The sequence below is a fragment of the Lactuca saligna genome, chromosome 5 (assembly GCF_052625555.1).
Source record: "Lactuca saligna cultivar CGN05327 chromosome 5, ASM5262555v1, whole genome shotgun sequence".
In the NCBI taxonomy this organism is placed as follows: domain Eukaryota; kingdom Viridiplantae; phylum Streptophyta; class Magnoliopsida; order Asterales; family Asteraceae; genus Lactuca; species Lactuca saligna.
In genome coordinates this window covers 199106328-199178416 of record NC_136421.1, presented here as the reverse complement: position 1 = coordinate 199178416, position 72089 = coordinate 199106328, and the positions used below count along the sequence as shown (strand labels likewise).

The 72089-nt window shown below is 35.2% G+C and overlaps 3 protein-coding genes across 3 annotated transcripts; 2 read left to right on the top strand and 1 right to left on the bottom strand.

The window, feature by feature from the left end:
• Positions 1 to 34939: 34939 nt before the first annotated feature.
• HBP5 (SOUL heme-binding family protein) lies at positions 34940 to 37304 on the top strand. The gene is made up of 8 exons (XM_078958214.1): positions 34940 to 35411; positions 35667 to 35804; positions 35894 to 35962; positions 36046 to 36117; positions 36216 to 36298; positions 36427 to 36558; positions 36689 to 36902; positions 37115 to 37304. The coding sequence occupies exons 1-8, from the start codon at positions 35007 to 35009 to the stop codon at positions 37157 to 37159; spliced, it is 1158 nt and encodes a 385-aa protein (XP_078814340.1). The 5' UTR covers positions 34940 to 35006; the 3' UTR covers positions 37160 to 37304.
• Positions 37305 to 37686: 382 nt separating this feature from the next.
• LOC144998456 (putative histone H2A variant 3) lies at positions 37687 to 39476 on the bottom strand. The gene is made up of 2 exons (XM_078958215.1): positions 39216 to 39476; positions 37687 to 38252 (listed from the first exon to the last, which is right to left on the bottom strand). The coding sequence occupies exons 1-2, from the start codon at positions 39327 to 39329 to the stop codon at positions 37956 to 37958; spliced, it is 411 nt and encodes a 136-aa protein (XP_078814341.1). The 5' UTR covers positions 39330 to 39476; the 3' UTR covers positions 37687 to 37955.
• Positions 39477 to 57550: 18074 nt separating this feature from the next.
• Positions 57551 to 60609, top strand: LOC144998454 (26S proteasome regulatory subunit 8 homolog A-like). The gene is made up of 9 exons (XM_078958213.1): positions 57551 to 57876; positions 58693 to 58790; positions 58897 to 59121; positions 59254 to 59316; positions 59395 to 59558; positions 59642 to 59798; positions 59883 to 59981; positions 60055 to 60165; positions 60265 to 60609. The coding sequence occupies exons 1-9, from the start codon at positions 57675 to 57677 to the stop codon at positions 60403 to 60405; spliced, it is 1260 nt and encodes a 419-aa protein (XP_078814339.1). The 5' UTR covers positions 57551 to 57674; the 3' UTR covers positions 60406 to 60609.
• The last annotated feature ends 11480 nt before the right edge of the window (positions 60610 to 72089 follow it).

Here is a 72089-nt window from a genome sequence, read left to right as displayed (position 1 = left end):
AGCTTCGTTTCCAATGCCCCTTCTCTTGGCAATAAAAGCAAATGGACTCCTTTGGCATATCACATCAGACAATCACAGACTTTGCTCTTTCTGGACTTCCACTGTTGCCAGCATTGAAGTTTGGGAGTTTGATTCACCAGACAAATTTGCTTGATTAGCATGCCAAATCATTGCTAATTCAGCAGCTATAAGCAAATAGGTGAGATCAATAAGGGTCACGTCATGGTCCATCATATAGTACTCTCTTACGAACTCACTATATGATTCAAGAAGTGACTGAAGAACCGAGTCAATAGCCAACTCACTTGAAATCTCGACACCTAACATGTTTAACCTACCAATGTGTGACTTCATCTCTAAGACGTGTACACACACATGTTTCCCATCTTCGTGTTTACTTGCCAAAAGGGCTTGAGTGAGCTTGAACTGTTCAAGTCTTTGAACTTGTAGGTTAGGGAGAACAATTAGAGGAGGTGGAGGAAGTGAAGCATGACTCTCATTTCCTTGATCGTATCTCGGAACGTCATCTTCATTTGGAAAACTTGTTCCATGGGATTTGGGAAGACCATGATTGTCAGAACTAGACATCTACAAAACGGGAGAAAGTTCAAGTTAAGTTGATTGAGTCCTTAACAAAACACCCAAATGAGTTATTAAGGCTAGGATCCAACACAATATTCTACAACCTAGAAGAGGGATGCCATAATCTAGTTGCAGAATATTTAAAGGTAGGTAAATGACGATTTACCAATTTCCACCATGAAAAACGAAAAGGAAGTTTAAGTTTTAAATGAATTGAAACTCCTAGATCTTTTGAGATTTATTGAACTTTTCAATGGCATGTTTAATCTCGAACTGGGATGCCGAGGATCACAAATAAGGTGTGAATAACCATACGAATTACGTGGTGCACCCAATGCTACTATCACCTAATCAATGTGCCGGTTAGCCACACACGCTCCATTGATCTATAACAAACATCGAGTCACTCTTCGCTACCAATGTCATCCCCAAATTAGTGTGCCGGTTAACCACACACGCTCCACTAATGTTTGACGAGGGTACGAAGTGTAATTCTATGGATTAGCATACAATTTCACATTTTTCCTAAAGTAACTATGATTTAGGAATTTGAAAAAGCATGTAGTTACTTTGTACTTCATTATACTTATAATGGAAGGTTTCTGTCCTATCCTACCAGTTCGGCTAACGACCTTCCACTAGTCAAGGGTGCGGTGGGTAAGAGTGGATACCTATTCAATCGTCATTTTACAGGCAATTTCCTTAAACACCCATTATAGACCAGCTTCGTGAATGAGGCCTACTAACGGTAAGACTGACTGTTTGCTCGTACATATATATAATATTAGACTTTTAACGTTATATATAGTATAGGGTGTATTTTATACTTTTAAAATACTAGGTGGTTTAACTTAGTAAATTATACTTTTAATTTAATTAAATGTAAACCAAAACTTTATGGATTTATTAAACCACTTTTAATTATACACTTTAATTAATTAATAAAACCATAAGTGTGTGATTTGAACTTTTCAAATTATTAGAGTTTTAGAATTTAACATTTCAAAATTGAACTTTTAATCAACTTTTAAATTCCAAAACTTGAGGGCAAGTTTTGAAACATTTCAAAACATTAGGGTTTAACTTATTTAAATTTCATAAACAAAACTTTTAAGTTCAATTTAAACTATAAAACCTAAAGGGTGCAATTGGAACTTTTTCACATCACAAAGGATCAAATAACAAATAATATAAGTTAAACAATTAATTTAGTCATTATCTATATTTGACTTAATCTTATTTTAGTCACTAGATAATTACCAAATAATTTGAAATAATCCATATTTATCATATAAACAACCAATATTTAAAAGATTTGAAATTATCTATTGTTTTGGCAAGGATAATCACTAATTTAAGATAAAAATCGGATTTTAACTTCAAAAAACGAATTAGGCATTAAATCCAAGTCAAAACAGCAGTTAAATCCCGAAATACCCTTTGTCTGACGCTCGAACTCGCCGAGTCAGCTCTGAACTCGCCGAGTAGGGGCCAACTCGCCGAGTTGAGTCGAGCAGAGGCCAAAAAATCGATTTTTAGCAAACAAAACAGTTAAGCATCACATACAACTGAAACCAATCAAGGCTCTGATACCACTGATGGGTTTTATGCATAAGAAACAATCTTATGTGCTCATTCAAACCCTAATTCTTGGATCTAGGTTTCTCTATTGTACATGCTTTGAATCCAAAGCCATAAACCCTAGATCTAACATATAATAAACTAAATTAGGGTTTAGAGAATTACCTTTGATTGTTATATTGCAATAACAATCACTTCCTTGCTTTGATTAGCTTTAGAAAGTTTGGTGCCTCAAGTGCTGCACCTCTAATGGAGTCACAAACACCATATGCAACTTGGATGAAGAGGAGAAGAAAGGAGGCTGCCCAAAATGACTAGAAACCCTATAGAATCAGTTGTCCACGTTTTTGGGGCATAGGAGCCCTTTATATACATGTAGGCTATTAGGGTTTTCAACTAGGAAACCCTAATCTGATTGCTTAAGCCCTAAGCAGCCCATGGATTCCTTTAACATATCCCTTGGACAATTTCTAATGGGCTTTCCATAGAATTCGTCCAACCTATATATTATTAGGTGATCCATAGCCCAATTATAATTATCTTATAATTACAACTTCAGTCCCTTAAGTTTAATTAATCTCTTTTAGCCATAAAATTAATTATCAATTAATTCTTTGACTAATATTAATTAAACAATATGATTTCTCCTTTAATATATTATTCTCATAACATATTAATAAATCATATTTAAACTTTTCTCTCCTTAATTCATCCTACATATTGTTATGGTGAAGGCAACCCAAAAGAACCATGCTCATAATCGGGTCAAGTACATACCAAAATAGTTATGGACTTAGATACTAATCCAACACTTATATGGTTAGAGAACCGCCTATCATAATGTGGAATGCAACATAAAGATTGTGTAATGCATTGTGACAACCAGAGTGCAATCCACTTGACAAAGAATCTAGCGTTTCTCGGTAGGATAAAAAAATATTCTGATGCTTTATCCGAGAACTGCTAAGTGATGGGACCCTGAATTTTAATAAAATCCTTGGTACGAAGAATCTAGCAGACATGTTTACCAAGATGATGATTATAGAGAAGTTCAAGTTGTGTATGGCTTCTACTGGCCTTCTAGGTACCTAAAGAGAAGGCTTGAATTAGAGAAGGGGTTACGGACTTCTAGATTGGATGGGAGTAGATTTTTTTCATCATCCTCCAAGTATGATATTGTAAATATATGAGGATTGATTCACCTTTTGATTCTATGACCGTTAGGCAACCCAAGCATTGGGTCTCACTCCCGAAAAAAGATTTTATGTGGACTACTTGCTATATCATATTCACCTTTAATTTCTTCAATGGCCATTTTTTTCATCAGGGTTTCTGGGTTTGGCCTTAGTGACATTTTATGTCAACCAACTATATTTATATCACTTGAATTTGTATAACCTAATGTATCAAAAGCAGTTCGCCAGATTGCAATAAATTTATCTTTCCCATGTTCGTTAGTGAATGTCGTGATCGTGAACCACATAAATTGATTGTGATCTTATTTTTGTTTTGCATTATTACTCTGCGTGAAATGATTTATGATTTTTGAGGTGCTTAAAAACTAAAACTTTTTGCATATATATTAAATCCGTGCACGATGTAAGCTTGTGAAGTTTTCATTTATGTACAATCATCTTGCACATTGTTCTTTTTATTTGTAAAAATCATAGAATGTCAAAGTTGATTCATCAAGTTACGAGTTAGACATTCATTTTAACTTTTTTTTCTAAACATATCTCTACATTAATCAAATGTCTTTTGGCTTGCCTTTATAACTCATACAAATCTTGGCTTGCCTCATAGCGATCCAACACATGCAACTAACTAATTAACTAATTAGACACATGAAAATAGCATCATCATGATCCATGCACAAAATGACGTATCACCACTATGAATCAGTTCTCAATTAATCATTGACAATGTAGTACATGTTATTCAAGAACTATCAGAATTACAATGATGCGGTGGCAGAAACAATATCATAGATCAGTTGACATTGTCGGTAACTAGAAAATGCTTGATTCTATGCTTATAAACCAACTAGTGAGTAGACAATTACATCTGATAAGCAGTAGCATAGCTACTATTACACAACTTAATCATTTAGAAGCCTAGCTAACTAGCACTATTGCACAAGACTACAGAAATCCACAAAACATCACAGATAGGTTTGTGATTCCTCACCTTCCTAACGCTATGAGTTTTCTCAAAGTTAGAGTTAATGTTAAGATTTCACCAACTAATTCAAGCTGCCGGAGCATAGTCATAATCACCATCGTCATCATCACCATCTCCTTCTGATGCTGCAGGGGCATAGTCGTAATCTCCATCATCATCGTCCCCATCTCCTTCTAACCTGGCTGCTGGCGCATAGTCATAGCCATCATCAAGATCAATTTCCCAGTCTGCATGGCTCCTGACCCACCACCCTCTGATTGACTTCGTAACGGACGACATTTCCTTCATGACAGACTATCAAGAAACTTCTGATTTTGAGTATGAAAGAAACTGATAAGCCATGCATATTTATGGGAAAAAGAAGTAAACTGCTCTTCTTTTAGCATAGGTCTATCCACGAGAATAAGTGTGGTGTTATGAGCAAATAGTGTGCCTCACATACTTAGTTCGGCCTATATATATGACAAAATTTCAGGAGACATGTGAGCATCGTACAAGTAGAACAGCTGTTAATACTAGTACTCAAGGATTTGGACGTCTATAAGGTGCATCTATTTGATTGGCTGATAAAAAATTATAGCATCTGTGGCAAGAGTGATTGCATCTATTTTCTGGGAAAAAGATGTTACCAAAGGACAGTCATTTTGGCATGAGTCCATCCAAGAATTGAAGTGTGGAGTCATCACCGAAGGATGCGCTTGACTTAATATGGTTGTACAGGTCATCCAGCCACAAAGATTTTTCAAGTGACACATCAGCATGGTGCATACTTTGTACAACTAGTTCAGCCAAATGCACTAATTGTGAAGTGTGTATTCTGGGTGCAGGTTGTGACAAGGAGAGAAGTGCATCACTTTCCAGCATCTTTATAGTGAAAGGCTGTGGGGCATCTCTCTGTCTCTCTCGTATATACACACACACCCTTTCATGTGATATATCTTATCTTGATATTAACCACCCAAATGTTGATCGGATTTTTTCAAGAATATTCAAGTGTTTATCAAGAGTAAGAAATTCAAATTATCGAATCCACTTGTGATTAAGTATTCGTTGTTGATTGGTCACTTTGCAAAGTAGGGAAGTAAGTGTGATTGCGTTATTTGAAAGCATAATTTGTCTTAAATCAAAGTTTCATATAAGATCAATAATAAATAACCTCTCTTTCCCTAAAAGCTGAAGATACAATATAAGTATTTTTGTAATTGCCAAAAATTCCCGCCAAGCCATCTTTCATTATATATATATATATATATATATATATATATATATATATATATATATATATATATATATATATATATATATATATATATATATATATATTCAGTTGAGATTAAAAAAAATAAAGATTTTGAGATTCAACATCAAATTTCTTACTTGTTGTTCTAACGCCCCAACGTACCAACATCAACGAGATATATCCAACCATAAATGATTATATGACATATATATATATATATATATATATATATATATATATATATATATATATATATATATATATATATATATAATCATATATGATTATGACACTTTGTGGCTGAAGAAGTGATGGTGGCGGTGGTATAAGTGACGGAGGTGACGATGGTGGAGTTGGCTGGTGTCAGAGGTGGTGGTAGTGGTGATAGGGATGGTGGCGGAGGAGAAAGGAATGTGTGGCGTTATATAATCATTTATGATTATAACAGGCTTGTCGCACCGGTACACAGAATGGTTAAAGCGGCAGATGTGGAATATGTGGTTGAAGTTGAATCTCAAGATCTCTATTTTATTTTTAATCTTAACGGAACCTATATATATATATATATATATATATATATATATATATATATATATATATATATATATATATACACACAACGTACATGAGAAATCAAAAAGGGTCAAGCATTAAGGGGTTAAATATATACTAATACATACACAAAATAATATAATGAGAGAAATCATTAAAAAATATAACATAGTATTTAATTTCACTCAAACTTTCAATAGGAGATGTCCCATCAGAGTGTATTAATTCAAATAGAAAAGACAAGATATACGAACTAAAAGGGAGTTTAATATGTTTGCCCATTTGACATGCATAACACAAAGTAGAACTTTAATAGACGAACACAAAATAGAACGATTATGAACTAAATGTTTGAAAATATGTTGAAAGGGATGACCAAGACGTTGATGCCAAATGTACGGAGCAACGGAGATGAATGGTCAAGTTTTTGGAGACGTAACAAGATAAAGATCACCAGTGCTGTCACATTAGATTTATTTGTTTGGTGTAGAAATCCTTCACATAAAACCCAAAGTGTCAAATTCAATGGAACAATCATTTTCACGAAAAAACGACGAACATAAACCATATTTTTAATTATAGAGGGTGTAATCAAAACATTTCGATGGGTCAAAGTGCGATAAGGATTTGGAAGTTGAAGTGTAGTGTGATCCATTTGGTTACGGGTATTAAAGATCCATCACCAACAAATACAAATAAAGAAGAAGTACCAATTTTATCAGAAACAGACTTGAGTATACTTGTAGTCGAGTGAAGGTGTGAGGTTGCACCCGTGTCCATGTACCAATCGGCTTACCTGGATCACTTAACCTCATAGTATTGAACATCTATGGAACTGTGGCCGGCTTCGAATTTTGTTGTTGGACCTGGTACACTTGTTGATGAGAAAAGGACTGTTGGGTTGGAGCAAAGAACTGGTGTTGTTACGTATTGTTATGTTGGCCCGTCTAAGATTTGGGCCCAGGTCCATATTTTTTATACTACCTGGGATTGGCAGCAAACCTTGTTGATTAGGTCCATAAGAAAACTGATGAGGTTAGGCGCACACCCATACGCCTTGTCGTTGATTGTGATGTTGGTGTTGACTTTTCTTGAAAAAATTACCATCACCGCCTCCATTGTTTTATCGAGTGTCGTAGAGCCCTCCTCCCGGGCCACCACGACGTCCACCACGACCCCCAGGTAACCACCTTTATTATTGTTGTTTTTTTTTTTGTTATTATGCCACTAAGATGATGAATAGTTATGTGCGTTTGGAGATGATGAATTGTCGGCATGTCTTAGTGTGGAGTCATGTTGTTTATCTTGGATCATTTGTTGCTCCTCACATATCAAGACGGATCTAGCATCCCAGGTAGATGGAGGTGAGTCCTAATATTCAGGATGTTTTGTTGTCACAAAAGACATTTTCAAGGTTTCCAAAATTTCAAACATTGTTACTTGTTTCTTGAAAAACATTTTGAGAAGAGAGATGGAGAGGGTGGCATACAACCACGATTTCACGATAAAATCCATGCAAAGACCTGCTTCCTTTGCAATTGTTGATTCTTCTGTTCCTTTGTCTTTTTCTTTTTCTTTTTCTTTATCAGTTGTCATTTGAGAAGGAGGTTTGAGGTGGTCATCAACTGCATACCCAATGCAATGAATTTCGAATAATTCTCACCAAATATCGTAGTTCATTTTATCCAAATCTAGAACAAACGGAACTGCATGCTTGATGTTAATTGTAGAGGAGGGCTTGTCAGTAAGATAATTGATGAGAATGAGAAAGAGATATTGAGAGGGAAGATCGAATGAAAGATCAAAGAATAGAGAAGTGAAGGGAAATGTCGGCTAGGGTTTAAGGAAATTAGACTAGGTTTTGCTCTGATACCATTTAATTTCCAAAATTCTTGCCAAGCTATCTTTCATTAATTATGCAATATATATGTGTGTGTATATATATATATATATATATATATATATATATATATATATATATAATCTCTATACTAATAAAAGAGTAATTTTTTTGCTATGTATCATCATATTAGACCTCTTAATTAATGTGTTGTCACTTGTTAATCTATTAGTTCTCTATTTTAAATTTATTAGACATCATCATTAATGTGATATTATTTGTCATTACATTTTAAATTTAAATTTTATATTATTCATTAATTCACAAATAAAAAATGTCTAATATATATTAAAAAATAATTTTACATATTTATTTGAATCAACGATTATAATTTCTTATAACTAATAAAAACATCTCTTAATTAATAATTTATTTAAAATAATTGATTAAAATTTTGAGGTATTACTATAAAAGTTTAATTAATTATATAACCGTGGTTCCCACGGGTTATAAACTAGTGTGTGTGTGTGTATATATATGGGAAAAGGGAATATACATTACAGCCCCACCTAAGCTTAGGTACTAAACCTCTTGAAAATACATTGTTTTACTATATAAAGATTACGGTTAATGGATTCACGATTAATACTTCAAGATGTAAATTCAAGATCGACACAATAGGGTTTAGGGTTTAGAGTTTAGGGTTTATGTTTATGTTTAGGGTTTAGGGTTTAGAGTTTAGGGTTTAGGGTTTAGATTTATGGTTTAGGGTTTAGCTTTAGTGTTTAGGGTTTAAATTTAGGGTTTAGGTTTAGGTTTAGGGTTTAGTAATGTTCACTTGGATGAAGTAATAAACGATAATTGAGGAAAGAAAACGGAGATGATAAAACGATAATGAAAGAAAGAAATGTTATGGAGAATGATATATTTACCAAGTGAAACCAAACCGAGTATATTTACCATGTTAAAACTCCATATTTTGGAGGTTTAGTACCTAAGCTTAAGTGGGGCTGTAATGTATATTCCCTATCCCCTATATATATATATATATATATATATATATATATATATATATATATATATATATATATATATATATATATATATATATATATATTCTAATAAAAGAATAGTTTTTAATCTCTTTTTGACATGTGTCACCATATTAAGCCTCATAATTGATGCAAATTTTATTTTTCTTTTGCTATGTTTCACCTTATTATGTCTTATAATTAATGCATACCATTTGTCAATATATTGATTATCCATTTCAAATTTCAAATTTTAAATTTCAAATTCTAATTACATTAAATTAACAACATTATAATAAAAATTAAAATAAAATTAATACAAATTATAAAGTGATATAATTTTCCATATTTATTTAAATCAATGATTATAATTTTGTATAACTAAAAAAAAACTTCTTAATTAATAATTTATTTAAAATAATTTATTAATAATTTTACATTTTAACTATTAAAGTTTAATTTATTTTATAATTGTGGTTCCCACGGTTTATAAACTAATATATATATATATATATATATATATATATATATATATATATATATATATATATATATATATATATATATATATCATACATAGTTATAAAGCTAGCATTTTTTCTTGAATCTCATGCAATTGAAACCCCCTTTTTTAACTTTCTCAAACCACAATCATTTGAAACCCCCTTTTTTAACTAATACAAGTCAAAAGTTTTCTTGATTATGATTTAACACTCAAAAGTTTTATAACTTATATTATGTTTAATTAGCATTTAGTTAAAAGTTTACTATAAAAAGGTCAATCTTTTGTGTCTTTTGTGTTATATAAAATCTTACATGTAAGAAGGATTTGAAGATATTGTGATTCAAAAGTTTTCATATAGTTGAAGCATTCATGATCCAAATATGATGACTTGAAGAAATGGGTTATGTTGCATCGATGGTAATTGTAATATGATTTTTTCTTTCAACCAAAACAAATGAAGTTTTTCTATTATTTCTTTATATTTGGTTTCTCATTTAATCTTTATATGTGATTTGTGTGTATTACTCAATCTTGAATGTAACTCTCCAAACATCAATGTTTTGCTTGGAATATCTTTCTATTTCTTCTTTTTCAAGAAAAATATTTTGATTGCAGGTTAGTGAAAAATTGTCATCAAGTTTCTATGGATGAATGGTGTTAAATGAAGAAAGAAGATTCATAAAATGGATATAGGTTTTTTTATTTGAGCAAGTTGACGAATGTTAGTTTTTTCTTTTGATTTAAATGTATTTTTATGTAACATCTTTGTTTATATATTCAACCACCAATGTTCTTATTTATTTGATTGTAGTTTTTCTATTTTGATTATGTTTATTTTCTATTATTATTTTTTTGTTGGGTTATCGTACACAACATATTTAAAAGATAATATTTAAAAGATGACATAATTTTGAACATTTGATATCTAATTATGGTAGACTTATCATGATATGTTCTTCATATGAAAGTAATTTATCCATATTACTACCACAAGAATTACATATGATTTGTTTAACATGTATATGCACCTATGTATGTTCTAAATTTATAATTAAATATCTTTATGTTTAATAATTAAAGGGATTAAAATATGATGCATCAAAACCAATTATTTAGAAGAATACAATAATAATAATAATAATAATAATAATAATAATAATAATAATAATACATTTCCAAGTACCGTATTCATTTGAAACTCACACTACAACTCAAGAATTTTCTAATTTATGTATATTTATTAGTTAAAACTCAAGAGTTTTTAACTTATAATCTATTAATTAGTAATCACTAATAACTTTTTATTTTTCTTTCTTTTATAAGGTTGTAAAGTTTTGCTCATTAAAAACATCAATGTATTTGAAGAGATTTATGATTTAAATATGAAGAGTTAATATAAATGTTATAATAGATGTTTTAGTGTTTTTATGTTATTAAAAGTTATAGCGTTTATTTTTCATATTTTTTATTAGTCATTGTATATAAAAAAAATTAATACAAATGTTATAATAGATGTTTTTCTATTTTTATGTTACTAAAAGTTGCAGTTTATATTTTTGTTCATACGTTTTATTACCCGTTATATTATCATTCATTTGATATATAATTTACATAGTTTTAAATGGTTTATAAAATTATCAAATAATTGTATATATCACAATGACTTAAAAGTTAAACTATAATGTTTAATAAAACTAATATGTTAACTGTATGTTGCTTTACTACTAACATTTTGTTTTAAAGTTGAAATATTAAATAATAATTTGGTAAAAGTTATTATTTTAACTATATAATTCTATTCTCACGCAATGCTATATATATATATATATATATATATATATATATATATATATATATATATATATATATATATATATATATATATATATATAACGTACATGAGAAATCAGAAGAAGGGCCAAGCATTAGTGGGCCGACTGTATACTAATATATACACAAAATAATATTACGCTAACAAATTTCACTCTTGTATCTTTCCAAATGGAGATGCTCTCGTGCCAAGCCATTTTTTGTTAATGCTCTAAACTATATAGAGTTTAATGGACACACGTTATTATTTCATTTTTCATACAATTTTACTATTTTTTTTTTCAACAGTGCATTAAATTCTAAAGAAGTTAAATGATACATACTTTTTAAAAAATCATTTATTCATTAATAAGTGTATATTGAAAAAAATTCATGTTTCTCATCAAATAGTTTAGTGGCCACTGAACTTCACATCTATTGAATGTCAACTAGGTATTCCATCTCATTCAACAATTCTATCAAACTATGCATAATTGTGGATCCTCTAATTACTTGAGATTTATCTTATTTCTTGTTTGGTTTGTAGAATTAACTTGTTAAAGGTCTTATATATTTATCAAGAGTAAATGTTATCAAGTGGTGTCTACAATGACTAAGGTTTCATTGGTCGTATATATGTATATATGTATAAGACATAAAAGCTTTTATCTTTGTTCAATGCATTCAGTCATACAAACAATTCTACTAGTAAACTATAATAGGCATAGTTTAGGATAATACTATTCATTACTTCTAGTTCAATGAAGCATACAATGAGTCAGTTCATTCATGATTCAATACTTACTATTATAAGAAACTATACAGCTATACTATGATGAGAAACTAAGAGAACTTACTATTATGAGAAACTATACAAATATACTATGGTGAGAAACTAAGAGAACTTACTATTATGAGAAACATTACATATACATTTACTAGTAAACAGAAGTAACATACACCAACATAACGTTTAGAATATGAGATTTTAGTTCTACATGACATGGATTCCACCGTTGCCATGTTGGTAACCAGAGTCTCCTGGAGGGAGAGCAGGCATTGTGTGTATAGATCTATACGGGACAGACTATCCCGCATCCCGACTATTAGCTACAGTCCTCGGCCGACCAAGCCAAGGGGTGACAAATGTCACTTTTATTTCGACGTCTTTCATCATCGTGTTTTACAGCCGTCAATCAGTATGGTTACAAATCTCACCTTATATTATAATTCATTGGCTTTAAGATAAGTAATATCAAGGTAGTTTCCGCATACGAACTACAGTACTAAATCATTTTCCCATTACATTCATTTAGTGACCTTTTCACATAAATGGTAAGGTATAAACTACATTTTGTTAATGATAGTCATACTTGGGAAGAATACGCATTTTTAAAACAAACAAACATACAGAACTTTGATGCCTTGGTAGAAGGCTACTTTTAGTAGAAAATATATGATTTTCTAGGAGATACAATTGCTTATACAAACATTTACAATATACAATTACCAACATTTTCTTCAAACGTATACTAACATGTATTACAAACATTTACAAACTTTTACATCAAACACTTACAGACATTTTCATACAAACAATAACACTAAATACTTATGAACTCACCAGCTTTTATGCTGATAAACTCTTTCAAAATAACTTGTATTCTCAGGTCATCGGTAGACATGTACAGTCGACCAGGTTTTGAGAAGATGGAGCTCGTTCAAGACCCATCTCTTATTTTGATTTACATTTTTGAGTGTCTGATAAACCTCGCAGAAAACACTTGTATAAAATTATATTATTAATGCAATAGATGATGTTGTGATACTATACATGACGTCCTCCACCCCATAACGCTTTCGTCGTTCCAGTTTTGGGGAGTGACAGATGATCAGTCCTTGTTATTATTTGGTAAACGTGCACAACCTCTTATGTAAATGTTATCAAGCTTTAATATTAAAAAACATTTCGATAATTTTTTTGGGCAATCAACTTCCTTCAATTCATTGAAAACATTTTTTTAAAATAACTACACCGTTTAGTGAGTAAAGAAAGAGAGATGAATACATCATGGCATAATGCAAGGCCTAGATCTCCGACTTGTTGGGGTGTGATTATGCATTCGAAGTTTGATCACATTACCCTTGCATTGGATATTTCATATTTGGACCTTTTTCCTTAATCTAGGGGTGACGGTACGAACCGCACGCACTCTAAGTCTAGGGCATGATTCCTATGTCATGAACTTTTGGGGCGCCAACTCCGCCTTGGTGTGTTTTTATGGTCTTGTTCGCATGTTCCTTGGTGGCACTTATCTGGCTATGGGGCGTATGCGGTTGGATCCATTCTTTTCTAGCACCGACTTTTCTGCCTGGGATCTTTCGACTCCCATACACCAAGTGTGGTGATTTTTTGGCATTTTCCCTATAGGTAGACTGGCTGAGTCTAACAGCCTTGTTTTTCCCATTAAGCATGTTCATGTTTGGACGTTGCTTTCCTTTATTGATGGTTGCACCAAAGTCTAGCACTCGTGATAACCTATTTTCAATCCCAATTGGTTACATCGTTTTTGTGCCTTGTGTCGGTTTAAAAGTTATTCCTTCGACATTGGTGCTTATGGATGAGCTGAGACATTGTTGGTGGTTCTCTGATCCATGCATTTTTCAATTCTAGCGGATGCTTACCTTTTGTCTGTCTAATGTGGAGGTCGGGGTGACTCGATAAAACTTGGCTCCTCTTGGGGTGACGGGGGGTGTCCCCATGATGTCGATACCCCATTAACCAAGCGATCGACGGTTGTTGCTCAAAGCTATTGTGTGTGGGATTTGAGGGGGAATGTGTGCCTAGTATTATGGGCCTTCCTCGATGGCGATTCCCAGGGGTTCCATCTTTTCTACTTGTGAATACCTTTCATTTCCTAGCTATACCTTTTCTATTTTGAGTCGGTTGATTTTAGTGTTGGCCCTCTTTTCGTCTAGGGGGGTCGCCTTAAAAAGGGCCACATAAGCAGTAATCTGGAAAATGTTTGAGTCGATTGGGGATCTCTGTGGAATTGGTGATCTATTCTGAATTGACGTCTCTTCCTTAGAGAGATTCAATTGGTAACTTCTTGATTCAGCGATCAAAAGGTGCTAAGGGCATCCTATTCGAGGTGTCAGTGTCTACGAGTTTCTTTCGAGGGGTTTGCTCAACTTTGGGATCGCCATTGGATTGTGCCAATTCTTGCTTTGTGTTTTGGTATTTTTGGACCTTTTGGTCTCTAACCCTGATGATGGTTTTTATAACTATCCGGTTAAGTAACAACATTTGACCATATGAAAGCATAGTACTCCCTACACTTAAGTCCCACTATGTATCTCAAGTGTTAAGGATACAAATAGAGTACCTTTTAATCAAATATCATTCATGATAGCGATCCATGAGATGATATTGATGCGGTTCAATTCAATACTAGTTCTCTGACAGGTACCTAAACTTGGTTACAACCACTTGCCTACTTTCATTTAGTGAGAGTCAACCAATCCAGTTCATATTAGTCTTACTTTATAATTGTTCCCACGATTATAACCGACTATGAATCTTTAGAATAATATCATTATTCATGGATTAAACATGTGTAACATCCCAGGTTCGAAAGCAATAAGTTGAAGGGTGTTAGGTGAAAATAAAGAAGGGACTCGATGAGTAGGTCTCTGGACTCGTCGAGTCAAAGCGGGTGTCGAGCACGTGGTTATGTGGTCTAACTCGCCGAGTCGGTGTCTAGACTCGACGAGTCAGTGCTGGACGAGGAAAAACCCTAATCTTCGGGGCTGCACCCTATTTAAAGGACTTAATGTCCTCCCCTCAGCTCCCTTAGCCCCCTGTGAGATCCACAAGCCCTATAATCGTGAGTGACAGCCATTGGAAGCAAATTGGAGCATTGTTAAGTGTTTTGTGAGGAGATCTTAAAGATCAAGAAACTTGGGTCAAGGATATTTGTGGAGATTCAATTTACTTTCCAGTAGGAGGTCGTTTTGGAGGTAATGAATCGTTATCCTTGGCTTTCTCCTTTCTAGATCTATTTTTCATGGAAGTTTAGGGTTTGTTTGGAGATGATATGTTAAGATTTTGGTGCATAAGTTAGATCTGGAGTTAAAACTCCAGATCTGAGCTCTATTTGAAACTCGGCGAGTCGGGCTAAGAACCAAACTTTGAGTCGCGTAGTAACTTGGCGAGTCGCATGGGTGACTCGGCGAGGAGTATGAGGATGAGCTTGGACTCTGCGAGTTGGAAGAACAACTCAGCAAGTCTGTTGAAGATTGCCTTGAACTTGGCGAGTCTGTTCTTGGACTCGGCGAGTCGGGTCGCAGAACCCCAGCCTCTTTTGGTTAAAGCCTTGGATTAAGTGAGTCAGTTGGCGACTCGGTGAGCCGGATAGGATGGGACTCATAGGTCGTTGGACTAGGCGAGTCTTGGGGCGACTCGGCGAGTTAGGTTGCGTTATGAGAGTTTTCTGGATATGGGAACTCAACGAGTCGTTGGGGTGACTTGGCGAGTAGAGTCACCTAGGAAGGTTGACTTTGACTGAGGACTTTGACTTTGACCAGTTTGACTTGCAAGAGTACTTTGGTAATATTGGTATTTATGGAATTGGTCCTTTGGTAGTGTTCAGTGGCGACGATCGTGTTGGAGATCGGAGCAGCTTGGTCTTATCTTTTTAGTGAGCAATTGCAGGTGAGTTATCCTCACTATATCAATAGGGTCTAAGGCACCAAGGTCGGCCCTTTTAGTTGTTATCTTGGTTACAGTATGCTACATGTGGTTATGTTTTGTTAGATTGGTATCAGAATAAACAGTATGTTGTTATGCTCATGTGATCCGTTAGGATTGATATGTTAGTGACCTGGTTAGGTCGATGCCTTGGTCATGAGAGATTGCTATGATCGATGATCTGTGAGATAGTTATATCTGATATTTGTACTTGTATTGTTGATGTGCTTATTGATATGTTAGGTCGGTGTCCTGGAAATTAGGACAGTTTTATGTCAGTAACCCGGTTTAGGTCGGTATCCTGGTATATAGGATGATGCTATGTTAGTGACCGGTTCGGTTGATATCCTGGTAAGGATGATGCTATGCTTTATGATCTGCTAGATCGATTTGTTTGCCTATGGACTATTATGTGATTTCCTGTTATATGTACACATGGTTATTTGCTTGATGTTGGGTTGAGGCGGTCCTATTTTATGTTGAATGCAACATACCCTATGAGCGGTCTGGATAGATTGTAGGCCTATATGGCAGTCCAGTCATACCGAAGGCTCAGATAGATCTAGATAGAATGAACGCCCGGTGCGGGTAGTCCAGTCATACTATAGACTCAGAGAGTGGACCAGGTGAACTGAAGGCCTGTTGAGGGCGGACCAGTCACGTGCAGACTTGAGAGGCATGGTTGTTCTGTATTGTGCTACAATATATTATGATTATGGTTGTATGTGGTTGGTATTTTGGGGGTAACTCACTAAGCTTTCGGGCTTACATTTCAGTGTATTGTTTCAGGTACTTCAAGAGATTGTGGCAAGGCGAAGGCGTGATCGTACCGCTCCTCATGTTTTTATGATTCATGTGATATGGTTCTGGGAAATACTCTGATGTTTAAACTATTTTGAAAACAAATGTATGAACTTAATGGTTTTGAATGAATTAAATATTTTAATTTGGCTCAAATTTTATGGTCATTACAACATGTTAATATAGAACACAACAAGTATTAATGTGATGACTATATCCCAATATATCTTAACATTATCTAATAGTTGTTATAATGTTCCAATATCTAAATACTAAATCCAAATCAAAAACCCATTTCTAGAATAACAAAGCCTTATAGTTGAAGCGTGACCATTCATACTTTGCTCTAAAGAATGACTTTATCAATGGATCTGACAAAATTTAATTTGTGTGAATTTTCTAAATACTATCATCTCCATACTTAACCTTACTCTAAGTATAGCTTAATATCTTGGAGAATATGATTGGTGTTCTTTCGTTACATAGAGTCTCTTAGTTAAGGATTTATATGAATACCATGTTGAAATGCTTCAACGTTGAAAGTTCTATTTATGGAAATATTATAGCAAAAGACTGGTCAAGTATCATGTCTTTATGTAAGACATTATCAATCATATCATACATGCTTCTGATATATGATCGATTGCATATGCTATAATATTCACATGTTCTAATTTTCCAAATTCCTAGGGCATTAAAAGGGAAAAAGGAATAGAATTGGATATGACTAAAGTTATTAAACAACTGCTAAGAACAATCCAAGGTTCGCCAAAGATTGGTTGCTTATGGATAGTTAGAAGTATAGTAATTGATGGATCATATTGACATTATTATTGTTAATAGACAGGATTCTATTAACAATGAGTTGCCATATGGAAAATATGGAAATGTTTCCATAATGAGAGTTGGATATCAAGAATCTATGAGTAAGTTAGAAACTTTTATGCAAAGAAGGATGTTCAAAGGAATGTACTTTGAATATGAGACTTCGTATCTATGGAATTGCCTTGCAACAATCTCGGATGGAAAGTTTTGTAATTGGCAAAGTCTCTGTGACTTGTGTGCATAGTCATTACAAAAGGATCATTGCATATAAGGTTAGAATCTAACAGATTACAGTAAGTGGCAAGGACTTGGTATTCTCACACTTACAGTAAGGATTTGGAATTGTGAAATGAGTGTCGTTGGAAATGTTTACAATTGATCTATTTCACAAAGTAAGGACCATAAGTAAACATAGTGTGCATGATTGGAGCATGGGATAGCTGTTGTTTTAATTCAAGTATTAGTTGATAAATCGAAACATTATACAATGAATAATGTGTAATCAATATGGTGACTAAATAAAAAGGTGTTTTATTTATATTCAAAAGTTTGAAACCATATTGGATTCGATTATTCTTTTGTTTCACTTTGCATGTTTTGACTTCCCAAATAATAAGATTATTCAAACCATCCACAATCGATCATACTTTGGAAGTATGTAATGAGGCTAGAACATCATGAGTTGGCTTGTAGATTGTCTAAGGTGTTTGACATAGCAAAAGTTTTCTACATCATTCATCAATACTCCTGAATTAAGATTTGAGTATTGGATTCAACCCGCGCTTACCTGAATCACTTCATGGAATTTATCACAAGTGATTGTCAGACGATAATATCATATAGTCTTCAAACTGAGATATATGAGTTATTGACGACGAGTTGGTTGTGCATTGATGATAAGAAAACGCATCAGTAACTTGATGTTATAAAACGTATCATTGGGCATGATTTAATAAGTAGTTAGTACAAGCATATAATATCGAAGTTTATCTGTTCTGTTAATTCTAAGAGGATTAAAAGCGATATCTTGGGACCCTCAATGATTCTTTTTTGACTTATGTGACGGGCCCAGTTAGAACTAAATTGATGTGTTCAGTTATGTTCTATGCCAGATGAATTGGAAATCGAAAAACAAACTGCAAGACAATAAGTATGCATATGTTCCATGTATTTGTCTGCATAGATATCTTGAGAACAGAGGAATATATGATCTCTTATCTAAAGGATGAGTCATTGATTGGGTCAAAGTTCGACATCGTCTTTTGAAAGCTTACGATTGCTAATCGGATCCTGAAGTTGCCTTGGCAGTTGTAGTTATTAGACTTATCCAAGTGGGAGACTGTAGGATTTGGTGTCTAAGCCCATAACTATAACTGGGATGTACTTGACCCGGTTGTAGCATGGTCCTTTTGGGTTGCCTTCATCAGTGCAATTTGATAGGATGGACTTTTGAGAATAAGGTTATTTGTGATTTATTAATATATTATAAGTATAATATATTAATTGAGAAATCATATTATTTAATTAGTATTGATCAAGAATTAATTTGGAATTAATTTTGTGATCAAAAGAGACTAACTAAATATATGGGGATTGATTGTGTAAATCAATAATTCTTATAGTGTGGGCCAATGATCCATGGTTATTTAGGATGGGATAAACCAATGAGATAATTCATGGATAGTCCATTAAGATTTAACCCATGGAGCATAAGAATGTGAAAGGTCATGGTGCATTAGGGTTTGCATGGATGTAACCCTAGCATTTGCAACACTATAAAAGGAACCCCTCATGACCAAAATCGGTTACCCTATTCATTCTAAGAGAGTGATATTGATTTTGTGCCACGTAACTTATTCTCTCAAGCCTCCTTTTGCATTTGGTGTTTGTGAACCATTAGAGGCATCATACTTGAGGTGATAAAGCTTTTGAAGGCCAAGAACTACATGTCCTATTAAGAGGTAAGTTATCTAACTAGTTGTATTGTTCAATTGTCAAAATTGTATGCTAGTTAGGATGTATGCTTTGGAAAATCAAATTGCATGTATAATTAGAGAAAACATAGATCCAAAGCATATAGGGTTGCATGTGCACCATAGCAGTGTCATAGTGCTCAAAACCCAACATTATATTCCTACGTTTTCTTCTTGTAGGAGTTTTCTTGTTTCCATCTCCACTTTGGCTTGTAAATCATTACTAAATTCAGCCATAAAATCTTCTAATGCTTGTGACTTTATCGCGGATCTAGGTGTTGGAATAGTGTCTAAGGCTGCAACTATATTAGGCAAGTATTTGATCCGGTTGTGCATGGTCCTTTTGGGTTGCCTTCACCATAGAAACTTGATGGATGATTTGTTAAAAGAGAGTAAATATTATAAGGAATAATATATGGTTATTTGATTAATATAAGTCATAAATTAATTGGAATTAATTTGGTGACTTAAAGAGATTAATTAAATAAAGGGGTATAAACTGTCAATTGTTTGATAATTAAACTTTAGACTGTAAATCCATTGGGATATGCTTTGGATGAATTCTATGAGATATAGGATAGCTAAAATCATCCAAAGACTTATCTATGGAATGGATTTGGATAGCCTTAAGAGAAGATTATCCAATTAGGGTTTAGGTTGTAACCCTTAACGAGTCTACAAGTATAAATAGACCCTAGAGGTGAGGGAATTCGACACACCATCAAAAGTAGAGATACTCTAGCCGAATTCCTCCCCTCTCCTCTCTCCTAAATCATCTTGCTTGCTATTGGTGTTTGTAAGCCATTAGAGGAGTGACATTTGTGACTCTAGAAGCTCCAAGACAACAAGATCAACAAGGAACTCAAAGGTATGATTCTAGATCTGTTTCAATGTTGTTATTTAACCTAATTAGCCATTAGAAGTCTTGGATTCAAATCATGTTTAATTAGAAAGCCTAGATCCGAGCATTAGGGTTTTGCATGCGCACATAGGAAAGTTCTTATGGCTAAAACCCATCAGTGGTATCAGAGCCTAGCTTGGTTTTCTTTAAATTGTTGCTTATTAACTGAAACAAACCTGCAAAATTCGAATTTTGGGTTTAGGAGTCATGGACTCGGCGAGTTCCAAAGTGGACTCGGCGAGTAGGCCTGACTCGGTGAGTCCCTTTGTGTACTCGGCGAGTCCGGGCGTCAGGATTAGGCAAAACCGGGATTTTTTCATGTTTATCTTATGGAAACTTACCTTAATCATATTAGATCAACCCTAATCCGTTTTTTTGATATATATATATGACTATAATCTTGATCTAATTAAAGATATTTATCATCTAATAAAATATTTAATTTCCTTATATGATAATTGATTAATTATTTTGATAATTATCTTAAAAGAAATCTTGGATAAATCAAATAAAGATAATTAGGATATTAATTGTTAATTGGAATTATTTGTTATTTGATCCTCCATGTTTTAAATGTTTAAAACCTACCCTAAAGTTTGGAAATTTATATTTGTGATTAAAAGTTTTAATTTAGACAACTTAAATTTCAAACCCTAGATTTTAAAAGTTTTAAAATACAACCCTATACTAATATGATATTACTAGAATAATATATATATATATATATATATATATATATATATATATATATATATATGTATAACTAAATGCTAGTCTTACCGTTAGTAGGCCTCATTCACAAAGCCGATCTATAAGGTGGGTATAAGGTTGCGGCCTATAAAATGGCGCTTAATGGGTGTACACTCACACCCATAGCTTGCTTGATTGGTGGAGGGTCGTTAGCCGAACGGGTAGGATAGGGCAACCTCATCCTCTCATTAAAAGTATAATAAGAAATACAAAGTAATTACACGTTTTAAAAAATTTCCCAATCTTAGTTACTTTAGGAAAAGTGAATTGATGCAATCCCATGAAATTACACTTTGCACCCTTGCTAAGATGTTAGTGGAGCGTGTGTGGTTTACCGGCACACTAATTGGTTCTAAGAAAAGGTGGCAAAGGGTGATTCATTGTTTATCATAGTTCGATGGAGCGTGTGTGGTTTACCGGCACATCGAATAGGTGATCGTTACAATGAAGGCACCATGTGAATTTGCATGGTAATTCACACCCGCTTTGTGATCCTCGGCATCCCAGTCACAAACAAGAGGGGCATATCGAGATTTAAACATGCCATTGAATAGTTTCAATGAATCTCATCCGAACCTAGGAATTCTCAAAAACACCTTAGGACTAATAGTTTAAGTTTTGTAGTGGAGAATTAGTGAATCGTCATTCACTTACCTTCAATTTATTTGCATGTTAGATTACGGCATCCCTTTTCTAGTATGTAAATGTTATTGTTGGATCCTAGCCCTAATTTTTCTTATTGGGTGATAATTAGGGATTCTTATTCTAATCTATCTTTGTCCTTTTTCTAATTGAAGATGTCGAACGCAAACAACGCTGCTGCTAGTTCTTTCACGTTGATGAGCCTTTGCCAAAAGGTCACCTTCGATGGAACGAACTTTAGCGAATGGATAAGATACATTCGCACCATTGCTCGCTATGAGGATAAGGAGTATGTACTCGATGAGAAGCTCGAGAAAATCAACCCCGAAGTTGCTACTCCCGCCGAAATCACCGCCTTTGAAACTCATGAGCAAGATGCAACGAAGGTACATTGCATCATGATCGCCACCATGAACTCCGAATTCCAAAAATCCTACGAGGACATGTATCCATACGAAATGCATCAAGACTTATTGGAGAGGTACCACCAAAACGCGAGACAAGAGCGTTATGAGATTTTCACTAACATGATCTCCGCTAAGATGGGTCATGGAGAATCTCTTATCGTGCACCTGCAAAAGATGCAAAGGTATGTCGACCGTCTTCGCAAGTTAAATGTTGACTTCGGTGAAGACTTGGCGATCGATATGGTGCTTCACTCTTTGCCTCCGATGTACAACCAATTTAGGATGACCTACCACATGAACAAAGAAGAGGTAACCCTAAGCAAACTCCAAGGTCTCTTGAGGGTCGCTGAGAGCAACTTCAAGGACAAGTTTGTTGCACCTACTCCCAATCCGTCCGCTGCTCCTGTCTTGGCTATTGGTCAAGGGAAGGGAAAGAAGAGGAAAGCTTCATCGAATAACTATCGCAAGGTGAAAGCCCGAGATGGTGCCTCTTCTATTAGGACCAAAGTTGATCCCGCTAATACTGATCTAACCCAAAGGAGGCAGAGTGCCACCACTGCCACAAGATAGGACATTGGAAGAGAAGCTGCCCGGATTACCTGCAAGCGATCAAAGAAGGAAAGATCAAGCCATCTTTCGCAGGTATATACACAATCAAATCTAACGATTCTAATCATGCTATTTCTTGGGTTCTTGATACCGGTTGTGGTTATCACATTTGTTCTAATGTGCAGGGACTAAGAAGAAGTAGGGATGTAGAGCAAGGAAGGATCAATCTAATCATGGGGAACAGAAGATCGTCGCCTGTGACCAAGATTGGAGTGTATTCTTTAGTGCTTAGGAATAGTTTGGTTTTAGATTTGAACAATTATTGCTATTTGCCAGAAATGGCTAGAAACATCATTTCATTTCATGGTTTATATAGACAAGGATTTAGATTTTCTTTTAATAATGAGAATGGTTCTATTTTGGCTTATCTAAATGGTGTCTTTTACTTTGAAGCTATACCATGTAATGGAATATATGAAACTGTTATGATTGTTGATAACTTAGGAAATGATGTTTTGAATATTGATTCTTCCACTAGTATGGATAAAGCATCCTTGTGGCATTGTCGTCTTGGACATGTCAACAAGAAACGCATAGCGCAACTCCAAAAGGATGGAGTGTTGGAGTCATTCGACCTTAGGGAAGATGACATATGCGAGTCTTGTTTGCTTGGAAAGATGACTAAGTCACCCTTCACGAGTACTTGTGAAAAGGGTGAGGGGCTATTGGACCTAAGACATACCGATGTATGTGGACCCTTTAGATCAACCACGAAGGATGGGAACCGCTTCTATGTGACTTTTACCGATGACTATAGTAGATATGGGTATATCTACTTAATCAAGCAAAAGTCAGACACCTTTGAAAAGTTCAAAGAGTTCAAGAATGAAGTGGAGAATCAATTGGGTAGGAAAATCAAGATGCTTCGATCCGATCGAGGAGGAGAGTACCTAAGTCTTGAATTCCACGATTATCTCAAGGAGTGTGGAATAGTTTCGCAATTGACGCCTCCTAGGACACCGCAGTTGAATGGTGTGGCAGAAAGGCGTAATCGGACCTTATTGGATATGGTTCGCTCTATGATGAGTCGTGCTTCACTACCTATCTTCTTTTGGGGGTATGCCTTAGAGACTGCCGCCCATATCCTTAACCGAGTCCCTACTAAGAAGGTTGCCAAAACACCTCACGAGATGTGGACGGGGAAAGCTCCCTTGTTGGCACATATCAAGGTTTGGGGTTGCGAGGCTTTCGTAAGACGAGATACTCACGACAAGCTTGAACCTCGAAGTGAGCGATGTATTTTCATCGGCTACCCGCAAACTTCCTTTGGATATCTCTTCTATAGACCGAAAGACAATGTTGTCTTTGTTGTGAGGAGAGGAGTTTTTTGAGAGCGAGAACTCATAAGCCAAGGAGACAGTGGGAGGCAAATTGAACTTGAAGAGATTCAAGAGTCGATAGATGAAGGAACCTCTACCACTGGCATTCAACCCGAGGAGGAAACTCCGGTTGAACCGATTGATGAATCCTTACCTCTTAGACGTTCCGATAGAGTTAGAGTTCATCCCCAGTTTTATGGTTTTCATATTACTACCGAAGGGGACACGTATATTAGTGATGGTACACTAGTAAACCTTGATGAACCTAATAGCTATAAGGAAGCCATGGCAGGCCCGGAGTTTGCAAAGTGGAAAGAGGCAATGGATAGCGAGATCCAATCCATGTACGATAACCAAGTTTGGAATTTGGTTGATTATGTGCCCGGACGTAAGACCGTTGGGTGCAAGTGGATCTTCAAGAAGAAGACCAACGTGGATGGGAACATACACACGTATAAAGCGCGATTGGTTGCGAAGGGTTTTACTCAAACTCCAGGAGTTGACTATGATGAGACCTTCTCACCAGTTGCGAAGATTAAATCTATTAGAGTGATGCTAGCAATTGCCGCATTTCATGATTATGAGATTTGGCAAATGGATGTCAAGACCGCCTTCCTTAACGGAAAGTTGGCTGAGGATGTTTACATGGCTCAGCCAGAGGGGTTTGTGGATCCGAAGCATCCGAATAGAGTGTGTAAGCTTGAGAAGTCCATTTATGGACTTAAGCAAGCGTCTCGCAGATGGAATCTTTGCTTCGATGAGAAAGTCAAAGAGTTTGGATTTGTACGAAGCGAAGACGAATCTTGTGTATATGTCAAAGCCAGTGGGAGTATAGTAAGCTTCCTCGTTCTATATGTCGATGACATATTACTCATAGGAAATGACATCCCGACTCTGCAGGAGGTTAAGTCCTGGCTCGGGAAGTGCTTCGCTATGAAGGACCTCGGAGAGGCTTCTTACATTTTGGGAATAAGGATAGTAAGAGAAAGAAGTAAGAGACTAATTGGACTTAGTCAGAATACTTACTTAGAGAAGGTACTAAAACGTTTTAGTATGGAAAACTCAAAGAAGGGAGAACTACCGATACAAGGAAATGCCAAGTTGAGTAAGACTCAAAGTCCGAGTACCGAAGCTGAGATAGCAGAAATGAGCCGAGTACCATACGCTTCCGCAGTTGGCTCAATCATGTACGCTATGACTTGTACTCGCCCTGATGTAGCCTTCGCTTTGAGCATGGTTAGCAGATATCAAGGGAACCCTGGCAAAGCACATTGGATTGCGGTGAAAAACATCCTTAAGTACCTTCGGAGGACGAAGGAATGGTTCTTAGTCCTCGGAGGGAGTGATGACTTGAAGGTGCGAGGGTATAGTGACGCCAGCTTTCAGACCGACAGGGACAACTATCGTTCGCAGTTGGGCTGGGTCTTTACCCTAAATGGAGGAAAAGTGACATGGAAGAGTTCCAAGCAGGAAACCGTAGCTGATTCAACGTGCGAATCAGAGTACATTGCAGCGAGCGAAGCGTTGAAGGAGGCAATATGGCTGAAGAACTTCATTGGTGATCTTGGAGTCGTGCCGGCCATAAAGGAGCCCATGGAGATTTTCTGTGATAACGAAGGTGCGGTTGCCTTGACCAAGGAACCAAGGGATCATGGTAGATCTCGACATATCGACAGAAAATATCACTTCATTAGACATCGTGTAGAAGAAGGACAACTTGTAGTGAAGAGGATATCATCAGAAGATAACCCAGCAGATCCGCTTACGAAGGGACTGAGTAGGGTTAAGCACTTGCAGCATGCTAGGAGTATTAGGCTGAAGGATGATATTAGTGTAGATTAGATAGTTTTAGAAATGTATAATAGATAAATGTAATTAACATTTGATGATTAAATAAAGGAGTTTTATTTATGAGTAAAGTTACTGTCATATGTTAATTGTTTAACTATTGTTTCACTTTGCATGTTTTGACTTCCAGAATAATTGAGTTTATTAGGAATAATCGAATTATTCAAATTGTTCACAATCGTTCATATGTTGGAAGTAGATATGAATGAATATTGTCATGAATTGGTGTGTAGATTGTCTAAATGGTGTTAGACATAGCAAGGGTTGCTGCAACGTTCATGAGTGCTTATGAACTGGTTTTGAGCATTGGAATAAACCCGCGCTTGCTGGAATCACCTTATGGAATATGATATAAAAGGTGATCGCAAGACGATAATATCATATAGTCTTAAAACCTAGATATATGATTTATTATTTGTTAATTGATTGTACATTGATAATGCGAAAACACATCAGTAACTTGGTGTTATAAAACGCATTGTTGTGTATAGTTGGTTAATGAATAAGTAAATGCATATAAGTCGAAGTTTATCTGTAAATTTTATCCTAAGAGGGTAGAAGAGATATCTTGGCCACTCGATGATTTGATTTAACTTATGTGTCGGGCCCGGTCAGAACTGAATTGATGTGTTTGATTAAGTTCTATGTCAAATAAATCAGAGATCGAGAAATCTAAATGCTTGACTAACCATTCCATAGGATTGTCAGCATTTTATCTAACAGAGGACTGTAAGATCCCTTATCTAAAGGACAAGATTGATTAGATCAGAGTTGACAGCGTCTTTGAGAGCTACGATTGCAAACTGAATTGTGCTTGTATAGTTACTAGACTTATCCAAGTGGGAGACTGTTGGAATAGTGTCTAAGGCTGCAACTATATTAGGCAAGTATTTGATCCGGTTGTGCATGGTCCTTTTGGGTTGCCTTCACCATAGCAACTTGATGGATGATTTGTTAAAAGAGAGTAAATATTATAAGGAATAATATATGGTTATTTGATTAATATAAGTCATAAATTAATTGGAATTAATTTGGTGACTTAAAGAGATTAATTAAATAAAAGGGTATAAACTGTCAATTGTTTGATAGTTAAACTTTAGACTGTAAATCCATTGGGATATGCTTTGGACGAATTCTATGAGATATAGGATAGCTAAAATCGTCCAAAGACTTATCTATGGAATGGATTTGGATAGCCTTAAGAGAAGATTATCCAATTAAGGTTTAGGTTGTAACCCTTAAGGAGTCTACAAGTATAAATAGACCCTAGGGGTGAGGGAATTCGACACACCATCAAAAGTAGAGATACTCTGGCCGAATTCCTCCCCTCTCCTCTCTCCTAAATCATCTTGCTTGCTATTGGTGTTTGTAAGCCATTAGAGGAGTGACATTTGTGACTCTAGAAGCTCCAAGACAACAAGATCAACAAGGAACTCAAAGGTATGATTCTAGATCTGTTTCAATGTTGTTATTTAACCTAATTAGCCATTATAAGTCTTGGATTCAAAGCATGTTTAATTAGAAAAGCCTAGATCCGAGCATTAGGGTTTTGTATGCGCACATAGGAAAGTTCTTATGGCTAAAACCCATCACTAGGTTCATACTTTATATCGAATGTGTTGAGCCTTACCGACCATTTGGCCATTCTTCCTAATATCTTTGGCTTTCTCATAACATTCTTAAGAGGATAATTAGTTCTTATATGTATAATATGTGTTTCGAAATAATGTCTTAATTTTGTGGAAGTTGTTACTAGTGCAAGTATCATCCTTGTCTTGAGGAGTTTTTCAACTTCTTCTTGAATGATTTGGTAACTTTACTTATTTAATCATCAAATGTGTTGAGCTTTACCAACCATTTGGGAACTTCACTTCTTTAATCATCCCTGACTTGAAGAGTTTTTCATCTTCTTCTTAAATGATTTGGTTCCTCTTAGGTGCAAATTTCCTTCTTTTTGGTCTATAGGCTTGAAAGAAGGATCTACATTGAGTTTATGAGTTATAATTTTCTTAATTATACCTGTCATATCCTTATGCTTCCAAGCAAAGGTCTTGCTTATGTCTTTTAAGAACTTTATTAGTTCTTGCTCGATTTCTTCTAGTATTGAGGATCCTATGAGGACTTTAACTTTAGGATCCTCGGGGTTTAGGGGCACTTCCTTCACATCATGTTCTCTTGTGTATAGTACACCCCGTGCCCCCTGCTTTATTTTTTATGCTTGTCGTAGTATTGTGGAAGATTTCATCGAGGTCTTGTAGCATTCCTTAGATTCTTTTTAATCGCCTATGATCTTCATTGTCCCTCAAGGAGCGAGCATCTCTACATATTGGTGGTACTTCAATGGTACAGATTTCATGTCATGGATCCATATTCTACCTAGTATAATATTATAGGAAGACAATGTATCAATTACACAAAAGCATTGTATAGAATTTACTCCCTCGATGTAGGTGGGTAACTTGATCTCTCCAACAGTGTGCTTTGTTTCACCACTGAATCTTATCAACACCGAGCACCTTTTAACCATTCAATTTGGGTAACATCCTCTTAGTCTATTTTTTACTAAAACAAAAGGGAAGGGCCTTGCATGATCGCATCGCATCCACCATTTTGAACATTTATGATTTTGGGATCGTACTCTGATAACTATTCTTCCACATTGTTATACTTTGATGGTTTGAAAATAATGATTGATGATTTTGGTTGATTTAAAAATAATTTTTTTACTAATATAGTTGGACTCCATATAGTTGGCAACTTTATGGATCCTTGGGATCCCATTATGGACATATGTTCCATATTTGAAGTTTAATAGAGCCTTGATGTTATGCATGGAGTTTTGGGTCTTATTTCCTGTATTTTTTTACGGGAAATCTGTGAAAAAGTCCCAATATTTTAGGTCAGTTTACGATTTAGTCCCAAATTAAATTTTGTTTACAAAAAAGGATAGATTACCGGCTAAAACTTCGGAATAACCCTTTGTGGCCGGTTTCACAGATTTAGCTAGTATCTCGTCTTTTTTCGTTAATTAATCCAAATTTTGGGGCTTTTTCATTAATTAATCAAAATTTTAGGGCTTTTTCATTATTTATTACCAATAAACCAAAATATTTGGACTTTTCTGAAGATTACCTTTAAACTAATATATATATATATATATATATATATATATATATATATATATATATATATATATATTATATGATCTAATTTAATATGTAGTATTCCATGTCTTCTTTCTTATGCTCTTCTAGGCTCACCGTGTGTTTTTATCAGTATCGTCAAACCCAACAACAAAATTTTCACTCACAAGCCTCGTTAACTCCATCAATTTTCCAAAATCATCCATTCACAACTCTATGATCATATTTCAATCTCCAAATAAAGAACAAAGAAAATCCTTGTTGATTACGTGGATGTCCCTATTACCTAACCATGACTTAAACCGTGGTTCCAACACTTGGATGTTCCTATTACCTAATAATAACTTGAACCCATACACTAATGGCATTGTCCATAGTGTTGTTAACAATAGAAGACGAATCTCTCATGTTCAACCAGTGATACATTGACTCAAGTCTTACTTGACCCTTGTTTCCTTACAACACTATAGAAGCCCCAACATAAGATGAATCCTACATGGTTCATCATTTATTGTTTTTTTTCAAAAAGTAAAGCATTATGGAAACCCCAAATAGACTAAAACGTAATAATGACAATTATTGTAATATCACACCAATTGTCATCATTACAGTTTAGTCTATTTGGGGCTTCCAGAATGCATTAGTTTTTGGCAAGACAAAAACCAATAAATGATGAACGTTTTGATAAAGATCGGAACACAATCTTATTGATGGATCCAAGATCTCCTTCTTGTCCCAAGCCTTTTTCACCTCAATCTTCTTCCAAAAAAACGCACTACAATATGCAATATTAGCCCCTCTTTCTCTCCTACAAGCATATAGCTCAATTAAGGTTTCTCTCAGAGTGTTAAGATGATAAGGGAGGCAGAAATGAAGGCTTAAGGTCCTTTAAATAAAATACAAACCCTGAAAATTAGGGTTTTCACACTCAGCTACTACTCTTCGAGTTGGGGTCGTCCAACTCGTCGAGTAGACTCTAGAAATTACGCGACCATTAACACTCTCTACTCGGCGAGTTGGGGCCTCCAACTCGTCAAGTTGATCAGACAACAAGAATATAAACTAATTAAATATTATACCTGGGAGTCGGGATGTTACACCTATTGTAAGGAAACAAGGGTCAAGTAAGACTTGAGCCAAGGTATCAGTAGTTAAACGATGTGGGATTCGTATTTTGTTGTTAACAAAACTATAGACGATGCCATTAATGTATGGGTTCGAAATAAGGTTCGAGTCATGGTTAGGTAATAGGAACATCCGAGTGTTGGAACCGTAGCTCATAGGTATACCAAATTAATATTTTAATAGTTTATGATGGATAGCTTGTTGACATTTTTTTTACAATTAGAGTTAACATTCTTTATGGTTTTCAGTACATAATATCGAGTTGATTTTTTTACCTATGTTGAGTTTTTTAAGCTTAATGGTTCATTCTTCATGGTTTTCAAGACCTATTGTAAGGATACAAGGGTCATGTAAGACTTGAGCCAAGGTATTAGTGGTTAAACCATGTGGTATTTGTATTTTGTTGTGAACAACACTATAAACAATGTGAATAGTGTATGGGTTCGAAATAGGATTCAAGTCATGGTTAGGTAATAGGAACATCCAAGTGTTGGAACCACGGTTTAAGTTATGGTTAGGTAATAGGGACATCCACATAATCAACAAAGATTTTCTCCGCTCTTTATTTAGAGATTGAAAGATGATCATAGAGTTGTGAATGGATAATTTTGGAAAAGCGATGGAGTTAACGAGGCTTGTGAGTGAGATTTTTTTGTTGGGTTTGACGACACCGATAAAAACACACAGTGAGCCTAGAAGAGCATAAGAAAGAAGACATGGAATACTACATATTAAATTAGATCATATAATATATATTAGTTTAAAGGTAATCTTCAGAAAAGTCCAAATATTTTGGTTTATTGGTAATAAATAATGCAAAACACCTAACATTTTGATTAATTAATGAAAAAGCCCCAAATTTTGGATTAATTAACGAAAAAAGACGAGATACCGGCTAAATCTGTGAAACCGACCACGAAGGGCTAATTCGAAGTTTTAGCCGGTAATCTGTCCTTTTTTGTAAACAAAATTTAATTTGGGACTAAATCGTAAACTGACCTAAAATATTGGGACTTTTTCGCATATTTCCCTTTTTTTACCTAGCTTAGGCTCGAGGCACTCATTAGACATCATGCCTAAATAACAACAATTATTATAATGTTTGGAGTGTAATAAGGCCTTCTAGAGAGTATGAGTGAGTTGCTTGAAGGATTAAGGGCTTAATGCATTAAGCTAGTCAGGACAGTTCCCACGACATGTAGATTTAGCCTCCACGACGTGGCGTTAAGTGGTCTTCGCGACTATTTTGTCGTGAAGTCCCCATGGCATGGCAAATGCTTAGCCACGACATGGTGACCAACTGATAGACTTTTGATCGTTCACTTTTCACTTTTTTGACTAAGTTTGACTTTAGGTCAATTTCAGGGTTTTGGGATGTAGTTTAAGAATTGGTCCATGATTGTTATATAGGTGATGTGTAGTACTAATTCTTGGATTGTGTGAGCTGTGTTGTTATATGCTAGACTGCAAGGTGAGTTTTCTCACTATACTTTGTATTGCATTATGTATACTTGTATGTAGGATGTTTGTATGTTGTTGTGATCTGTTAAATTGGTAGATTTTTATGATTTCCTGTATTGTTGGTTATTGTTTTTTTTTTTTTGCATATGTTGACATATTATGGTTGGTTGGGTTGAGGCGGTCTTGCCTTGTGTTGTAGGCCAAGATACACAGGCGGTCCAGTCAGATTGTATGCCTAAAGGAGCGGTCCAGCTGTTGTAGGCCTTGCAAGGTGGTCTAGTAGATTGTAGCCTCATTGGAGAGGTTCAGCTGCTATAGGCCTTGTGAGGCGTTCTAGTAGATTATAGGCTTAGTAGAGCGGTCCAGGCACCATGATGGCCTTGCAAAGCGGTCCAAGTAGACCGAATGCTCATGTGTACATGCATTGTATGTGTATTGTTGTATGAGGTATTTAGGGGGAACTCACTAAGATTTGACTTACAATTGTGGATTAAATGTTTTTCAGGTAGTTATCGAATAGCCAAAGAGGGACTGTACACGTGCACATAAGTTATTTCATGATTCAAGAGTCCGTAATGTTTTCCTTATACTCTAATTTTAAATTATGATTTATGAACAAATGGTTTGACTCAAAAGTAACTTCATCAAAACGGGTGTGTATGCTCTTTTAAAAATGAAATTTTTTACTATGGTTTTTGGGACTTTATGCCTCCACTTTGAACTTGTAAAATGTCAATTCCCTCCCTCCATTTTCAAAACTTTCATATGTATCCCCTATAATCTATGTTTCGATATTAATTTTTTTAACATTTTCGTGATTATTTTTATGTACGTTTTGAGTTCAGTATAATATATTTTTGATTTTTTGAACTTCCATATGTTAACTTAATAAATTTTAAAAATAAATAAATAAATAAATAAACTTGCTTACTTTTATGTACATGTTGGTATAAATTTTAGTTCTTTTATGTTTTCGTTCTTATTTTTATGTATATTTCATATGTATGAATTTGATCACGTATAATACATTTTCATTGGATGATATATATTGAAGTTAGTCATAGCAACAAATACAACGACACCTAACTTTTATCAATAGAATCATCAAAATTCATCTTGCAAAACGGATTTACAACTGCCATTACTGTTGGGTTAATTGGTTTGGCATAGGAAAGTTTTTTTATTAGTCTTTTAAGTTTTATTCCTGCAACGTTTTAGAGTCCAATTAGGTTTCTAATTATTAGTATAAGGAGTCTTTTAAACTAGTATAAATAGGCACATATGTTAGACGTTTTTATTAGGAATTTTCCGTCAGTTATTAATAAAGCTTGAACATTAAGCAAAGTTGTAGATATCCTTTTTTGCTCTTCTCTTCCCTTGTTTTTTACCTTGATTACATTTAGTTATTTTTACACTTGGTATCAAAGAGCAGTTTCGTTGAAGGGAGTGTGATTTGAGGTTGATTAGAAGCAACCCCGGTTTCTTTTAATCGGGCTTGTGAGAGACTAACCGGAGGCGCGGAGTAAACGAACAGGAAGACGTCAAAGCGAGTGGCTTTGATTCGGTTCGTTTTGCGGGTGACGGAAGACGGTAAAGGTGGTCATGACCTTGTCTTGTTGTCCGGTGGAAGAGTCCTCTCGGAACAGGCTTGATTAAAGAAGTCAGGGTTAAGGAGAAAATGATGTCGTTGGTTAAAGAAGGAGGTTTGTTGACATATCAAGTTCCGGTTTTGACTCCAACGAATTATCCGGTGTGGGCGGTTAAAGTCAAGTCAATTATGGATGCACATGGCATATAGGAGACGGTCGAACCAAAGACGTTAGATAAAGCACCAGATCAAAAGAAATCAAAACAAGCTCTTGCTTTTTTGTTTCAAGCGATACCCGAAAACATGGTGTTGCAAATGGTGAGTTACACCGACCCAAAGCAAGTGTGGGATGGGCTAAAAATACAGTATTTGGGAGTGGATCGGGTGAGAACGGATCGACTTGCAACCTTAAAAAGGGAACTTGAAAGTTTACGCATGAAAGAGGATGAAACGGTTGATGATTTTGTGACGAAATTATCCGGTTTAGCGTCAAAAGTAAGGAGTCTTGGATATGAGCTTGAAGAAGGTGATTTGGTAAAAAGGTTACTAGATACGATGCCTAAGTCGTTTCTCCAAATCGTGGCATCAATAGAGCAATGTTTCGAGTTGGATTCAATGTTATTCGATGAAGCGGTTGGTAGATTAAAGGCGTACGAGGAACGTATAAGAGGAACCGAGAAAGTGGAGAACACTCAATGTGGGTTGTTGTTGGCTAGTGACAAAAAGTCACATGTTTGTAAGCATTGTGGCAATGGACGTTCAAATCGGGATGACTTTGGACATGGCTGGGGAAGAGGCCGGGGGTCCCGGAGAAGTCGAGATGGTAATGAACGTGTCCGGGATAAAAGTCACGTTAGATGTTACAAATGTGGTGAGCTTGGTCACTATAAAAATGAGTGTCCTAAATGGGAAAAGGACGAAGAGGCGGGTCTAATCGAAGAGGAGCCGGCATTGTTTTGAACGAGTGGCTCGTATGACCAAACCGATTAAGGGGGTGATTGTTGGGTTAATTGGTTTGACATAGGAAAGTTTTTTTATTAGTCTTTTAAATTTTATTCCTCCATGTTTTAGAGTCCAATTAGGTTTCTAATTATTAGTATATGGAGTCTTTTAAACTAGTATAAATAGGCACATATGTTAGACGTTTTTATTAGGAATTTTCCGTCGGTTATTAATAAAGCTTGAACACTAAGCAAAGTTGTAGATATCATTTTTTACTCTTCTCTTCACTTGTTTTTTACCTTGTTGATTACATTTAGTTATTTTTCCAATTACAACGGCCAACATGGATCCTTGCTATGAAGTCGTAAAGGCCTGGTACCAATTTCATAGTATATGTTTATAATCGGGTAAAGATCCAAACCCAAGTCTAAATGCCCAATACTCTTACTCTTCGGTCTCCGGTTCTCTCCTCCAGTCGCCATAATGACCCAGGCCCAATTGGTACATATTAATACAAGATGTACCACATGCTTCATCATTTGTACACTTCTGAGATTTTCCATTTACGTGTGCCCGGTGGGTGCGAGCCATAACAAAGAGAATGACCACCGCACATCTCTCCGACACCATTATCCGGCCTATTTCCGGCAATTACGTCGCTAACCGGAGAGTAAAACCGCCGAAAAACTCAATTTTCTTCACCAACCAATCCAGACACAGAAGCTTAGTGTATAATAGAACTCATACAACTCGCATTAGACTGAGTTTAGTAGAACAAATCCCGCCAAAATCATCGAAAGTCGACGTTGAACAGTTGGTGGATTTTTTGTACGAGGACCTTCCACATCTCTTCGATGATCAAGGAATTGATCGGACGGCTTATGACGAACAGGTCAAGTTTCGGGATCCGATTACGAAGCACGACAGTATAAGCGGATATTTGTTCAACATCTCGATGTTGAAGCTGGTGTTTTCCCCCGATTTTCAGCTCCATTGGGTCAAACAGGTATCTAAACACATATAAATTTAACGCAATTGCATAATTGGGAATTAATATCAGCTTTTAATTGCTAAGTACGCATTGATTCTGTAGTAAATCTGAAATAAACATCATTGTATACAAACTTTGAACTGAGAAGTGTAATTTAAGTGACCTCTTTGTCTCTGAACTCAGAAGAGTAATCCCAATTTTGAAAAAAAAAAAAAAAGAACAATAAAATCACCAGTAGAAGTAATTAGATCTTCTCTTCTTTGTGTATAGACAGCAACTTATGAAATAACTACAAGGTGGACAATGGAAATGACATTCTCGCTCCTACCATGGAAGCCATTGTTGGTTTTTACAGGAACTTCAGTTATGGGCATCAATCCAGAAAACGGAAAGTTCTGCAGTCATGTGGTACACTCACTTTTTCTCCCCTGCTCTCAAACACGCATCATTCTTGCAACATTTATCGCTTCATTAGCTTCTTTTCAACAATTTCACAGGACTACTGGGATTCTCTTAAGAACAACGATTACTTCTCTATGGAAGGTCTTGTGGATTTAATAAACCAGGTATCTAACATTTTTCACTGTTTATACTTTATTCATACACTCAAAGATTCAGTGTCTGTTTCTTCTTTGTTTCATCCATACAGCTTCGGATCTACAAGACTCCAGATTTGGAAACACCCAAATATCAGATACTCAAAAGAACTGCAACTTATGAGGTTTGTTGATCCTTTGAGCTAGAAAAGTAGAAATTATGCTAATTCAAGAAAATATAATTTAATCCGCTTAATCACATTTACTAAAAGTGATTATCCAGGTTCGAAAATACAGCCCCTTTGTAATTGTTGAAACACAAAGCGATCAGCTTGCTGGGTCTACAGGATTCAATGATGTAGCTGGGTGAGTTTCCAGTTGTTCTAGCAAGTTTTTTTACCCAAATTTACTATCTTGTCCTCTACTACTGAAGGGTATTTAAGACATTTCAGTCCTCACCGATGTTACTAGATTGAAATTTACACACTTTGCAGGTATATATTTGGGAAGAACTCAAGAGAGGAAAAGATAGCCATGACTACTCCAGTTTTCACTCAAGCATTTGATTCCGAAATGTCCAAAATGTCTATTCAAATTGTTATTCCATCGAATAAAGACTTGGAAAGGTAAATAAGGAGTTGTTTGGTAACCTCTGAATGATTCAGAGCCATTAATGATTTAGAGGCTCTGGATGAAAACATGTGGGTAAATGACCATTTTACCCTTGTGTCTAACTGTTTGTTTTACGTTCTCTAGTTTGCCGAATCCTAACAAAGAAGAAGTTGGTTTGAGGAGTGTTGAAGGAGGGTTTGCTGCTGTATTAAAGTTTAGTGGTAAACCAACAGACGACATTGTTCGTGAAAAAGAAAAATTACTGAGGTCTAGTCTTATTTCCAATGGTCTAAAACCTAAAGACGGATGTTTGCTAGCTCGATACAATGATCCTGGTCGAACCAAAAGTTTTATGATGGTAAGCTCTTTTTTCAATACATTCAATAAAAACTGTTCAGTTCAGTTATTCTTCCAGCAACCCTACACAGTAGCCTGTTAGGTGGCCGACATATGTTTGTTGTTACATATTGGTAAAATTGGTTTATTGTTTCTTTATCTATGTTTTATAACAGTAACAACAATTTCTAACTTTTTAAATATGATTTCTTTTTTATGAATTTTGGAATGAAGAGGAATGAGGTTTTGATTTGGCTAGAGGAATTTTCGTTGGACTAGTGTGGTTGCCTTCACGTCTTGGAGGATTGATGTTTACATAGATTTTGTATGTTGATGAAGTTTGATGCACATGGTATATTATGCTCACATGTAAAAACAATTCGAAAATGAATATATTGTAGCACTAGAAAAGTGATTATTTACATATTTATTATATTCTTTTGTGATATAATTAGAAAATTTGCTTAGTTATACAGCTATCATCTAAATACAGAGTAATTTTTATTGTTACAGTCTAATAAATTTCCATATATTTATCCAAAAAATACAAAATGTGTTTCATGCTATTCTAAAAGTCGGAGGATTTTCAAAGTACAACACCATAGCAAAAAGATAATAAAAAATACAACACTATAACGCAAAGCAATTATCACGTCTTTCAATTTGTTGCCAATCGAAGATTGATCACAAAATTTTATGACCAAAAAACAAAATTTAGATCTTCACGAGTCGAGATAAATCAATTCATGGCATAAAGCTTGAAAGTGTGAAAATTTCAGTTGCATTTATTATTACATGGGACAAGATTTCTAAAGCAAGTTTCAATGACAATAACAAGAAGGGTGTTTCGCCAACACAGTTCAATGCATGACAAACACAGTAAGAACAAGGCACCATTTCTAACAAGAACACAAGAGTAACCAACAAACACAGCCTCAAAAATGGAAGCAAAACGAATTCATCATAATCCTAAACCAAATACCCCAAGCCTCTTAAGATTAGACATATGATGAAAAAAAAAACAGCCATTGACACCAACTATTAACTAGAATTAATCATATGACTAACATGTGTTCTACTCTTTAGCCGATTTGTTAATGAGTGATTTGTGGATATGAGGAATGACTCCACCACCAGCTATGGTGCCTTTGATCAGAGTATCAAGTTCCTCATCACCTCGAATTGCAAGCTGTAAATGCCTTGGAGTAATACGTTTCACTTTAAGATCCTTACTTGCATTCCCAGCAAGCTCCAGAACCTCAGCAGTCAAATATTCCAAAATCGCTGCAGAGTAGACCGCTGCTGTGGCCCCCACCCTCCCGTTGGCAGTCGTCCTTTGTTTCAGTAACCGATGGATTCTCCCAACCGGAAACTGCACTTCACACATTCAACATCACAACAAAGAACAGGTTGTACTGTGTCTGACGTGCATTTGACTTTGACCGCAACTAATGTCAACGCAACAAAGATTGTAAATTTTTGTCCCGCACAAAAATGTGGAAGAAGGCGAGACTGGGACTCGCTCTCATCCCTTGTATGTGTAAAAGACGTAAATGCCCTCATCATCTACATCATCAAAAATAGCCCTAGAAAGCTTGTCTTGTCCTGCCCAGTCCAATAATTTTTAACAAATGCAGCCGAAGGCTGCATTTATTACATGGAATAGGACTTGAGGGGATTAGACAAGATTTCTAGAGCTACTTTCAATGATGAAGATGAAAAGGGCATTTACGTCTTTTACACATACAAGAGATGAGAGCAAGTCCCTATCTCGCCTTCTTCCACATTTTTGTGTGGGACAAAAATTTACAATCTTTGTCCCATTGGCATAGCTCGAGATCAAAGTTCAATGCAGGTCAAACATGAAATTTCAGATTCCACAGTTTGATCCAGGAAAGTTATATAACAAATAACTATAAATTCATTGTATTTCTATCAGAATAAAGTTATTATAGCTAATACTCCTGATAGTATAATCATAAAGATAGTTCTTTGTCTATATATAAACAGGTAGGTGTAAAATCTGACAACAGGACATGCATTCACCGTTATTAAACTATTAAATCTAATTCGTTAGGTGAGTAACAGTAATAATCAATCATTTTCGTTGGTCCAACCATAAAAACTTTCCTGGACCCTTTATTTAGCAAAACTAGGGTTTATACACGATGAAACAAAATTAAATAACCATATGTGAAGCAAACAGCATTCATAATCAGTACTCGATTACCTAAAATCTAAAAATCAAGAAGCAATTATGAACAAAAGTTGATATAAACACATAAAACATAACGTTACATCCAAAATCGCACAGATTACAGACAGAAACACGCACCTGGAGACCTGCGCGAGAAGATCGAGAGGTAGGTTTCTTCTTATCCTTGTCTTTATCTTTGTTGAGGGCGGCATTCTTGCCCATAATCAAACCTTTTGCTCCTTTGCCCGACATTTTTCACTCGACGAAAAGGAAAATGGAGTATCGGGTGTGAAATTGAAGGGGACGGAGAGGGATTTTGACGGAGGGGAGGAGGAGAAATGGCGAATCGGAAGACGGTCGAGTTGTGTTTATAGACGCAAAACAAATGACAATGCTTCGGTTCCACTCTATTTCATTTAAGAAAAATTACACTTCTATCCTTATACTATAACACGTGTACAGGTTTGGTCCTCACCTTAAATATGGATAACGATTTCAGGAATTTTTAATTTTACCCCTAAACTTTTTTACGTCCTTAATTACCCATAAACTAAATAATTGCTTATATTTTATCTTTATGACCGCAACAATCATTAAGGTAAACTAGAAACACTTTCAAATAAATAGTATTTAAATCAAACAAAAAAAAATTCAAGTGAACAAAGTTGAAAATCTATTATTTTTTCAAATCGTTATCCATTTTATAAAAAGTCGATAAATCTAAAAATATGGTTAGCAAATAAATAAGTGCTTTTGAAAATTGTTTTTCAAAACCTTCATTAGGAGTTTTTGTCACATCATCCATACTTTTTAAAAACGATTAATGACTTATTCATCGAAAATAACTATAAAATGACTATAAGTTAATCCAAATACTTACAAAAATTAAAAAATTAAAATAAAAAAATTAAAATAAAAAAAAATAATAAAAAAAAAAAAAACCTTATTAACTTACATCTAGTCCAAGCATTTCTTAAAAACTTTTTTTTCATTATATAATCTAATAAACACTTTTATCAAAAATGTTTATCGAGTTAAATAACCTTAATAAATTGAAATTTTGACGGTATTTCAAATATCATTTCTAAAAACAACATGAAATCTCGATTTATCCATTTTTTAAATAAATTTGTTTCTTGTTATCCTTTAGTGGAATTTTGTTACAAAACATTCGGCTTGGATAATTTGTAACACTTGGTTTTTGGTTATTTCTTAAGTTGGGATTGAAAGGTTTTGAGCATTCTAACACTCCTAAGGTGCAACCCTATAAACCTTGGATCTATATTTTACTAACATACATGCAAATTTGATTTTCCAATGTTCTTAACCTAACTAGCTTGGCATGGGGAACTTTGAAACATAATAGCTAGTAGAAGAACATACTTTTTTGTTTCTTGGGTTCCTTGAGAACCTTGTGAGCCTAGCACATCAAATGTGATGCCTCAATTGTCTCACACAACACCACAACCCTTGGAATAACTTTGAGAGAAGTTCACTAACACTCAAAATCGACTAGCCCTCTTGTTCTTTTTCTTAGTGGCCGATTTTGCTAGCCATGGAGTGTGCTACATGTAGGGTTGCTCCATGTAAACCCTGATGTGCATGGCTTTTCATATTCCATGATCCATGGATTTATAACCTCCATGGACTACCCATGGAGCACCTTATAGGTTTTAACCAAATTCAATAAACCATGAATCATTAGCCCACTATACAAGAATGGATGATTTACACAATCAACCTCATATATTTGATTAGTCTCCTTTTGATTACTTAATTAATTCCAAATTAATTTTTGATCAATACTAATTAAATAATATTATTAATATGTTAGAACTTATAATATATTAATAAACCTTAAGTATCATTTCTCTCATTTAGTCTATCCAAGTGTTGCAATGTCATTCAACCCAAATTGACCTTGCTAACCGGGTCAAGTACATTCCAGAAATAGTTATGAACTTAGACACCTAATCCAACAGGGATTTTGGGTCGAAAGTTGATTATGAAAATGTTTGGGGCCTTAAGGAAGATAAATTTAGACCTGTTTGGGGGTGATAACGATAATTGTGAGATTTAACCCTTGAATTGTATTTTGAATCAAATTGTGGAAAGGGAAAAGTCATAGACCGAGTTTCTTTCATGAATTAAGAATTTTAGATCAAGAAGTTTTTAGTCTAAAATAACTATATAAGATTATAGGGCTCTCCAATACCTTTTCGTGCATATATAGAACACCAAAATCTGATTTAAATCGAAGAAGTTATGGCAGTTTGAAATTTATCTTGAATTTTGAATCATGGTAGTACATGGACATACTCTAGGTATGCAGAGTGTACTAGATTCTTAAGACGCGCATTTAGAATAGTACACTAGACTATTGTGAGTATAAAGATCCAATCTTGCTCTTTAGTTCTTTACATCTCTTCATTTGTGTTTTTTTGGCACTTTTGGTCCATTTTATGGGTTATCTTGGAGTTTAGTGGACTTCAACATCTTTTGATCAGTTTGGAATGGTTCTTGGACCACATGGACTATGAAAGTTATGATATTTTGCCTTCCTTTTTAGCTATGCAAGTTATCTTGGTACTTTAGGATATTTTAGTGTGCTAAAGTTTAGATCTTGAAAGATTGTGGCATTATTATGGATAAAATTGGTAACTTTATCCATTTAGCCATCTTGTTGATTCAGATATGAAAGTAGGAGACTTGGACTTAATATATTAAGTTGAGAAACATGCATTTTTGGGTCCTCCTGAGACTTAAAACCTAGATCTAAACTTATAGGGATGTCTTACCGGATAAAGTTGGAAACTTTATCCATTAAGACCTTCGAAATGACCAAATATGAGCTTTGGAGCTCTTAAAATCGAAAGAGGAATCATCGATTGATTTGGCATTTACTGCCCATGACGTGGCCAAGGAAGGTCACGACACGGAGGGATGTTGCTTGACAATTTTGATCGTTAACATAGACCATTGACTTTGACTTGAGTTGAATTTTGGTCAAACTCCTAGTTTTATAAAGAGGGCTAAGGGTTTATCTTGTGTAACATCATAGGTGGTGTGTAACATCATAGGTGGTGTATAACATCTGTATTTCCGACAATGAGAGCAGTGGTAGTGACAATCATCTGAGAGGTGAGTCTGTTCACTATACTCGTGGGTCGAAGGCACCAATGGCTACCTACTGGATTATCTTTTTAGGATTCTAGCTATCTTTGTGACTCTTGCATGTATTTGTATGTTTTATATGGGTTAGACCTGATTATATGGGACGGGCCCGATTATATATGTTTTGGGTTGGGCCCGATTATATAGGTTGAGACCGATTATGTTTGTTATAGGTTAGGCTCGATTATATAGGTTAGACCCGATTATGTATGATATAGGTTGGGCCCAAAGCAATGTATGTTGAGTTGGGCCCGTTTGTGTTTGATGTATGGTATTTTGGGAACTTACTAAGTTTTGTGCTTATGGTTTATGTTTAAAATGTTTTGAGATACTTCTAGTTTCAAAAAGGAATAGCCCAGTTTGATCGTATTATATCCCCTGGAGATTTATTCTGCATTGACTGTTTATGATTTTACTCTGATGTTTTAAGAATACTTTTATTCTGATCGTCTTCTGGGATAATGAATGAATGATTTTGAGTTATTTAAAATGAAATTTTTACTTGGTAACTTTGGGACATTTGTAACATTTCAAATTTCGAGGCCAAATAATTTCATCTTTAATTAAGAGATTCATAACATATTATACCAAAAATTACCAATGTCGGGTCATTCTGGGGTGTCGACTACCCTCCGGTCTATCTCAACTGGCAATAGGGACTATTTTACCCCTACCTTTATCATACAAAAACAAATATAATCATACGGTTAGGCATATCTGGGGTACTGACCTACCCTTCGGTCCTAACAATCGATTCAGGGAAAAACTACTCTCTGCTACTACCACTAATTCATACAGCACATCACATAAGCATGTCTCATAAGTGTATCACATAAGCATACCATGATAATCATCACAAATACAATTATCTATAAATTACTCTTGTTGGTGGGCCAACATTGTGGCCTTAGACCCACCCCTACTGGAAGGTAACTCACCTCGATGTCGTGTAGTGTTTGTACTATCGTCGATGTGAAAGTCGGCTCTCCATGACTCCTCAATACCTACATGACAACCCTTTTAAGTTATCAATTTGTACCCACAACCACTACAAGGGTCAACTTGGATCCAAGTCAAAGTCAACTCTTTGGTTGACCAGACTCGTCGAGTTGGTTCGCCAACTCGCAGAGTCTCTTCGTCCACATAATACTACAAACTCGTCCCCACTCGTCGAGTCTATCAAAACTTCGACGAGTTCACCTTCAACAACACTTCAGTCAATCTTCAACCGACTCATCGAGTTCTTCCTTGAACTCGTCGAGTTCATCTTCAGCATATGAATGCATCAAGTCTAAGACTGGCCGATTTGTATGAACAACTCGTCAATTTCATTTTCAAATATTGGAAGATTTCCTTGGACTCGTCGAGTTTTCTCGAACACTCTTCGAGTCCCATGATTCCCAGATCCCTTATGAGCCTAAACAACCGAGGGACCTTCCACACTATCATCTGATCCATCGACAGAAAGGATTTGGTGGTCATTACACCCCGACTCGCCAAGTCCCAAGAACGAATCACCGAGTTCATCCTTGATCATTACTATACAGTCGATTTAAATGGATCTTAACACATCAAAACCATAGATCTGGCCTCCTAATGTCCATTTTACATGTAAAGTTCCAATCTTGGTGCACATGCAATGGGTCTTTGGCTCAAAAAGCCATAAAAGATGTTCTACAAAGTACACAGGGCTCTCATGGCCATAGAGTTGGCACCTTTATGCCATGAGACCCCTCCAATGACCCAGATCAGAAGTCAAAACTCCATATAACCCTTCACAAATCCGAAAATGGCTTAGAAAGCCCTAAAGATACTCAAAATCCAATCCCTAAGGATGAATAAACACATGGAAGACCAAGACAGGGGCATTTTACCTTGAATGAGCTGGAAATGGAACAAAATCTATGGATCTCCAAGCCCCAACTCGAACTCTCAAGCTTCCTTCCTCTATTCAAGCTTCACAATCCAGCAAAATGGCCTTAGGACACTCACACAAGGCTAGGGTTTCGAGATAATGCTTTCTGTGACATCTCCATTTTCACGGCCAGAAAAGACCGATTTGTTTATGCTTTGTTTTATAAAATCAGAGTAATCTTTTAAAGAAAACGGTTGCGGAATTTGTTCCCAAAACAAGATATGATAATAAATTATCAAAACATTTCTCAAAGAGAATGTATTTTCATTTAATAATAAAACCTCGGGATGTCATGTTCCGATACAGACATATAAGCATAAACAGAACTTACATTCAATTACACTAAAGATTTACTTCTCCTTTAATCTCTCAGTGCAAAGCAGCTTCGTATCGATACATGTGATACAATTAAACTGAGTGTCAGGCTTGGGAGCCTGGTGAGCATATAGGGTTTTCAACCCACAATAATATAATTATTATATTCAATCATCAAACAATCAACCCAATTACCCATCCCCATTATCTTCTTTTAATCTTCCTTAAAGATATTATCCTAAGGGTCATCTCCTATATCATATTTACCGCTCATCTCCTTACATCTTATATCCTTATATACTTGTTCCTAAGAACTTTTCCTAAGGATCATCGCCTGTATCATATATACAATGCTAATTCGGGGATCACTCCCTCAATATATGTCTATTAAGGGTTAGGGTATCATCGCATGATTACACAGCCACAACATCACCTGGACTCGTAAATCATAATAAGGGTTAGACTATCATCGCATGAATACGCAGCCACAACATTGCCTGGACTCCTAATTCATAATAAGGGATAGACTATCATCGCATGAATACGTAGCCACAACATCGCCTGGACTCGTAATTCATCACCTATCTATCATCACCATTATATCCTCACCTTTCTCTTATCACATTCTTTCAACACACATCAACTATTTCATCTACCCATGTTCTACCCAACATATTTGTAGATATAAATTACATATACAACTTATTTAAAAACTCATATAAAACATTCATTCAGCATCTATCTCAAGTAAACAAACAATATATAAACACATAGCATGTATTTCATAGCAAATACTTCATATCTATGTGTAAGATGAAAGTGACTATACACTCACACATATAAAAAACTTTATATTATACACATAACACGTATTTCGTATAAAATACTTCATAATTATGCGTTAGAAGAAAGTAACTACACACTCACTTGATCAGAAGATGATCGGACAACACTACGGCTTGTAGAAGTAGTATTCTTTGGTAGATCTGGAAGATCTTCACAAAAACCGGACTTCTCGCAGACAGAGCTTAGGCTCGGGAATTGCACTTCTCAGGATCTTCGGAGCCTCGGGACTTGCTTCGTGGCTCGGGAATGATACCGGGGCTTCGGGATGATTCTTGCACGAAAAACGATGCAAAAACGCGAGAGAAAGGGAAGAAATGAGCATAGAACTCGGCTGCCCTCGACACCCTTTTTATAGGGGGCTGAAAACCCAAATTACGTTGGGCGGAATGTGGATCAGATCGCTGACTCCCCCCATCGATAATATCGGTTAATTTATAATTAAATTAAATATCGAAAATATTTAATAAACTTCAAAAATTCATATCTTCCTCATACGAACTCCGTTTTCGACATTCTTTATATCACCATGTAGGTGAGACTATGCTCTACAACTTTTGTTTAGACTCCATCGGCTAATTTTGACTTTATTTTTATTATTTATTTTTAGTAGGCCGGGACAGGAAAACTCCGTTATAGAATCATAACTTCTTCATCCGACGTCCGTTTTCGCCTATCCTTTTATCGTTTTACTACAATTAATGAGATATTTGATTCTAATTTAGATTGTTTCGAATAAAAACCGCTCGGTCTCAAATCGAGTATTCGGGATGCATACCGCTAAGTCGAAACTTCGAAAAATCATAACTTCCTCATACGAAGTCAGATTTGGGCGTTCTTTTTATGCACGCTCACGGTTTAACATATTCTACGACTTTCATTTAGATTTCTAAGGCTAAATATCGCTCTAACGTAAATTCACTTTTTACGCCGCACTGTGTCGTGCCAGTTCTGTCGCGAAACTTCAATAGGTCATAACTTCTTCATTATAACTTGGATTTCGACGTTCTTTATATGTACGGAATCCTTGTAACATATACTACAACTTAGTTAAGATTATTCATTATAAATAATCTTTCATCAACAATTCATTTTTGACGCCTATCGTCTCTAAATTGACTAGCCCTGATCTACGGGCGTTACACTTTCTGGGAGTAATAGGGACTGTGGAGGCTGAGATAAGTTGTTTAAATAGGGCACAAACCCTCAAAATTAGGGTTTCACCCAAACAACACCTACTCGGTGAGTCAGTCTCCCAACTCATCGAGTAGGTCATTTAAACTCCCCGCGAATCATGACTCTACTCGACGAGTTGGGCCATCAACTCATCGAGTCCCAGAGAAAAACATAAGAAATACTTGAAAGGAAGCATACCAGGGATTGGGTGTTACAACGCTACAAGTTGGTATCAGAGTCTTGGTTTGAAGGATTCAGACACACTTTCGGGTGTGTCATAACTCAAACTGAGGAATTAATAATCTTTTCTAAAGAAAAATGAGTTTTCTAAAAATATTTTTACAAGAAAAGGGATGTGATACGTGCAATCAGCCGAGCTCAAGCAAGTGATTCACAAAACACCCATATCAATATATTATGATTAGTATGCCTATTATGTGAATTGCATGCTATAGTAGGGCTAAGAATAGCTTCAATTCATATCCTAGAAATGTCTGATTTGTGTGATGCCTTATAGCCTAGGGGGATTAGATGCAATTATTACTCAAGATTAGTATTGGCTCGGTTAATTGCTAAGTGTAGCTTTATAAATTGTATACTATTAGGATCATATAGCCCTAGAATGATTGGTTTGGACTTATTTGTGGTTCCTTGTCTTTTTTTAGGCTTAGGATATAATCATTATTTGACAGTCTATGTGGTCCCATTTTGTATACAATTTGCATGCCTAAGGAAACCGACGATGTTGGTAGAAATTCCTTGCATCATAGAAGCAGGTTATTTGGAGGATGTCTTTTTATGTATTGTAGACTATAGAGTGTTACTTCCTGAATGTTGCTTACTTTGTGTTTTGTAGGATCCATACTGATTTGAGCTAACTATTAAAAGAATATGTTAAGTTAAATGTTGCAAAGGTTAAATAATGTAACATCCCGAGTTCAAGGGTGCAAAGTTCAGGGTTTAAAGTGAAAATGTGAATGATCAACTCAACGAGTCCATGGGTAGACTCGGCGAGTAGGGTCGCAATTCTGGTCGCGTGTCTAGTGGCCAACTCGGCGAGTCGGTGGTTAGACTCGGCGAGTTGGTGTTGTGTGGAGAAAACCCTGATCCTAGGGATTTGGCCCTATATAAAGAACATAATACCCTCTCCCTAGCCTCTTTGCTCTCCCTTGAAGTCCAGAAACCCTAATATTCGTTGTGAGAGAATTAGAGAACATTTGGATCTTTAAAGGAGTGTTTGTTGAAGAGATATTTGAAGATTAAGAAGCTTGGAGCAAGGGGCTTTTCAAGGTTTTGACTTATTCTTCTGTTGGAGCCTTTTTTTGAGGTAATGATTCGTTGCTTGAGCTGTTATCCATCTAGATCTATCATTTGTGGGATTTTTGGGTGTATATTTAGTGTTATCTTGAGTTTAGAGGTTAGATCTGAGGTTGCTACCTCAGATCTAGAATAGTGATGATCCAAAAGAACATAAAGTCCCTGTTCAAGAGCTGTTGATGAAGTCTTTTAGCCCCAAACCTTAGCCTAAGAGTGTATTATGCTTAGATCTCATTGGATTCACGTAAAGTTTGCCACTTTACGTGATAGATGGCTTATATAAGAGTAGATCTATGGATTGGAGACCCTGTATGGCTTGGAAAGACTCTATATGGGTTAAGAGCTAGTGGTACTCGGCGAGTCACATGGGTGTACTCGGCGAGTTGCATGAAGATAGGAAGAAACTCGGCGAGTTGGAAGAACAACTCGGCGAGTTGGTTGAAGATAGCCTTGGACTCGGCGAGTCTGGTCTTGAGGTCCTAACCTTTTCTGGTTAAGTTGAGAATCGGTGAGTCAAGGGATGACTCAGTGAGTTGAGTATGGTTTGACTCAGAGTTGTGGGACTCAGCGAGTCTTGGGGCAACTCGGCGAGTTGGGTCGTGTTATGGGAGTTTCAGAGCATGGGGACTCAACGAGTCAGTGGGTTGACTCGGTGAGTAGAGTCAGTCAGGAGGGTTGGCTTTGACTGAGGACTTTGACTTTGACCAAGATTTGACCAATTGACTTCCAGGGGTATTTTGGTTGTTATTGGTATTTATTGGTTTCGATGATTCAGTGGTGGAGTACGTGACGGGGGTCGGAGCAACGTGATCTTGTTCTTCAGTCGGCAGTAGCAGGTGAGTCTTCTCACTATACTTTACCTAGAGTGGTAATAGAGTTATGTGATAGAGTTATTGTATGGTATCTTTGCTATGTGTGGCACTACATTATTTCTATGTGATTTATGTTATGTGTATATCAGAGTTAGGACCGGAAGGTCCACAGAGCTAGGACCAGAGGATCTACAGAGTTAGGTTTAGAGTTATGTTCCAGTGTAATTGTATGCTATTTTTTATGAGATTTATTGTGATATGTGATATGCATGATTCTGAGTTATTAGAGTTAGGACCTTTGGGTCCATATAGTTAGGACCAGAGGGTCCACAGAGAGTTGGGACTGGAGGGTCCCACTGAGATACATAGACCAGAGGGTCAACAAAGTTATAGCCTTGAGTGGCTAATATGTGTTAGAGTGGAATTTTGGGGAACTCACTAAGCTTCGTGCTTACAGTGTTTTGTGTTATGTGTTTCAGGTTTCTCAGGTTCACGGGACGACACCGGCTCGATCGTACACACCGAGGGAAGCGTTTGTTTGAGGATCTTGGTTTATTAATTGATTGAACAAAAGAGTTGTGTATTGTAAATTAAACAAATGGGATTTTTATGAAGAGCTTTAAAGAGATAAACTATTTTAATTTTAAAAAAAAAATTGTTTGAAAAATTATGGTGTTACAAATAATTTTAGAATGATTGATTTGTCCCTATAGCACAACTCTCATTTAAGTCTAACCTTTGTAGGGTTGGGTATTTTATTCGAAAGATTATTTAAGTTTTATTGCATGTAATTGTATTCATGAAGTAGTTAGCTAATATTAGTATGGGTTCTTCAACAGCTGGTGACGAGGGGAGGCAGGAATCCTATGAGAGCCTATGAAGTGCCTTAGAGGAATTGGTGCATTGTTAAGTTGTGTGTATTCGTTTGATAATGGGTATATGTGGTTGGGTCGGACGATAGTGGACATGAGTAGTTACTTAGAGGATTCGAAACAATTCTTGAGGAAAGTATCGATATGTGTGGACGATAGTATTAGGCCCATACTACTAAAAACACAGGATTCGTACTCAAATCGAGGAATTTTTTGGGGATTCTAAGGAGCTAATTGAGGGTAGATTGTATGTTTTGGTACAATTATTCATTGCAAATTGTTCCCATCTTATTCAGTTTATCGGTTATGGTTGTTCATGCTGAGGATGGGTATGGTGAATGCTTGGGTCTTAGTGGCCTTGTCAGTTTGGGTTTAAATTGTGCAGACCTAAGTGAGTTAGTTAATTTTAAGGTCTTTAGGGCCTTACTCGAGATAGTGAAGTTGAGTCGCAGGACTCAAGAAGGAAGCAATTGAGATGATTGTCCCAAGGATTGCAGGCGGAGGTTAAATGATTGGTAGATAGATTGGGATCTCACTATCTATGATAGGGGTTATGTTACTATAGCTTTCCGTACCCGGAGGAAAGAGAGAGTAGACATGAGATTTTTAGAGTTGGGAGGTAGACCTTGAATGGGGATAGATAGTTACAGTTTTTGGCATCAAGTATGGCAATGTGGGAATGCACAAGTGTATTCTTGTGGTATGGTTACCTTGAGACGAGATCAAGGGTCTACTTTCTTTCAATATAGTCATATCATGTGCTAGTTGATTGTTTCAGGTGAGCATGGAAGTGAATCGGGAACGATAACTTTTTTTGTCTTTGATGTATCCTGACTATGAGAGTGATGCATCTCATATTTATGAAGGATTCATGCGATGAACTGATGGTTGGCTATTTGTAAATGAGGTGTGGTGGTCCATTTTTCTAAACAGAGAATCGGTGCTATGAATGGATTGTCAGAATTATTACTTGTGCATCCACATGGAATTCTTGATGTTAGAGGCAGTTATGATTGGGAAGTTTCCGAGGTCTCCTTTTGAGATTCAAAATCTTTGTGTTATACATCAGAGTGTCCCCAATAAAACGCCACAGAGTGCATGCTGCGCCATCATGCTAGGCTCTTTCCCTTAGATCCTGTAGTACCTGAAACAACCAACAACTTGTAAGCTAATGCTTAGTGAGTTCCCCATAACATACCTCACACAGTCCACATAATCATATAAACTATATCAACCACACAATCCATGCATACAAACATATATGAATGCCATGGGCTCCCCCTAGGGTCTTACACCTATGTGCCATGGGCACCCCCATGGTCTTACTTTAAATGCCACGGGCACCCCCAAATAGTCTTATAACCAAGTGCCATGGGCACCCCTCATGGTTTTTACCTAGAATGCCATGGGCACCCCCACATGGTCTTATAACCAAGCGCTATGGGCACCCCCATGGTCTTTACCTAGAATGCCATGGGCACCCCCATATGGTCTTATAACCAAGTGTCATGGGCACCCCCATGATCTTTACCTGGAATGCCATGGGCGCCTCCACATGGTCTGACATCTAAGCACCACGGGCTCCCCCGAGGTCTTCCATGCAAGTATCACAATACAACTAGCATATCAAATACTATATACTCAACTAGCATACCACATAAGACATAGTGGGCTATTTTTGGTGCCTTCGACCCATTGGTATGGTGAGGAGACTCAACTCAAATGTGAATTGTAGCTGAGTAGGTCCAAACTCCGAGTATCAGCTTTGCCACCTCCCTAATCATAAACAACTCCTTAGATACAACTAAACCCTTCAAACCCTTAGAAGTCAATCCTAGTCAAAGTCAAAGTCAACGCTTCGAGTTGACCTAACTCGTCGAGTCCACCCCAAATTCAAAATTGTGATATCACAACCCAACTCGTCGAGTTTTACTATAACTTGTTGAGTTTCTCCATTTTCCAACAGAATTAGGGCAACCCCAAACCAACTCATCGAGTTCCCCTGTGAACTTGTCGAGTTCTTTAGTCTGTCAACCCACTTAATGACTTAAGCCTTTTTTCTTGAATCTAAAGGTTCCAAACTTCAGATCCCCATCCGTAGAGATGTCTAGAAGGGTAAAGTTTCCAGCTTTACCCTTAAGGTTCACCCAATAAGCTCTAAACCCCAAACCCTAGTTCCTTTAAGGAAGGTCTTCCATGCAAGTAGAGTTTATGACTTTATACCTCAAAGATGTATCCCTTGATGTAGAGTTTATGGATCCAAGTTCACTCCTCCAAGATTGATACCTCTCTCTTCAATACCTCCTTCAAAGATCTCAAATAATCACTCAAATACTCACAAAACTCAATGAACAAGAGGGGGAGGCGATTCTAGGGTTTTCTCTGGGCAAGGAGGCTATTAAGGAGGCCAACCCTAGAGATTAAGTCCTTTAAATAGGGTACCATGCCCGAAAATTAGGGTTTTCATCCCTAGCGTCAACTCGTTGAGTTGAGGCTCCCTAACTCGTCAATTTGGGTGCTTAATATGTGCGTCCAAATAGATTCCTACACGACGAGTTGGAGCTCCCCAACTCGTCGAGTTCAAGTCCAAACCCTAAAATGCTGAAAATTGAATAATATCAGAAGCATTACATCCGAGTGGTTTCTTGAGTTTTCTTTATAAGATGCCTTGATTTCGAAGTGGTTATAGGAAGCTTATGAAATATTTTGGCGTTGTTTTCAGATATCCTAATTGAGACAGATTTCGAGGATGAAATTCAGTTTAAGTGGGGGAGAGTTGTAACATCATGTTTCGAATAGTTCCTTATTTTGGGGTTGTGGATAATAAATGTATCAATTAAAGGCTTTGCGCTTCAATGAAATAAGGTTTAAACCATATTTGATGTTGATAATATTGGTTATGTGATCTAAGCCTGTGGGTTGTGTTTTGGAGTCAAATGGTAAAATGGGTAAAATGATTTTCCGCACTTCTTTCATGAATTAAGGACTTTAGTTTGGTGTGTTTTAAATCAAAAGTAATTAGATAGAGTTGTGGGGCTCATCAATACCTTTTCGTGTAATTAAATATCGCCAAAAACATAGTTGAAATGAAGAAGTTATGACTGATTGAAGTTAGAATGGATTTGGGTGAAAAAATGTTGCCATGGAGTGAAGATTAGAGCTTGCAACACGGTAGTCCATGGAACGGAGAAACGTGGCCATGGAATGGTAATCTGTCATGCCCAAGCCCATGATTTTAGTGATTTCAAAGTATATAAGTATAAGGTTCCGTATTTTTGGGCATTTAGTAGCCTCTATCATATCTAGAACCCATTGGGAGAAACCTTAGCCTCCATATTCAAGAATTGAGATTCTTCCCTTTACTCTCTCATATTTTGGATGCTTTTTATGATATTTTTTATGAAGCTTATTTTGGTTTCAAGGAATGTGCTTCAAACTTGGATCCATCAAAGACATTGCATTTTTGGACTATTGTAAGTATAAAGTTCCAATCTTGCTCTTTAGTTCTTTAGATCTCTTCATTTTTGGTTTTTGGCACTTTTGGTCCATTTTATGAGTGATCTTGGGGTTGAGTAGAGTCCAACATCTTTTAATCAGTTTAGAATGCTTCTTAAACCTCATGGACTAGGAAAGTTATGATATTTTGCCTTCACTTTTAGCCACACAAGTTATCTTGGTCCTTTAGGCCATTTTGGTGTGTTAAAGTTTAGATTTTGAAAAATTGTGGCATTATTATGGATAAAGTGGAAAACTTTATCCATCTAAACATTTTATTGATTCATATATGAAAGTGGGAGACTTGGACTTAATGGATTAAGTTGATAAAGATGCATTTTAGGTCTTTTTGAGACTTAAAGACTAGATCTACACTTATAGGAATGTCTTAAGGGATAAAGTTGGAAACTTTATCCATTAAGACATTGGAAAAGACTAGATCTGAGCTTTGGAGCTCTTAAAATCGAAAGAAAATGGATTAAGCTCTTTGGAGCTATTTAAACCACTCCCCATAACGTGGCCTTAGGCTGTCACGACATGACGATTGGGGAATTATCGACTGTTTTGGCATTTAGTGCCCACAACTTGGACAAGGAAGGCAACAACGTGGAGGGCTCCTGATTGACAATTTTGACTGTTGACCTGGACCATTGAATTTGACTTGAGTTGAGTTTTGGAAACAGGGCTAAGAGTTTACATTGTGTGACATTATAGGTGGTGTATAACATTTGTACTTCTGGAAGTAAGAGTAATAACATTGGTTATATCTGAGAGGTGAGTCTCTTCACTATACTCGTGGTTCGAAGACACCAATGCTGACCTACTGGATTATGTTTGTAGGATGCTAGTTGTCTTTGTGACTCTTGCATGTGTTTGTATGTTTTATATAGGTTGGGGCCTATTATGTATGTTATGGGCTAAGCCTGATTATGTATGTTATGGGTTAGACACGATTATATGGGTTAGACACGATTATATGGGTTAGGCCCAATTATGTATGATATGGGTTGGGCCCTAATTGCATGGGATGGGCCCGAAGCAATGTATGTTGGGATGGACCCGTTTCATGTTTGATGTAAGGTATTTTGGGGAACTCACTAAACTTTGTACTTACAATTTATGTTTTAAATGTTTTCAGGTACTTCTGGTTTCAAAAGGAAGGTCTGACTTGATCGCACTGCATCCCCTAGAGATTTATTCCGCATTGACTGTTTATGATTTTACTCTGATGTTTTGAGACATTTATTCTGATCATCTTTTGGGATAATGAATGAACGGTTTTGACTTATTTAAAATGAAAATTTTACTCGGTGATTTTGGGACGTCACACATTTATTGCATAGTGCATCCCTTCTATATTGATCAAAAATTGTATATGAGTTTAAAAAGGAAGCCTTGCTTTTAATACAAACCATTCTAAAACATGTGCTCTTTTCTTAGTCATCATCCATGAACATCACAATACCCCATTAACTCGACACCCTCTTAAAATCATTTAAAGTCCACACACAAATAAAATAGTATATTGGAAACTTAATATACAAGATGGGCGGTTAAAGAAAGAGCAAACGAACAAAGTCTTATTACTGTTTTTACTCACTTAAATTTAACCAAACAAACAAATGACACAAACAAATAAATATACAATTTTTCTTATACGTGTTCATTCATTTGTGTTCATTAATATGTTAAACGATCGTAAGAGAATGAAAATAACCAAATGAATATATTAACATAAATAAATATTATCAAGTACCATAAAACTTGATCGTGAACACTTCTAGTATGTTCATCATTTAACAGTGACACTATTGAAATTTTTATCAAATCTAAAAATGGTAAAACTTGCACGTCCTGCTTAGAATATATTACTTGTTGTATAATCCTATATATAATATAATATAATAACCAATAGCATATACAAACAAAAACAAACAAATGTAATTATTGTGTCCCATCCTTTAACTAAATGAGTACAAAATCTCATCAATTTTACTTTATTTATTAAATAAAGACAAAATTGCAAAAATGGTCCCTGTGGTATGTCAAAACTAGCATGTTTGGGCCAAAACGGTTTTGGCTAGCATCAATGGTCCAAAAGTTTCATTTTCTTGCAAGTTTGGTCCAATTTAGTTTGATTTTTTTTGGAAAGACGATTTTGCCCTTATTATTTAATTTTTCATTTTTGTTTTATTACCAACAATTAAAAATAATTAAAAATAAAACAAAATTAAATTAAATACCCCTCTCTCTCTCTCTCTCTCTCTCTTTCTCTCGTTTCTTTCTTACTACTATCCAAAGAAGAAGAACGAGTGGTTGTCACCGGCCTAGGCCGCCCCTTCGCCTCCCTCCGGTCAGGTAGCACCACCCCAAACACCCGATTTGATTGTTGCTACCGTCCCTTTGAACCTAGACAGATGCCAACGAGAGAAAGGAGATCGAGATATGAAGTTTGGGTTTCTTGACGATTAGGGTTTCTTGGTGGCTAGGGTTTTCAGATGGAGGGTTTCGCGACTGGAAATCGAGGGGAAGACACCTCGAATCAATTTTCCTCGGCTGTTAAGACTCCGACGAGGTGGTTGTCATCGATCAAGGGGGTCATCGATCTAGGTTACATCTCCACACCACCGTCGGATCCTCTAACTACAGACTGAACATATCTGAAGGCGACGAGCATGGTGATGGGGTGTAGCAGTGACGAGAAGAACAAGAGAGAGGGACATGATTGACATTTGATTCAAACAACGATCCAGAGAAGAACATGAGAGAGGGACATGATTGGCATTTGATTCAATAATTGGAAAGGGCGCAAAAATTTCTAGGTTGTAAATCGTAACCCCTTTCATCAGTAAATCGTAATCTCTTTAACCTGTACTGATTTAGGGTATACGGTGTCTGCGATTCAGGGAGGGGGATAAAAAGGGTGCAGTTTACCTTCATCTTTATGTTTATTGAGTTGTTTGTGTGCTTATGGGTTTGAGTTGGGCAATTCATAGAAGAAATTGATTCCGATGGTGGTGATGGCAGTTCATCAAAAATCGATTTCTTAGTTCGTGAATATGATGTTCTTGTTCTTGAACTCAGGAAAAACCGAGTGTTCTTGAGATTCATATGCATATATGAGTGTGTATGTGTTTAGTCTATTCGACTTCATACAATGAATTGAACAAAATTGATAAAAGTTAGGGTTCTATATTTTACAAATCCACTACCAGATCTGTATTAATTTTGTTTGTAGAGAGAGAGAGAGAGAGAAAGAGAGAAAGAGAGAGAGAGAGATAGAGAGAGAGAGAGAGAGGAAGAGAGAGAGAGAAAGGGAGAGAGGGAGAGAGAGAGAGAGTATTTTATTTTTGTTTTATTTTTAATTGATTTTTAATTACTGATAATAAAATAAAATGGAAAATTAAAATATAAGGGCAAATCTGTCATTATAAAAAAGTTCATAGGAAATTGGACCAAACTCGCAACAAAACGAAACTATCGGACTATCCTTGCAAGCCAAACCCATTTTGGACCAAAGGTGCTAGTTTTGGCATACCACATGGACCATTCTTGCAATTTTGTCTTAAATAAACGAGTGTATAAGTTTCCATCAAATGGTACACAAAAACCGTAAATGTCCGGTTTGTTTATAACCATAGAAACAAATACAAATGTTTGGATTTTCACATACATGGCGTGTCATGATGGCAAGATGCAACTCCAACATCGTTAAAAGTCCTAGGGCTGAAAAATATATACCATGAAAAACTAACAAATATGTTACCATCCGAACCAAAAATATTGATAAACCAATATGTTTGGTAGTTAAAATGTGTTGGGTGGTACTATCATACCAATTGAATAAAAATATGATACAATAGTGATATAAAGTTTTTAATACTACACTAATACCATATATATATATATATATATATATATATATATATATATATATATATATATATATATATATACACACACACACACAAATCCGCGCACGCGTATGCTTGGTGTTTAAGATTTTAAGAGCTTTGATATTAGCATTTACCGTATTAACATAATTAAAAATTTAAACTTATGTTGGTGTGTCCAATTTCCTTCACTTTTTTAACTTTAAAATTCATGGTATCACATAATAAAATACTTTTGGATAAATTTTCAATTACAAAAATTACAAAACTTTTATTCACAAAAATCTCATTCACGTTTCACAATGCTCAAGAACATAAAAATTCCGTATTCACAAAACCCCCTTAATACATGTTGGTATATACCTTTACCAACATATATCAATCGAACCTATTGGTAGCCAAATAAGTATAGTTATACTTTGATATAATAGTGATAGGAAAATTTTTATAACTATAATTGGTAAGGTATATGATTTAGAAGAAAAATGATTATTACTATAACTTTTTGTTAACTTTTTTGTGTTGGTTATTTTTATGACAATTATATAAAATAATAGAACAAAAGAAAAAGAAAAGTAAAAAAAAAGGGTGTAAATGGTAAATTGCAAACGTTTGAGGACCCAAAATGCCATGTTTCATCAATTAAAATGAAACGAGAAGCCTATAGAAAAGAGGCAGCAAACCCTTTTCGTGATCAACACTCTTCTGTACACCGACTACTGAAATCAAATCGCCATTGAAACAAAAATCTGCAAGCTCACGAATTCTCCATCGGATAGACACGAATGGCGACAGCGGATATAGCGATGAAACCCGCGGATGCAGGGGAGAAAGACGAGGGTTGTTCGTCGAGGCACGCGGTGAAACCAGGAGAAGGTCTGAGGCAGTATTACTTGCAGCATATCCATGATGCTCAGCTCCAGGTTCGCCAGAAGAGTCATAATCTCAATCGCCTTGAGGCTCAGCGTAATGAGCTAAATTCTCGAGGTAAATTTCAAAATGCCTAAATTGAAATTGCTTGAAACCCTAGATTTGTGTACTTTAAAATTTTGTTTGATGTTACTTCTGTGGGTAGGTATGTGGGTTGTGCGTGGACTAAGGAGGATTTATGTTTTTAGTGAATTAATGTTATTGTGCTGTAAGTTTTGATCATGTCGGATTTGATTGTGAGTAGTTGAATGTGTATCCCTTAGGCTACATGATATCAATTCCCTTACTGTTCTCCGTAATCAAGTTCTTAGTGAGAAATACAAAATTACAAATACCACAATCAAATGTTTTTATGTTTCTTATATCTTTATGGTCTCTTGGCTTACATTCCTTCAATACTTCCTTCACTTTCAGTACTCACTATGTAATATCATCAAAAAACAATCAAGTTTCTTTACAATCCTCTTCCTGTTAACATTCGGAAACTTGTCAAAATAAACATGTCGTTTCCTAGTTTCAATCATTAATATGACATAATAGGCTCTCATTCTTCATAGCTTGGATCCACGTTTTTTTCTTCTTTTCCTATCATAACCAACTTGTATACATCTCCTGCATTCCTCTTCTTGTTCCTAGCGTTTTACATAGCACCATACTTTGTATCCCTCTGGTTTCTTTTGCTTTCTGATCATCCATTCTTGTAGTGCCCAAAACAAAAAAAAGATTTGGTTGAAGTCCATACAGTGATGGGTTTTGGTCAATTGGGCTAAAGTTTGAGTTCTTATTCTGATGCTTGATATATCTTTGCATGACACTCTACACTTTTTAATATATGACTATTCTTTAATCTTATCTTCAATGCAAAACATACAGTAAGGATGCTTAAGGAAGAGTTACAGCTACTTCAAGAGCCTGGATCTTATGTTGGTGAAGTTGTCAAAGTAATGGGAAAATCAAAAGTTCTAGTGAAGGTCTGTGCATCTATTTATTTTTATACAAATGTTACTTTCAGACCAAAAATTTGTATATTTATAATAACGGTGTTATATACCTCTTACCTCTATATGTTAATTTCAGGTGCACCCAGAGGGCAAATATGTGGTTGATATTGATAAAAGCATTGACATTACTAAGATCACACCTTCAACCAGGGTTGCCCTTCGAAATGACAGTTATGTCCTTCATTTGGTTTTACCAAGTAAAGTAGATCCTCTAGTCAACCTTATGAAAGTTGAGAAAGTTCCTGATTCTACATATGACATGATTGGTGGCCTTGATCAACAAATTAAAGAGATTAAAGAGGTTCCCCATATTCCCTTTTAAGTTTTAACCATTTAATCTTTAAAATCTTATGTTTTGGTATTATTATTATTATACACCATTATTTAAATCCATAGTGTTGGTTAGTTTTTCATTATTTAATACATTTTTCAGGTTATTGAACTTCCAATCAAACATCCAGAGTTATTTGAAAGCTTGGGTATTGCTCAACCAAAGGTAATACAAAACTAATTATAATATCTTGCATTTATCTCCTAAAATTATGAAACTGACACCTGTCCTTTTTTTTTTCAGGGAGTTCTGTTATATGGTCCACCTGGCACTGGAAAAACATTGTTGGCAAGAGCTGTTGCTCATCATACTGACTGTACTTTCATTAGGGTTTCTGGTTCTGAATTAGTACAGAAATACATTGGAGAAGGTTCCAGAATGGTTAGAGAGCTTTTCGTTATGGCCAGGTTTGCACCTTCGAGTTTCGTCTCTTGACATTTTCAGTCCTCCAAGTTTTTCACTTGAACCAATTCCATCCTTCTATCTACAGGGAACATGCTCCTTCGATTATATTCATGGATGAAATTGACAGTATTGGATCTGCTCGAATGGAATCTGGAAGTGGAAATGGTGATAGTGAAGTCCAAAGAACAATGCTTGAGCTTCTCAATCAGTTGGATGGATTCGAAGCATCAAACAAGATCAAAGTAAATTTTTTCAGTTTAATATTTAAAAAAAAAAAAGACGATATTGCCCTTATGAATGAGTCTGTTTGTGATATTTGTTTACAGGTTTTGATGGCTACAAACCGGATTGATATCCTTGATCAGGCTCTTCTTAGGCCTGGTAGAATTGATAGAAAGATTGAATTCCCAAATCCAAATGAAGATGTAAGTATTTATTTTGTTTTAATCAGTTTGTTTAGAATATTTTATTTAAATTATAATTTTTTTTTAATAATAGTCGAGAGGTGATATCTTGAAAATTCATTCAAGAAAGATGAATTTAATGCGTGGGATTGATCTGAAAAAGATTGCTGAGAAGATGAATGGTGCTTCGGGTGCTGAACTTAAGGTAAAGTTGTAATTGACAAATATTATAAATTTAGAAATATATATATTTTTTTGGTATGGAATCAGAGCTGTAAATGTAATGACCATTTTACCCTTACAGGCGGTTTGCACAGAGGCAGGGATGTTTGCATTGAGGGAAAGGAGAGTGCATGTGACACAAGAAGATTTTGAGATGGCAGTGGCTAAAGTTATGAAGAAGGAAACTGAGAAAAACATGTCACTTCGAAAGCTCTGGAAGTAAAAAATTGTTACTGTGGTGAAAAGTGAAATTTGGACCAATCATAATAGTACACTACCTAATTATCTCCTCCAAAACCCTTTAGCCATTTGTGTTACCGAATTTCCTTACCTTTTATGCTTTGAAATTTGATGCTTTTCTGCAATGTAATACGATGTATCATTTATTTTTACCTAAGTGGTAGTGTTTGCTCTCGAACATTTTTAATTTTGAATGTGTTATTGACATTTTTTGTTTTTATATAATTATTCAAATGATGGGGACAAACTTCTCATAGGTTAGTTGATGATGTCGTGGGTTGCTGAAAGAACTTGAAATAAAAAATTATTGGGAAAATAACACAAATGCCCTACGAACTTTCTAGGGTTGGTCTATTTAGTCCCTAAACTGTTTTTGTGGTTTTATGAACGAAGTCATATTTGTCGGGTCGATTACGTCCTTTTGCAGAAAATGATGGGTAACCCGGTTACCCTTTTGCCGTGTACACATTGTTTGACCAGTTTTCTTTTAAACCACGTAAACCTCTCCATTCACATCCATCTGGGTCTCCTTATGGTGCACATCTCCTTTTTTATCCTTTCCGAATCTGATGCACATCTACTTTTTGTTGGAGTCAATAAACTCTTAAAAATCTTATAATCAAATCGACAAAAGTAATTTAGCCATATGATAAATGAATTGCAAGAGCAAAAGAATCTTTGTGGATAATATTGAATCACAACCACATGTGAAACAAACCCATGCGATGAAACAATAAAGAAAGCAAATCTCTATTTGAAACCTCTTAAACTGCCACTAACGAGACAAACTTTAAAAAGACAGACTTTTACACCCCACAAAAGGAAAAAGCAGTAAAAAAAAGTTCTAAATTGACAATCCTTCTTTCAAGATTCACATTTTAAAAACCCAATTTTGGTCGAAGACGAACTATTAGAACTGTTGGTGTTGACTCGGAAAGCATGCTCTGACCCTAACCAAATAGATCAGAAGGGTTGTAATAAACAGTTGCAAAATCTCATCTTTACCCATCACCATTTCAAGCTGCTCAAGCTTCTTGGCTACATCTGCCATATCCATTGATGTCACCTTGTAACCCAACACCTCTAGAAGCTCATCCATTCAACTAGAATCCGGCAACGACTGATGTAAATGTTTAGACTTTCCAATTCCAACCGCCATTGAAGATGATGACGATGGCTTTGCTTGTTACGCTCACGGTCCATTGATTAAATTTGTAGATTAATCAGAAGTCCCTCCATGATTGTTTAGGTTAATTTAAAGTGTGCTCAAATTAAATGGAAATCAATTTTCAAAAAGTCAAAATATGATTTTGACTTTTACATGGAAAATAGCTTATGTGTCCACTGAAACCGGCTAAAATAGGTTAGAAGGATTAAAGAAACAGGTCGCTTCCAACCTTATGTTCCTGTAAGGAAACAAAATAACTTTAGTGACTGAATTGGTCGATCCTAGAAACATTATAGGGCATTTATATCATTTTCCCAAAATTATTTTAGCTTTTAGTTTTTTTGTTTAAAAAAACATGAATGAAAGAAAGATTTGAGGTGTTAACTTTTTTCCGTTGAAAAAGAACTTGAATTAAAGAAAATACAAAAGTGGTATTTATTGCTATGAAAAATTGGGTTATACCTACAATTTATTTTTTGACACTATATATAGGGCTGACTATTTAATATTTATTAAGGAACACTTTATGTAGTATTGTCTTTGCTCATCACACCACACTTATTCACGTGGGCAAACATGTGACAAAACAAGCCCACTTTGCTTCTCTTGCCAATAAATATAAGCATGTCTTTTCTCATTTTCTTACATAATCAAAATCAAAAACCCTAAAATTTCTTCTTAAGACGATCTTTATAATGATTGTGCACCACCAGCCACGTTGGAAGCTGACAAGGACGATGATGATGGAGATTATGACTATGCTCCAGCTGCAACAACATTACATGGAGATTATGATTATGATGATGATGGTGATGGATTATATGACTATGCTCCAGCAGCATGAATACATTATAAACATTTAACATTAACTATAGTATAATAGTAAGGGATAATCTCCAAGTGATTTGTGATATTGTTTCTGCCACTATAGGTTTTGAACAACGGGTGTAACATTGTCAATGAAGATAATTATATTCATTCTCTTTCTACAAAGCATATATATATATATATATATATATATATATATATATATATATATATATATATATATATATATATATATATATATATATATATATATATATATATATATATATATATATATAGGGTTAGTTTAATGTGAGACGGCCTAATTTTGTAAGACCGTGAGACACATTTTTTTATTTTTTATTTATTTATTTATTTTTATTTTTTTTAGTTAATTCAAGTTCCGAAAATAATATTTCAAAAAAAGAATTTTTGGATTTTTCCATTTATTTTGCATTTTAAAATTATTTTTTAAAATATGTCAGCATAATATTCTATTAGAATATTTCACGTATTTTAAAAAAAAATGGAATTTATTTTTATTTATTTTTATTCTATTAGAGTATTTCACTTATTTAAAAAAAAACGGATTTTTTTTTATATATTTTTTTAGTTAATTCAAGTTCCGAAAATAATATTTAAAAAAATAATTTTTTGATTTTTCCATTTATTTTGTATTCTAAAATTATTTTTAGATTTGGTCTCACGGTCTCACAAAATTAGAATGGTCTCAAATAAACCTGAATATATATATATATATATATATATATATATATATATATATATATATATATATATATATATATATATATATATATATATATATATATATATATATATATATATGCCTGCCAACATATGTATAATACGATAAGGATTAAAAAGGTACATTTTAATCTAACTACGAAAGGGTGTGAAATATGTGTGGGGGGCCTCCTATTCAATCACCATCAAAGACATTGTGACATGATATATATATATATATATATATATATATATATATATATATATATATATATATATATATATATATATATATATATATATATATATATATATATATATATATATATATATATATATATATAGTTCAGATTCATTTGAGACCATTCTAATTTTGTGAGATCGTGAAACCAAATCTAAAAATAATTTTAAAATTCAAAATAAATGGAAAAATCCAAAAATTCTTTTTTTAAATATTATTTTCGGAACTTGAATTAACTAAAAAAAATATAAAAAAAAAATAATAAAAAAAATTCCGTTTTTTTTTTTTGAAAAATACGTGAAATATTCTAAATAGAATATTACACTGACACATTCTAAAAAATAATTTTAAAATGCAAAATAAACGGAAAAATCTAAAAATTCTTTTTTTGAATATTATTTTCGGAACTTGAATTAACTAAAAAAAATAAAAAAAAAATAAAAAAAAATTCTATTTTTTTTGAAAAATACGTGAAATATTCTAAATAGAATTTTACACTGTACATATTCTAAAAATAATTTTAAAATGCAAAATAAATAGAAAAATCAAAAAAATTCTTTTTTTAAATATTATTTTCGGAACATGAATTAACTAAAAAAAATAAAAAAAAATAAAAAAATGCGTCTCACGGTCTCACAAAATATAGGTGGTCTCAAATGAACCTAACCCATATTATATATATATACACACACAAATGCATCATGCATCATATACTTTAATCTAACTACCACGTTGCATTGCATGGAAAATATCTTTCATGCTAACACAAACTGCATTAGACTTATATTAGAATTCCAATAAAATTCACCAGGAACTTCATAATATCACCTATATGCTAATGCTAGATGTAAATTCAGACTTTTCATGTCAAACAACAGTTAGCATAAAAATATATATATATTTTTTTTGTGTGTGTGTGTGGAAAAGAAGCAGTATGTTAGATCATATATATTTTTGCCATTGAAAAGAATATGTAAATGCTAGAAACAATTGGATCTAAAATCATGTCAATTTGGAAACAATTTGGAAACAGAAAGTGAATAAGAACTTACAGATGATAATTTTCGATCAAACTGATGAAAGGGAACATATATTTTTGGTTTAGGGAATTTCTTCAATCCTAAAATAGTTCACAGAGGAGAATGTCAATTCTTACTGATTTACAACTTCACGGGAGAAATAAGAACTTACAGATCATTTTTTATCAAAACAGATGAAAGGCCAAATGCACGAAAAAGAAAAATCTTCAGAATTGTTAGCTGAAGTTGGAAATTAAATCGATCAAATGCGTGTTGCTGATTTTTAATCGCTGTGGAAACTGTTGGAACAAGTAGTATTTATCACATATTTTATGTGGTATATTGTTTTCTTGTTTTGACAAAGTATCACACATTGGTGGGTGAAAAAAAACTTTTGTGGGTTTATAATTTGAACCTCATTTGCGTAAAATTCTTTACATTTTGGTCTTAAATTTAATGGAAAGTTAACTTTTCCGTTGATAGTTATTTTTGGAGGGAAAACTGAATTTCACTTTTTATTTTATTTAAATTTATGAACGGCTGTGACTGTTCATAAAGAGTCATAACTGTTAGGAATGTCCAATATAAATATAGGTGCTTTAACCTCGTTTTTGGTTGTTCTTTCTCACATTGCTGTACTAGATGATTTTTCCACCGAAGCTATATGGCGCAAGTTGAATCAAGAAACTAGTGCAACCAGTAGCACTAGTATGGTACTGAGGTTCTTACCAAATTGTTGTACTAATCTCACTCCTCGCAATATCATGTATGGCCAACAGATGTGTTCTAAGCTAGATGGTATCACCATCAAATTGTGTGATCTTGTTGACCATAAAATGATTTGGGTTTGAATCTGTAATGTCCCAAATACTAGTAAAAAATTTCATTTTTCAAAACACCAAAAAACGATACAATCCATTGTTTTCAAACCAAACAATGTACAAAATATTCTTAAACATACGAGTGAATCAACTAAAAAGGACAGAACAATTTTTAGGAGGTGTTGTGCGATCATGCCATACCTTTCCCTTTGGAACCATAAGTATCTGAAACATTTAAACTACAAAACCGTAAACATAAATCTTAGCAAGTTTCCCAAAATACCACATACCATACAAACTATAGCCGGTCTATCTCAACCACAAGTGAATGCTATTGGTCGAATCATAGTCTTACTATCACTTTCTGATATGGGCCAAATCATGGTATTTACTTGTATAAGTGCCAGGGCCAAATCCTGATCTTCCATACAACTGTCAGGGGCCAAACCCTGGTATTTCATACAAGTGCTAGAGGCAAAACCCTGATCTTTCATATAAATTCCAGGGGCCAAACCTGGTATTGCATGTAAGAGTCACAAAGACAGCTAGCACATACATAATATAGTGAGGAGATTCACCTCACAATCACGAATGAAAACTAACGACTCACATAACTTAAAATCAAGCGCTACACACCTTCTACATAATCATACAAGGTAAACCCTTAATCTACATTCTAAAGCTATTAATTTGACTGAAAGTAAAACAGTCGCAGCCAGTGAAATCGCCACGACGTGACAACTGCACAAAGAACATCTTAATGGATTAAGCTCTCAATCTGTTAATCCCTAAGCTCATACTTTCCAGGAGGCTTCTTGGGATTACAAGGATCAATGAAGTTGCAAACTTTATTGAATCCAACCACTCAAAACACCAAGAAGATGAAGAAAAGCCAATAAAACTTAGATCTAAAGAGAGATATCCAACAATATCCAAAAAAGAGGACTTACAAAGGTCCAAAAGGTGAACTTAAAGGTGGGGAGGAGTTTCTTGCTTGATTCTTGCACTAGAACCTTCTTCTTCTTCCTTCCAAATGCACCAAAATAGAAAAATAAGCTCAAGAATGGAGGATAGGGGTTTAAGGTTTGCTTCCAGGCTTTTGGAGGTGATGGAGACTAAGGGTAAAGGAAACCTTAGCCATTACTTCCTTTAAATAGGCAACTGACAGTAATTTCATTAGGGTTTCTGGTTCTGAATTAGTACAAAAATACATCAGAGAAGGTTCCAGAATGGTTAGAGAGCTTTGGTTATAGCTAGGTTTGCACCTTCAAGTTTCATCTCTTGACAAATTTCAGTCCTCCAAGTTTTTTAGTTCCAACCTTTTCTTTTGTGCAGGGAACATGCTCCATTGATTATATTCATGGATGAAATTGACAGTATTGGATCTACTCGAATGGAATCTGGAATTGATAGAAAGATTGATCTGAAAAAGATTGATGAGAAGATGAATGGTGCTTCGGGTGCAGAACTTAAGGTAAGTTGTAATTGACAAATATTATAAATTTAGAAATATTTCGTTTTTGTAATGAATAAGAGTTATAATGACCATTTTAACCTTACAGTTCGTATGGCACAGAGGCAAGGATGTTTGCATTGAGAGAAAGGAGAGTGCATGTGACACAAGAAGATTTTGAGATGGCAGTGGCTAAAGTTATGAAGAAGGAAACTGAGAAAAACATGTCACTTCGAAAGATCTGGAAGTAAAAAATCGTTACACTTTTACTGTGGTGAAAAGTGAAATTTGGAATTTTACTGAGTTTCACACGAACCAATCATAATAGTACTACCTAATTATCTCCTCCACAACCCTTTAGCCATTTGTCTTGCCGTATTTCCTTACCTTTTAAGCTTTGAAATTTGATGCTTTTCTGCAATGTAATACAATGTCTCATTTATTTTTGCCTAAGTGGTAATGTTTGCTCTCGAACATGTTTAATTTTGAATGTGTTGTTATTGACATGTTTTGTTTTTATATAATTATTCAAATGATGATGACAAACTTCTCATAGATTAGTTGATGATGTCGTGGGTTACTGAAAAAAACTTGATTTGTGGCTTTTAGATGGTTATAGGTAGGGCTATAAATGAACTGAACGTTCAACGAATTGTTTGGCAGAAAGTTCGTTTATTTAATAAATGAATGAACATGAACACAAATTCTTACTCGTTTAGTTAAACGAACGAACATAAATAATGATGTCGTTCGTTCAATTATGTTCGTGAACGTTCGTTTACATTTGTTTATGTTTATTCATATAAGTTCTTTTAATGTTCATACATGTTTAATTGTATTTGATTACATTACTATATTATATATTTATTTATGTCCATATATGTTTGAATTATGTTTTTTTATCTTTGTTCATTTATGTTCATTTAGCATGCTCACGAACATAAACGAACAAACATGAATAATGCAATTTGTTAAACGAATGAACATAAACAAAAAAACTTGTTCGTTTATCCGTTTGTGTCCGTTTATTTGTTCGGCTAACTTAAACGAACGGATATGAACAAGCCCCGTTCGTGTTCGTTCGCTTCGTTTACAACCCTAGTTATAGGGTGTAAAACTATGCCACTAGCTTATGAGAGGTTTAAGTTTTAGCTTTAAAAAAACTCGAATTAAAAAGCTGATATTTTAGCTTTTGGTTTCTTAAAAAAGCTTGAATTAAAGAAAGAATTGAGATGTTAACTTTTGGGAAAATGACGCAACAGCCCAATAATGTATTTTGACTTTACCCTTTCAGTCACTAAACTTTTTTCTTGCCTTTTAAGGGAACAAAATGTATTGAGACCTGTTCAGTTAGTCCCTTTTACTTATTTTTACCAGTCACAAATGCCACGTCACAAAATTAAGCCTGCTTTGTTATGATATGGAGGAAACGACGTTGTTTTGGACATAACGCAACACAAACCGAGACACAATTGAACATCGACATGGTTATAAAAAGAATGTTCGTGCCCTAAAACAATAACTATCAGTAAATTTGTTTCCCTAAATTTGCAAAGCAAGTCGTACCCTAACTAAGCCAAAAATGCCTTCTGTGACATTGCCTCGCAACAGCTGGTTCTTCGAAGACTGGCTTCACTTACCAGCCAACAACTCTATTGTAGGCGAGCCACAAGACATCCAAATAACTCTTCTACAACTTCATCTTGAGGTGTCACTCATCAGGGAGGAAGTGAATGCAGACCAACGCGAGCTCAGGGAAAGTCTGAGCCAAGATATGGATGCCATGAATCGGAAGGTCGACAATGTAAGGGCATGTGTCTTGAAGATGTCCCATTTGGCAGATGACCTCACAAACCATTTTTATTCCCTCCAACCGGCGTATGTTAGGGCATCGACTGAAATTGCTAAGATGAAGAAGATGCTTGCTGTAACAAGTGTATTTGGAGTGGTAGCTATTGTGGAAGTGGTGGCAGCTTACAGGTGGTTCTCATGAAGGGTCGTTGCTTTGCTTTGTTTGTGTTTTCATTTTTGGGTGTTAACTTTTAAGTGTTAGTGTTTTGGGGGAATCTGGTATTGTAGTTATGGCTTTCTGCTTTTGGTATAGTCGATAGTGTTTTCTTTATTGATGGCAAATATGGAAGCCACTCTTTTGGTTGTCAATGATGTTATGTATAAAACCCAAATGAATGCAAATGACTATTATGACATTATACATATTGTGTCTTTATTTTAGTATATGTCGACGCCTATTGGAGAATCCAAAGCTTTAACTTGTTCTATATACATATTTGGGACCACATGCTTTATAGGGAAAAAGTTTATTTCGTATGCTCAGATACTGTAAAGGTATAAAGGAAAAAGGTCTATTTTGGACATGAGGCCTCAAGACTTGCATATACAATTTACTAGATAAAGTAAGCACAAATATAGATAGAAAATTACCAACTTTGACAACTTTGGTAGGGCCAAATATTAAAAAAAAAAACATACATGAGCCAAAACCGTGACATGCAGTTATTCTTGATTGGTAAGTGAAGGGGCAATTCTGGAAAGTATTTAAACCAACGTATAAAAATAACAATTAAAATGCAATACAAATTACATAAAAATTTAAAAATCAATTTAGAGCACATAAACATTTACACACCAATTCAAAGTACACAAACACCCTTATGTACAACATATTACATTAAAAGTGTCACACCCCAAAACCGAGAACGCCGGAAACATTCTGGGGCGGAGGACGTAATATAATGTATCACAACAATATAAAGTAGTAAACAAGCAACAACATCATCAATTGCATTAATAGTATAATTTTAAATACATGTGTGTTATTTCATAGAATAAAACAACATAATGAATAATCAAAATAAAAGACGAGTCTTGACTGTTCTATCTTCACAAAACCTGGTCGTCGTACCTGTCTATTTGTGACCTGAGAATACAAGTTATTTTGAAAGCGAGTATCAGCAATAAAGTTGGTGAATTCATAAGTATTTTAATGTCTTTGATTTGTAAAAACTGTATGGAAAAGACTTGTAAATGTTTGAAGAAAAGTTCGTATAAGTCTGAAAACCCTAGAAAATCCCATATTTCCTACTAGTATAAAATGTAGTCTTCTACCAAGACTCGACTGTTTTGAAGGTTTGAACCTCTACATAAGTGAAGGGTTTTCCCAAGTACAACTATTATTATTCAAATCTAATCCACCTCATCGATTATGTGACTGTGTGTAACGCCCGTAGATCCGGGCTAGTCAATTTAGAGGTAATAGGGGTCGAATATGACTTTTTGAAAAAAGATTATTTAGAATAAATAATCTTAACCAAGTTATAGAATATATCACAAGGTTTCCATACATTTAAAGAACGCCGAAATACGAGTTATAACGAAGAAGTTATGGCCCGCCGAAGTTTTACAGCAAAACCGGCACGGCACCGGGAGACGTAAATAGTGAATTTACGATAGAAGACTTTTTAGCCTTAGAGATCTAAATGAAAGTCGTAGAATATGTTAAACCGAGAAAATCCATAAAAAGAACGCCAAAATCCGACTTCGTATGAAGAAGTTATGATTTTTCTAAGATTCGGCTTAGCAGTGCACGACCCGAAACTCGAATTTTAGTTCGAGCTGTTTTTGGCTTACGCGAACTAAATGAGAGTTGAAGATCTCATTAATAGGAACTCAACGGTAAAAAGACAGACGAAAACGGAGTCCGTATGAAGGAGTTATGAATTCTTCGCGGTCATTTAACAGTCTAAACGCCTCCTACTGTTAAATTTGAGATCGGTCGAGAATTAGCTGATGGAGTCCAAACGAAAGTTGTAGATATTGATTTTACCTACGTGTGGATATAAAGAACATCCAAAACGAAGATCGTATGCAAAAGTTATGATTTTTCTAAGTTTGAGGGCTGATACACGATAGGGGGTGACGTGACACCACCAGAATTGGACACGTGGCACCACCAGAAGGCCACCACATGGACCAAATCGGCGAGTAGGTCCCCCCTACTCGGCGAGTCCATCAGATTTCTCCCCTATAAATAGAGGTGCCGGGTTCCCTCATTTCCTCACCCCTCAACCCTCTTCTTTCTCTCTCTAAACTCTCTCTCTCTCTCTAAGCCTCCCTAACCCCCCTAAAGCCTAGGTAAACCCCCTAGCACCTGAAGGAAGACCTGAGGCTCCCGGAGTCCCGAGAAAAAGGGTCTTTCGGCTCGGAAACGCTGCTCCAGTGAAGCCCGGTTTTCGAGAAAACCCGCTGTAAGTGAGCTGTACCTACCTTATTTTTAGTATAACTTATGTTTTAATATATTAACTTTATTAGGAACTTATAATAAGTATTTGGGCTATTATTATGAGTTATATTGAGTGTTATTAACGCTTATATAATAATAATAATAATAATAATAATAGTCAGACTAATTAATTTGTCGCGGTTATCGTTAGACTAAACCCTAGTGGTATTGGTACTAGGTTTTATCGAAGGAAATTGTTTTGAGAGTATCGAAGCGCTGTCCGAGTGCCGAGTCACCACCTTTCAAGTGAGTGCATAGTCCCTTTCATCTTACACATAGATATGAAGTATTTTAATATAAATTACGTGCTATGTGTGCATATTGTCTGAATACTTGCTGTCTATGCTGAGTGAAAGATTTTTATACATGTTTTAAATGATTTAAACTGTATACGTATTTTATATCTACAAAATGTGTTGGGTAAAACATGGATATATGAAATAGTTGTTTTGTGATAACACGATGGGAGACATCAGTGTTGTCAGTGATCCAGTCATCTAGTGGAGTATAGATGACGACTATGGACGATACTAGACGGTCCAGTGGAACGATAGCAGGTTCGTAACATGTAGGTATTTTTGAACTAGGTGCTCATTAGATATTTTTGAACTGAGTGTGTTCACTACATATCTTTGAACTAAGTGTGTTCACTAGGTATTTTAAACTAAGTGTGTTCACTAGTTACTTTTGAACTAAGTGTTTACCAGACGTTTCGGACTACGTGTTCACCGGATACATTCTATAAGCCTTGGTAATGATGGACTTCATGTCGATTCCTTAGGATGATCCTTAGGAATAAATAAACGAGGAATAGCTGATTCTTAGGGTAGATCCTTAAGACTAAAGAAGATAATGGGGATGGATAATTGGGTTGATTGTTTGATTGTTTAAACATAATAATTATATTATTGTGGGTTGAAAACCCTATGTACTCACCAGGTTTCCCAACCTGACCCACTCAGTTTATTTATATCACAGGTGTTGAAACGAAGTCACTTTACACTGAGAGATTTAAAGAGATGTAGATCACTAGTGTAAATAAATGTAAGTTCTGTTTTTGTTTATGTTCCTGTATTGACGATGACATCCCAAACGTTTTAAAATGAATAAAAAT

Bases quoted from the DNA above. Each gene is read 5' to 3' on its own strand.
- LOC144998454 (XM_078958213.1), top strand. From the start codon at position 57,675: ATGGCGACAGCGGATATAGCGATGAAACCCGCGGATGCAGGGGAGAAA. The intron at 59,559-59,641 runs GTTTGCACCTTC...TTCTATCTACAG, and splicing joins GAGCTTTTCGTTATGGCCAG to GGAACATGCTCCTTCGATTA. The intron at 60,166-60,264 runs GTAAAGTTGTAA...TTACCCTTACAG, and splicing joins CTTCGGGTGCTGAACTTAAG to GCGGTTTGCACAGAGGCAGG.
- LOC144998456 (XM_078958215.1), bottom strand. From the start codon at position 39,329: ATGTCGGGCAAAGGAGCAAAAGGTTTGATTATGGGCAAGAATGCCGCC. The intron at 38,253-39,215 runs GTGCGTGTTTCT...TGTGAAGTGCAG, and splicing joins CTTCTCGCGCAGGTCTCCAG to TTTCCGGTTGGGAGAATCCA.
- HBP5 (XM_078958214.1), top strand. From the start codon at position 35,007: ATGACCACCGCACATCTCTCCGACACCATTATCCGGCCTATTTCCGGC. The intron at 35,963-36,045 runs GTATCTAACATT...TCATCCATACAG, and splicing joins TTGTGGATTTAATAAACCAG to CTTCGGATCTACAAGACTCC. The intron at 36,559-36,688 runs GTAAATAAGGAG...TACGTTCTCTAG, and splicing joins TCGAATAAAGACTTGGAAAG to TTTGCCGAATCCTAACAAAG.